This window comes from Schistocerca piceifrons, chromosome 4 (genome assembly GCF_021461385.2).
Source record: "Schistocerca piceifrons isolate TAMUIC-IGC-003096 chromosome 4, iqSchPice1.1, whole genome shotgun sequence".
NCBI lineage: Eukaryota > Metazoa > Arthropoda > Insecta > Orthoptera > Acrididae > Schistocerca > Schistocerca piceifrons.
The window spans coordinates 141326942-141399030 of NC_060141.1; positions in this window are offsets into that span (position 1 = coordinate 141326942).

Sequence of the window (72089 nt, forward strand, 5' to 3'; positions counted from 1 at the left end):
ACGCCATACGTGCTAGAAGACGAAAACGTGCACTTGAAATGCAGCAAACAGTTGGAATTAGCAAACTTCCACAGTACTGGCTAGTTTCAACTGTTCACTGCATTTCAAGTGCACATTTTCATCTTCTAGCACATATGGCGTTATGCCATAATAATACTGCGGAAGTTAACATTTTGTTTCAAATACATTGACTGCCTCTGCGGAAAAGGTTAATAAAAGTCAAATTTCTTTAGCAAACAGACGAAAGTAACTTCATTGTTCTGCGAGGCGATTAATGCTCGACTGTCAGAAAGGTGAAAATAAAATAAAATCCGAAACTAATGACATATTTCAGCCTTCCCTAAATATGTGAATGTATTTTAATTCACTTGATAGCTCCCGGTCACAGATATCTGTTTTGTTTTCATTTGACGTGAGAGTAAACGAAGGGGAAACAGCAAAATCGCTAAATGTTAACACGACAGGCGTCTAAAGGTAGCAAAATGAGGGATGCTCAACTACCGGACCTACCGATAGATGGCTCTACCAGCTGATTACTGTCGTCTGTATTGCCCGCCATATTCGAATTTGGCAAGAAGTTTCTCTCGGTCTGTACGGTGTATAAGGAATTACGGACTATCGAAATGGTGATTTCTTGTTCCGCTTTCAATTGTACGAAGCGATGGAGTAAGGAGAGTGACTTACCATTTCACAGGTAATACGACTACCGATACAATACAATAAAAATACAGACTTAGTGCGTTTGCTAATTCGATGTTTTTGAACAGGTTTCCTCTAAAGCACCCACAGCTACTAAAGACATGGATTACTTCCGTGAAGCAGAAAGATTTTAATCCTACGTCTTGCAGTTTTTGCGGAATCCGTTTCAGACAAGATGATTATGTAGTGAGCCCTGGAATGTGGGAGAAACGTTTCAAACCCGAAGCAGTGCCATAGTTTTTGACTTTCCGACACATTTGATGCACCAAATAAACAGCCACGACGACATTGTTGTTAGGATTTTGAGTGACAACGATGATTCTCCATTTGAGGTAGCTAATTACTTTCCTTGCTGTGTGTGCGCTTTTTACTTTTGTGAATTTATTTCGTACGCTACATAGGTCTAAGCAATGTTGTAATACAGGTCCATATTTTTGTTTTTAGCGTTCTGTCATGGAATCCGTGCTCGATTTGCCCATTGCAGACGCTACTGATTGCGTGGAGAATGTTGTCAATGAGAATTCTTCCGTGCAAAGCATGTCCCTCTTATCCAACGCAGAAGCTGCGAATTGTGTCGAAAACGTTAGATAAGGATGTTTTCACACCCCCAACGTTTTCTTATAATATTTTTTCATCAAACCTTGAGTTATTTCAATCGTATATAACGAAATTATTTCCTTATTTAGAGTGCAGTTGGTTCTACGGTAATAGATTGTGGTATAGAGTCGAAAGTATAAATGGAAGACAAGGCGACCGAAACTTGCATTTTTTTTTTCTCAGACATTGTGCACGAATTAAAACGTAAACTGAAGTGCGTCCGTGAAAAAATTCGAAGAAGAAAGTGTTTTCCGTGGATGACATCATAAGTTCATTGAAGGAGAAGGGGCATCTTCCTGAGAAGTTACATAACTTCCTCAATCATCAGAAAGGAACACAAGTGGAATTAGTGTGCAATTTAGTGAACAACTCTCTCTCATCAAAGGGTAATAGATACACAACAAATGTGAAAATGTTTGCGATGACTGTGTACTTTTATTCACCAGCAGCATATGAATACCTGAAAAAATTAATGCCTCTGCCCCATTGATTTCAAAATGGGTGGCAAGTGTAGACTGTGAACCTGGCTTCTTAAAAGATGTTTTCAAGTACATTGTAAGGGACCAGTTCAGCGATTCATGTCTAATTGTAGACAGTGTGGCAATTAGGGAGCAAATAGTTTGGGACCAAGGAACTAAGCAGTACACAGGTTTTTAAGACTTTGGTGGGGAAGTGCCTCAGTAAAAGAAGTAATAGAGCCATCTGAGGCTCTGGTTTTCATGCTTGTCTCCATTAAAGGCAAATTTAAATGCCTGATTGCATATTTCTTTATCAACGGTGTGCAGGCAAATAATCAGGCCACACTGATAAAATCTGCTTTAGAGAGGCTGCATAGTTCTGGCATTAGGGTTTGATGTGTTACATGTGATGCCTGTAAGGTAAATATAAGCACTTCACGTTCACTTGGCTGTACTTTAAATTTTTACAAGGGTGATTTTAAAAGCTACTTTCCTCATCCTGTGGAAAAATACAATGTTTAGTGTATCTTGGACATGTGCCATATGATTAAGTTTGCCAGAAATGCTCTAGCAGAAGTATCTGCTATTGAGTCTCCAACTGGTATTATTAGCTGGCATTACATTGAGCAATTGAACAAGGTACAACAAGAAGAAGGTATGACATTTGCGAACAAACTATCAGGACAACATATAAGTAGTGTAAATAGAAAAATTAATGTTTCATTAGCTGCACAGACTTTGAGTTCTAGCGTGGCAGATAGTATAGAGTTTTTCAGGAGGGTTTGTGATCCAAATTTTAAAGGAAGTGAAGCAACAGTAGAATTTTTGTATTATATTGATAGGATTTTTTATATTCTGAACTCTAGAAATCCATTAGGTAAAGGGTATAAGAGCCCCCTGAGACTTGACAACAAATCTTATTGGCTTGGTATTTTCAGACACTGAAAATTATATCAAAATCTTAAAAATCATTGGTGTTGCATTGCTGCTCCATGCAAGAAATGTTAAATCTGCATTAGAATGTATTTATCTCTATGCTTTTCGCAATATGGCCAATAAAAATGCATTTGTAAATTTTGTTAACTGGGGAAAACTGTTTAAAACAAGTGACTGCATGTACTCTGTTGTAGAATACTCAGAAACTGTTTCAGATGTTTGTGATTGCTGGGGATATGCGACAGAAATATATACAGGCCAAGATTTTGCATTGTGTTAAAATTAAATTCGTAGATTACCCATTTCCTGCTCCTGCTCTTGGTCATGATTACCATTATGAAATTGGGATTGAGGATTTACATCAGACTCAACATGTTTGTAAGATTGCATCCCTGTACTCCTGCGCATGCTTGAAAACATATGGAAAAAAAGCCCGCTGCGAAAATTTTAAACAACAAATCACGTATAAGGCAGAAGTTAAATAAACTCATATTGTTTAATCATGTATAGTGCTCAAATTGGAAAAGATTATGTATTGGGACATTTCATGCAGATGGGTGTAACATTTTGACAGATTTTTTAAAGCTATTTTGTCCATAGATTTGTTGTTGTATAATGATGAAATTCGAACGATGAATCACATTGAAGTAAAATTAACTCTTTACATCCTGTGTAGATATTGTAACAAAATTATAATTATTTATTATATAAGCTTATTTTAAGATGTTAGTTGTTACAAAATATGCACTTGCATTAAAAACAGGTGATTTGTGTGAAATTAATGAAAAAAAAAGTTCTGAGGCTTATTTGACAGATAGCTTTCAGTGTGAGAAAATATTTCCCTCAATAACTATGTTAACTTGAATTTTTCACTTTAAGAAAGCAGTTTAATCACAGAATGGGTGTGATCTAATGGAGTATGCAGTGGCCCTATGTTTCAAACAGTAATGTTTGTGGATACTCTGCAACATAAGAGCAATAAAATTGTTACTCTCTTAATTCTTGTTTTAATACTTTTTAGAATGAACACAATGTTCCAATTGATTGTAAGCATTCTTATTACTTTAGAACCATTCTAGAATAAGGGGGCCGGATTCAGGCAAAACCTAATTTTCTTAATTTTGTCTTTATTTTGCTAGGAGGTCTTTCTATTATATTTTCCTGTGTTGAGGGAGGGGGGAGGGGAAGAGAATGCAAATAACCATATAGAATTATCTTTCTAGCACTACAAAGTACTGAATACAGTGATTACAGTTACACTTGGAAATCTAGGAAATTTCAAAAAATGGTTCAAATGGCTCTGAGCACTATGGGACTTAACATCTATGGTCATTAGTCCCCTAGAACTTAGAACTACTTAAACCTAACTAACCTAAGGACATCACACAACACGCAGTCATCACGAGGCAGAGAAAATCCCTGACCCCGCCGGGAACCGAACCCGGGCGCGGGAAGCGAGAACGCTACCACACGACCACAAGTTGCGGATTAGGAAATTTCCGTATTCATGTTACATGCCTAATTTTCATCAACATTTACCTTAATTATACAGTTACACTTTTTGCTGATTTGAACTGTGTACTACATGTTAAAAAGATTTTGTTTGGTCATAGTAATAAAAGCATTTCATTTTTTTTTTAGGTCATATGTCCCATATGGAACTGAAATTATCAAAGGAAGCAATTAACATTAGGGAATCTTACTTCACAGAAATTATGTAACAATGGTTACACTTTTTGCAAGTTAACTTTAACATAAACCATTTAGTTTTCCATTAAGAGTGAAAGCAGTTGCACGAGTCACGTAAAGAACAAAGTTTCCCATAGGGAACTAAAGTATTTTACGTTTGACTAATTGCAGACCCAAAGTATTGTGATCTTCATATTTCTATTTTAAAAAGTTTGTAACTCAAATTCACAGACATTTTGGAATCTGTACATACATGTGTGTAACAAGGTACTTTTCATGTGTCATGTGGAACCTTTAATTTTCTGGTTTAAATATAATTTATTTCATGAATTACCTTTAATACCGACAATGTCTGAATGCAATATTTACCATTTAGAAGAAGAAATATTAGTGTACAGAATAACAAACCTCATGAAAAATGCGAGAGATTGTAATGTACCGAACTTGGAATGGCTCTTTATCAATAGCAGGTAAAATAAAGGCTTCTATTAAATGTTCAACGAAACCAGTCAGTACCTCTTAATTCACCAAGTGATACAGTAATAAAAGAATTTACTTTTTTCAGAATTTCTGCTAAGTATTAAAAGTGTGAAGACCTATTCAATAAGTATTTGCTTTACCAGAAACCCTTTAGTACAAGCACATGTATAAGCAGGTAATTAAGGAAGACAAGACTTATGTTAAAATTAAAGATACTGACTGGTATTACTTGCTCACAAAACATTCTAGTTGCTGTACAGTTTATGCTGTAAGTGGTGTGCCCAATGTGATTCCTGGAGGACATAATATCCTATGGGGATGCACTGCTACCACACCTGTTGAAAGTAAGTTTTGCTGTGGAATAGTTGTATCAGACGTCTGTATCAGAAAACAAATCTCCACTGTGACACCTTCATGTTCTTGGTATGCTATTAGCTATAATTACAGGAATACTCTTCACATGGAGGGGGGAGGGAGGGGGGGAGAGAGAGAGAGAGAGAGAGAGAGAGAGAGAGAGAGAGAGAGATGGGAGAAAATCATGTTCTTTGGAGGAGCAAGCTTTACAGCAGCATATGCTGTTAAAAGCATAGTGAGATTTTCTTTTTCATCATTTCCAACATTGTACACAACTTTCTTGCACTTTTATTTTATCACATTTTTCCCTTGAGAATGGAGAAGAGAGAGGAAGAAGAAAAAAAAGAAAAAGTAAGCGAGCTTTCATAAGAACTGAAAACTCTACTTGTGTCATTTGTTATTTTCAAAATGTTACTCTCTTTCCAAATGCTGTTCTATTTCTTCAAACCAATTCTGAATGTCTCAGGTTATTACATGTTATTTACTGTACATTGTCCAGCAATACTTCTGTTATTACTGGATAGTTTGTAATTTGGCACTACCTTTGTACCACTGGTATTGTCTAGTGTACTTTTGCAGATAAGAAAATCGACTGGACTAGAATGTCCTGTCAGTATAGGACAAATTCAGACAATATGGAACTTTTTACACTAAATTTGCAATATAATGTCACCCTTGTCTAACACAGATTGTAGCAGCCATTGGGGTGCCTGTCTGGCCAGCTTCTACAGCTTTCGCTTACAGGTTTGTTTTTTGCTTGGGCCATATCATGACAACCAGTCATTCCAGTGATTGACACCATGCCAAAGACTGGAACCAAGATTCACAGAAATAAAATTCCATGGTTGTAATTCATAGTCTAATTAATTTTGCTCACTGACATGTTTTGAATTCAATTTTAAAATAAAACCATGGTACCAGCCATTATTTGGGTGTCAGACTGGAAAATTACAGTTTTAAGACACCCCAACCTTAAAATTAACAGCTGTGATCGATGTTATTTTCAACAAGTTCCTTCACTTCCTACATCATCATGGATCAGTCCAATATAATATTATTACTACACTTGACTTCCAAATGATACGAGTTATGCATTTAAGAGGAGCCTTAACGTTGGCCTTTGTGTTTGTCTCATTTAAATGTATTTCTTGTCTCGTATCGAAGACTGAAGCACTGTCAAAAACTGGTGTTTCTACCTTATCACTCAGTTAAAATACACTGTGTCATGTACAGGCGTTAATAAAATTATGGCATTTAAATTTCTGATCAAAGAGAGAGAGCCAAACTCGTAAGTGAATGTTGCAATTACAGTGTCAGCATATATGCAGATCGGTAATGCATCACTTCAGATAAAGAAAAATAACAGTTTTTCCGTTTATAACTAAGTAATACTTTAATAGTTCAGTTGTAATTTCTGTCGTCAGTAAAGATACCCCTAAGCAAACAATGTCAACTTTTTTTCAAGACACGTCTTCACTGTTTTCCACACTTGATTTTCCTAATTATACCTGTAGTTAAAAGCTTTGGCGACCAAGGTAATTTGCTGAGCTCCATTGAATCTTAAATAGTATTTTAAAACGGGCAAATAAGTAAAGCACTCATAAAATTAATAGTAAACAATTTATAGGTCAGCTTGTCATACTTCCAAAACACACTAGAATTTAGGAATTTCATAGCAGAACTGTCATTGTTTTTTCTCACTAGATTAGAAACACTTCATTATGTTGAAGTGTAGATATCTAGAACATCCAATATAAAAGACTTATCAGGGCGCAGAACGAATAACATTTTCATCCGTGTTTTGAGACTTCGTTTTTCGCCAAATTCAGATATGGCGGACACTCAATGATACTATCTTTGGCCGGCTCGCGCTAGAGCCATCTATCGGTAGGTCCGGTAGTTGAGCATCCCTCATTTCGCTAGCTTTAGACGCCTGTGTTAACACGGGCACGTGAAGACTATCCACTATAACTCAGACTGCTCTGCATATCAACCTCGGATCTACGATGTTTGCGAACTGGGTCAATACTAAAAAAAAAAATCGAATTTTCAAAAATATGTTTATCTTGTAGCGCACATCTTTCTGAAAAGTCTGAAACATAAATCATATGTATTCGAGGAAATGTAAGACATATTATTTGGGCATTTGGGCTTAAGTATGCCAAAGTGCAGTGCCACGCCTCTTCATAAAGCATTCTTCTATCGCACGTCACTGTATTTCGCTCTGTGGAATTGAAACTATATTTGTACTGGATGCCATCAAACTATATTCAGGACAGTGGAAGTTGAAATGTCCTGTGGTGCCTATCCTGCTCCCAGTCAGCCGGTTTGACAGCTTGCCCCACTTTAAAAAAATAAATAAATAAATAAATAAAAACGAAAAAAAATCCCGCAATTAATAGCAGATGGGATTATTTGTAATCGGGAGAACAAGAACTCTTCAGAAAATTTGCACTCTTTATTGCCTATTAGCTAATAACTTGCTGTTTTGTGTGACATAAAATTAAATATATAGGAGACATAAAACCAATAAAGAAAAGAGACAAGCAACAATGTACACATTTCTTCAATCCTTAGCTCCTAGCATTTTTTTTCCTCTCTAATCATGCTACAGCTTTACATGGCATGCTTCCCTTTCTGCGAAAGAATCTATTACATCAATCTACTACATGAAAAACCAAAATGTCGTTAATTAATACTGAAAAAGCTGTTAACACAAATAATACCCAAGACTGGTGTGGTTTCTCGATCTGATTACGTCTATTTTGTCACTGTCTGCTGGATAAAACAAAAGAAGCCTTTCTAATATTGGAGCAATTTTGTAAGACACGCAAAATAAAAGAACAAATGGCCATTTTTATAACACGACAGAATATAATTCACAAAGTGCTAATATCAAATGCCTATTAGACCTACTACAAGCAAAAAGCTTTATGTTAGGAAATAGTTACACATTTCATTCATACACACCAGCTTCTCAAGCATAAGATCAAAAAGTAGTATTACGAAATTTTTATATAAATTTGGAATCGTCTTATTCTTCCACGATTTGTGTGATATCACCGTTTCTCCTCCTTCCTCATTCTAACAAACAATATTGTCATCAGCTATTCTGCAGCTATTCCTACCGTTGTCAAAACTTGTTCGCCAATTAATTTCACTAATCCTGAATCACAGATTTAGTTATCCCGTGATTATTTTCTGGTTAGGCGTTATTACGTGTTCGTACAACAAGTTTTCTGCGTTACTTCCACAATAGAACTTAAGTGGCTGCTAGCCGGGGACTGTACAACTGGTCCTTACTAGTGTAGCGACCTGGCCAAAAATTTCCCATCAAAATTTCATTTTCTTGGGCAGACTGAGAGGATAGTACGTAATCTTTCTCACCTGTTATTCCTGTCAGTCGTTTATTTCCATTCTGGTAGTCTGAATCTATGGATTTTGCTAGTAATTATAACAATGCTGATCATTAGCAAAACCAATCAACCACATAATCATACAGCGATTGACATTCATCTGTTCAGCTTTACTCTGCTCAGCTCGGATAGCCCCGACCTCTTTCGTCTAGGGAAAGTTTATTTCTAGATGTAACGAGGATTCTCTTGACACAGACATTATGTACACTATGCACGCTTGCAAAAATCAACTTATGATTCATTCAGAAATCAACTTAAAATGTGTTCAAAAACCAACAGGGGAGCATTTCAAAATAATCAATAGACAAATGTGCACTGCATGCTAGGCGCTTTGTGAAACAAGTTTTTTCTCCATCCAGAATATGAATTTGGCGCCCCCTTTTCCCAGTAGCATCTAGCTGCTTGCTGTGATTGCTTGCACAGCCAACAGCCACATTCCTGTAGACAGAAGTGGGAGAATCTACTGCTCCAACGCGCCTCAACTGCGCATGCGTATGAGCACGAGCACTGTTTGTTGTTGTTGTGAATGGCACTTTTCCTTTGCAATTTAAGTTATTTTCGTTTTTTCTCTCATTTATGTTTTATTGTTGAAGTATTACTCTGCAGTAGCAAGATACAGTAATTTCCTTTGTTAGAGTATCGGTTCTTACCAGTCAAATTTTCAAAAATTTAACTGAAAACTAAAACAATGAAAAATTTCCGGAATCCTAAAAAATTCCTGGGTTTTTCCCGGTTTTCTCCCAGATGAAAAAATTACCTGGTTTTTCCCGGATCTCCCGGTTGTCCCAGGTCGTATACACCCTGTAGTAGATACATGTATATTACTGTGGGTAGCAGGCCAAACTGTGGCCAAAAAACAAGTGGACCACTCTGTTGCTGAACAGGCTGCCAAACATGATATCCCTCATCTCAATGACTGCTTCACAGCCTGTGCCATATGGATCCTCCCCACGAGCACCAGCTTTTCTGAACTGGGCAGGTGGGAGCTTTCCCTGCAATACATCCTACGTTCCCGTAACCCTCCTGGCCTCAACCTTCGTTAGTCACTGTCCTCACCCATCCAGCACCCTCCCTGTTCCCATTCCAGCACTACACAGCCATCATTTCACTGCCACACCCAGTCTTTTAATTTATTTTTATTTATCTCCTTTCCAGTACTTACCCCCTCCCCTCTCCACACCTTCTCTCCTGCCCTCCGTCTAATCTGCAACACTTCACTGCCTGCCACCCCTACCATACTATCCCTCCCCCTCCCCGCCCCAGCCTCCTCCTTACCCCCACCCAGTTGCCACTCTCATCATGCACTGGTGCTGCTGCTCACAGCGTGGTTTCAGTTCTCTGAGACTACAGACGTGTGTGCAAGTTGCATTTGCGTGCGCGTGTGTGTATGTGTGTCTACTGCTAACAAAGGCCTTAATGGCTGAAAGCTATAATTGTGTGAATCTTTTTGTTGTGCCTATCGTGACTCAGCATCTGTGCTATATGGTGTGTAGCAACTTTCCTTCTCTAATATTGTTACATTCCATCCTGGATTTTCAATTGTTTCATAAAGTATTCTATCATTCACTTATTATTTCCTTATGGAATATCAAGAACATTCCAATACACTTGAGGGCATTCCAAACATTCAGGAACATTCAAAAGTATTCATAAATAATATTCAAGAATGTTAAAGAGAACTCTCGAAATTTCATTTGTCCATCACAAACAAAATAGACTTGAAAAAATTTATAAGATTCGTTTGGAACTGGAATGGTCCCACTCTCCGATAGACTTCTCCTTTAGTCGAAAATATAGGACAGAATTGTTGTTCTTCACTGCTCACGCAAGAGCACCAAATGATGTCATTTCACAGCAAGCATTGTGTGCTCTCATATTTCGGAGAAAATTTTTTAATTCCAGAGTTTCTCCAGTCATGCTACTATCCTGGTAGGGGCACCTCCAATGGCACTAATTGAACTTTTCTACTAGGGCAACACATTCCTGGTATTTCTCTAACGGAATTTCTCAGGGTCACAGAATTGACGCAGTTGTTCCATTTTGACAATGAAAATATGTTTGTGTCTGTTGTAACTCTTAAATGGGATCATAACTGATTGATCCATCTGCCAAACAGTAATCTTCACTTCTCCTTTGTACTTCTTACACACTAATGTTCTTCTCCTCTGCTTGTGATTGTCTCACTCAATACTCCTCTCTAATTTCATTTTTTTGTTCATCTGTTTCCTCTCAATCTAATCATTCTCTTACATTGTGAGCCTAAACACACTTCTTGCTCCTGATCTGTTTCATTTCCTCATTGTTCTGTTTCCTTCTTTCCAGTTCATCACTGGCTAGTTTTCATCCTCTTGTACTTACGCTACCACACGACCACAAGTTGCGGATTAGGAAATTTCAGTATTCATGTTACATGCCTAATTTTCATCAACATTTACCTTAATTATACAGTTACACTTTTTGCTGATTTGAACTGTGTACTACATGTTAAAAAGATTTTGTTTGGTCATAGTAATAAAAGCATTTCATTTTTTTTTTTTAGGTCATATGTCCCATATGGAACTGAAATTATCAAAGGAAGCAATTAACATTAGGGAATCTTACTTCACAGAAATTATGTAACAATGGTTACACTTTTTGCAAGTTAACTTTAACATAAACCATTTAGTTTTCCATTAAGAGTGAAAGCAGTTGCACGAGTCACGTAAAGAACAAAGTTTCCCATAGGGAACTAAAGTATTTTACGTTTGACTTATTGCAGACCCAAAGTATTGTGATCTTCATATTTCTATTTTAAAAAGTTTGTAACTCAAATTCACAGACATTTTGGAATCTGTACATACATGTGTGTAACAAGGTACTTTTCATGTGTCATGTGGAACCTTTAATTTTCTGGTTTAAATATAATTTATTTCATGAATTACCTTTAATACCGACAATGTCTGAATGCAATATTTACCATTTAGAAGAAGAAATATTAGTGTACAGAATAACAAACCTCATGAAAAATGCGAGAGATTGTAATGTACCGAACTTGGAATGGCTCTTTATCAATAGCAGGTAAAATAAAGGCTTCTATTAAATGTTCAACGAAACCAGTCAGTACCTCTTAATTCACCAAGTGATACAGTAATAAAAGAATTTACTTTTTTCAGAATTTCTGCTAAGTATTAAAAGTGTGAAGACCTATTCAATAAGTATTTGCTTTACCAGAAACCCTTTAGTACAAGCACATGTATAAGCAGGTAATTAAGGAAGACAAGACTTATGTTAAAATTAAAGATACTGACTGGTATTACTTGCTCACAAAACATTCTAGTTGCTGTACAGTTTATGCTGTAAGTGGTGTACCCAATGTGATTCCTGGAGGACATAATATCCTATGGGGATGCACTGCTACCACACCTGTTGAAAGTAAGTTTTGCTGTGGAATAGTTGTATCAGACGTCTGTATCAGAAAACAAATCTCCACTGTGACACCTTCATGTTCTTGGTATGCTATTAGCTATAATTACAGGAATACTCTTCACATGGAGGGGGGAGGGAGGGGGGGAGAGAGAGAGAGAGAGAGAGAGAGAGAGATGGGAGAAAATCATGTTCTTTGGAGGAGCAAGCTTTACAGCAGCATATGCTGTTAAAAGCATAGTGAGATTTTCTTTTTCATCATTTCCAACATTGTACACAACTTTCTTGCACTTTTATTTTATCACATTTTTCCCTTGAGAATGGAGAAGAGAGAGGAAGAAGAAAAAAAAGAAAAAGTAAGCGAGCTTTCATAAGAACTGAAAACTCTACTTGTGTCATTTGTTATTTTCAAAATGTTACTCTCTTTCCAAATGCTGTTCTATTTCTTCAAACCAATTCTGAATGTCTCAGGTTATTACATGTTATTTACTGTACATTGTCCAGCAATTACTTCTGTTATTACTGGATAGTTTGTAATTTGGCACTACCTTTGTACCACTGGTATTGTCTAGTGTACTTTTGCAGATAAGAAAATCGACTGGACTAGAATGTCCTGTCAGTATAGGACAAATTCAGACAATATGGAACTTTTTACACTAATTTGCAATATAATGTCACCCTTGTCTAACACAGATTGTAGCAGCCATTGGGGTGCCTGTCTGGCCAGCTTCTACAGCTTTCGCTTACAGGTTTTGTTTTTTGCTTGGGCCATATCATGACAACCAGTCATTCCAGTGATTGACACCATGTCAAAGACTGGAACCAAGAATCACAGAAATAAAATTCCATGGTTGTAATCATAGTCTAATTAATTTTGGCTCACTGACATGTTTTGAATTCAATTTTAAAATAAAACCATGGTACCAGCCATTATTTGGGTGTCAGACTGGAAAATTACAGTTTTAAGACTCCCCAACCTTAAAATTAACAGCTGTGATCGATGTTATTTCAACAAGTTCCTTCACTTCCTACATCATCATGGATCAGTCCAATATAATATTATTACTACACTTGACTTCCAAATGATACGAGTTATGCATTTAAGAGGAGCCTTAACGTTGGCCTTTGTGTTTGTCTCATTTAAATGTATTTCTTGTCTCGTATCGAAGACTGAAGCACTGTCAAAAACTGGTGTTTCTACCTTATCACTCAGTTAAAATACACTGTGTCATGTACAGGCGTTAATAAAATTATGGCATTTAAATTTCTGATCAAAGAGAGAGAGCCAAACTCGTAAGTGAATGTTGCAATTACAGTGTCAGCATATATGCAGATCGGTAATGCATCACTTCAGATAAAGAAAAATAACAGTTTTTCCGTTTATAACTAAGTAATACTTTAATAGTTCAGTTGTAATTTCTGTCGTCAGTAAAGATACCCCTAAGCAAACAATGTCAACTTTTTTTCAAGACACGTCTTCACTGTTTTCCACACTTGATTTTCCTAATTATACCTGTAGTTAAAAGCTTTGGCGACCAAGGTAATTTGCTGAGCTCCATTGAATCTTAAATAGTATTTTAAAACGGGCAAATAAGTAAAGCACCTATAAAATTAATAGTAAACAATTTATAGGTCAGCTTGTCATACTTCCAAAACACACTAGAATTTAGGAATTTCATAGCAGAACTGTCATTGTTTTTTCTCACTAGATTAGAAACACTTCATTATGTTGAAGTGTAGATATCTAGAACATCCAATATAAAAGACTTATCAGGGCGCAGAACGAATAACATTTTCATCCGTGTTTTGAGACTTCGTTTTTCGCCAAATTCAGATATGGCGGACACTCAATGATACTATCTTTGGCCGGCTCGCGCTAGAGCCATCTATCGGTAGGTCCGGTAGTTGAGCATCCCTCATTTCGCTAGCTTTAGACGCCTGTGTTAACACGGGCACGTGAAGACTATCCACTATAACTCAGACTGCTCTGCATATCAACCTCGGATCTACGATGTTTGCGAACTGGGTCAATACTAAAAAAAAAATCGAATTTTCAAAAATATGTTTATCTTGTAGCGCACATCTTTCTGAAAAGTCTGAAACATAAATCATATGTATTCGAGGAAATGTAAGACATATTATTTGGGCATTTGAGCTTAAGTATGCCAAAGTGCAGTGCCACGCCTCTTCATAAAGCATTCTTCTATCGCACGTCACTGTATTTCGCTCTGTGGAATTGAAACTATATTTGTACTGGATGCCATCAAACTATATTCAGGACAGTGGAAGTTGAAATGTCCTGTGGTGCCTATCCTGCTCCCAGTCAGCCGGTTTGACAGCTTGCCCCACTTTAAAAAAATAAATAAATAAATAAATAAAAACGAAAAAAATCCCGCAATTAATAGCAGATGGGATTATTTGTAATCGGGAGAACAAGAACTCTTCAGAAAATTTGCACTCTTTATTGCCTATTAGCTAATAACTTGCTGTTTTGTGTGACATAAAATTAAATATATAGGAGACATAAAACCAATAAAGAAAAGAGACAAGCAACAATGTACACATTTCTTCAATCCTTAGCTCCTAGCATTTTTTTTCCTCTCTAATCATGCTACAGCTTTACATGGCATGCTTCCCTTTCTGCGAAAGAATCTATTACATCAATCTACTACATGAAAAACCAAAATGTCGTTAATTAATACTGAAAAAGCTGTTAACACAAATAATACCCAAGACTGGTGTGGTTTCTCGATCTGATTACGTCTATTTTGTCACTGTCTGCTGGATAAAACAAAAGAAGCCTTTCTAATATTGGAGCAATTTTGTAAGACACGCAAAATAAAAGAACAAATGGCCATTTTTATAACACGACAGAATATAATTCACAAAGTGCTAATATCAAATGCCTATTAGACCTACTACAAGCAAAAAGCTTTATGTTAGGAAATAGTTACACATTTCATTCATACACACCAGCTTCTCAAGCATAAGATCAAAAAGTAGTATTACGAAATTTTTATATAAATTTGGAATCGTCTTATTCTTCCACGATTTGTGTGATATCACCGTTTCTCCTCCTTCCTCATTCTAACAAACAATATTGTCATCAGCTATTCTGCAGCTATTCCTACCGTTGTCAAAACTTGTTCGCGAATTAATTTCACTAATCCTGAATCACAGATTTAGTTATCCCGTGATTATTTTCTGGTTAGGCGTTATTACGTGTTCGTACAACAAGTTTTCTGCGTTACTTCCACAATAGAACTTAAGTGGCTGCTAGCCGGGGACTGTACAACTGATCCTTACTAGTGTAGCGACCTGGCCAAAAATTTCCCATCAAAATTTCATTTTCTTGGGCAGACTGAGAGGATAGTACGTAATCTTTCTCACCTGTTATTCCTGTCAGTCGTTTATTTCCATTCTGGTAGTCTGAATCTATGGATTTTGCTAGTAATTATAGCAATGCTGATCATTAGCAAAACCAATCAACCACATAATCATACAGCGATTGACATTCATCTGTTCAGCTTTACTCTGCTCAGCTCGGATAGCCCCGACCTCTTTCGTCTAGGGAAAGTTTATTTCTAGATGTAACGAGGATTCTCTTGACACAGACATTATGTACACTATGCACGCTTGCAAAAATCAACTTATGATTCATTCAGAAATCAACTTAAAATGTGTTCAAAAACCAACAGGGGAGCATTTCAAAATAATCAATAGACAAATGTGCACTGCATGCTAGGCGCTTTGTGAAACAAGTTTTTTCTCCATCCAGAATATGAATTTGGCGCCCCCTTTTCCCAGTAGCATCTAGCTGCTTGCTGTGATTGCTTGCACAGCCAACAGCCACATTCCTGTAGACAGAAGTGGGAGAATCTACTGCTCCAACGCGCCTCAACTGCGCATGCGTATGAGCACGAGCACTGTTTGTTGTTGTTGTGAATGGCACTTTTCCTTTGCAATTTAAGTTATTTTCGTTTTTTCTCTCATTTATGTTTTATTGTTGAAGTATTACTCTGCAGTAGCAAGATACAGTAATTTCCTTTGTTAGAGTATCGGTTCTTACCAGTCAAATTTTCAAAAATTTAACTGAAAACTAAAACAATGAAAAATTTCCGGAATCCTAAAAAATTCCTGGGTTTTTCCCGGTTTTCTCCCAGATGAAAAAATTACCTGGTTTTTCCCGGATCTCCCGGTTGTCCCAGGTCGTATACACCCTGTAGTAGATACATGTATATTACTGTGGGTAGCAGGCCAAACTGTGGCCAAAAAACAAGTGGACCACTCTGTTGCTGAACAGGCTGCCAAACATGATATCCCTCATCTCAATGACTGCTTCACAGCCTGTGCCATATGGATCCTCCCCACGAGCACCAGCTTTTCTGAACTGGGCAGGTGGGAGCTTTCCCTGCAATACATCCTACGTTCCCGTAACCCTCCTGGCCTCAACCTTCGTTAGTCACTGTCCTCACCCATCCAGCACCCTCCCTGTTCCCATTCCAGCACTACACAGCCATCATTTCACTGCCACACCCAGTCTTTTAATTTATTTTTATTTATCTCCTTTCCAGTACTTACCCCCTCCCCTCTCCACACCTTCTCTCCTGCCCTCCGTCTAATCTGCAACACTTCACTGCCTGCCACCCCTACCATACTATCCCTCCCCCTCCCCGCCCCAGCCTCCTCCTTACCCCCACCCAGTTGCCACTCTCATCATGCACTGGTGCTGCTGCTCACAGCGTGGTTTCAGTTCTCTGAGACTGCAGACGTGTGTGCAAGTTGCATTTGCGTGCGCGTGCGTGTATGTGTGTCTACTGCTAACAAAGGCCTTAATGGCTGAAAGCTATAATTGTGTGAATCTTTTTGTTGTGCCTATCGTGACTCAGCATCTGTGCTATATGGTGTGTAGCAACTTTCCTTCTCTAATATTGTTACATTCCATCCTGGATTTTCAATTGTTTCATAAAGTATTCTATCATTCACTTATTATTTCCTTATGGAATATCAAGAACATTCCAATACACTTGAGGGCATTCCAAACATTCAGGAACATTCAAAAGTATTCATAAATAATATTCAAGAATGTTAAAGAAAACTCTCGAAATTTCATTTGTCCATCACAAACAAAATAGACTTGAAAAAATTTATAAGATTCGTTTGGAACTGGAATGGTCCCACTCTCCGATAGACTTCTCCTTTAGTCGAAAATATAGGACAGAATTGTTGTTCTTCACTGCTCACGCAAGAGCACCAAATGATGTCATTTCACAGCAAGCATTGTGTGCTCTCATATTTCGGAGAAATTTTTTTAATTCCAGAGTTTCTCCAGTCATGCTACTATCCTGGTAGGGGCACCTCCAATGGCACTAATTGAACTTTTCTACTAGGGCAACACATTCCTGGTATTTCTCTAACGGAATTTCTCAGGGTCACAGAATTGACGCAGTTGTTCCATTTTGACAATGAAAATATGTTTGTGTCTGTTGTAACTCTTAAATGGGATCATAACTGATTGATCCATCTGTCAAACAGTAATCTTCACTTCTCCTTTGTACTTCTTACACACTAATGTTCTTCTCCTCTGCTTGTGATTGTCTCACTCAATACTCCTCTCTAATTTCATTTTTTTGTTCATCTGTTTCCTCTCAATCTAATCCTTCTCTTACATTGTGAGCCTAAACACACTTCTTGCTCCTGATCTGTTTCATTTCCTCATTGTTCTGTTTCCTTCTTTCCAGTTCATCACTGGCTAGTTTTCATCCTCTTGTACTTATTGGCACCCTTTTAAATTCTGATCTCGCTTAACACACTAAAATTCCACGTAATGGACTGTTCTCTAGCTTACACAAATCATTTTCACTTAAATTTATTTAGCCTCAATTATTTTCACTTTTCCTTGATCCATTCCGAACAATTTCCAAAAATTTAGTGATTCATGTGTCTTGCTTGCCTAAATATACACTTCTGAGCTGTAGCATACCACCACCAAACCACAGTTTAACAGAACATTTGAGAATAATCTCAAAAATACTAAAAACATTCTAGAACATTCTCTAACATTCTGAAAAATTCTTGAACATTCTGGAAAATTCGAGAACTCTCTGGAACATTCTTGAACCTTCTGGAAGAGGCTACAACATTCTGGAGCATTCTACAACATTACTTGGCATTATGACCAGTCAAGACCAGTTCAGCAGTCAATTTCCAGCCAACAATAATAATTTTGTAGGCTCAATGAGCTGGTGCAAGTCTTTCAACTGGCAACTGTGACAAGTTGCATGTCCCTAATCTACCCCATTTATCAAACTGGGGAAAGGGGACGTACAGTTTAAGGTGAAATCTGAACCACTTGTCATTTTTGGCAGCTCCTCAAATGGTTCGGAGGTGAAGAATATGTTAAAACACAGAAGGAACAATCTGTACTACAACACGGATTCAATCCCACAACCTCTCAGATTCCAGGCAAGCACTACCGCAAGACCACCATGCCTGACAACCAGAGATGGATTGGGAAGTTATAGCAGCATGTACAGATATAGCAAACACATTTTTATTGTATATACTGATATATACTAATGACCCAATACACAAAATCGTTACTAGAAATAATTACAATCTATGTGAGGATTTTAAAGCACTTAATATGATCCAAAAAGATGTTCTTTAACCTGGTATTGCATGTTCAATTAATAGACTATAACAGTTTAGTTACTAATTAAATACAGTTTAAACAGTCTGAAGGACTAAAAAGCTACTGACAATTCTGCAGCAGAACAAACTGATGTCTCCAGTTTCAACACGACCCAAAATTTGAAATCTATGTAATATTACTCTTTTGCACACCTAAAGTATTGTAATAAGAACAGAGTGAGTAAACACGGTCTTCTTTTTCTTTTAAAAAAACAGTACCTGGTTATGAAAGCTTTGGACTTTAGATTATATACATATTTATCCCATAACATTTAAGTGGGGGAATCCTTGCAGATACAAAACACACCAGAAAAATGTTATGTAAAGAGACATATTTTATAGAAAAGAAAATATGATTAGATTAAGTGTTTATTCCAGGGATCAAGAATGGGGAACGACCAAAAGAAAGCTTAACATTCATTTCTACCTGCCCATTAATACTACAGTTAACAAAAACAATATACATACAAAATTTCATAAACAGTTCCTACACATTTATTATTAAGTATTCTTAACTGGAAAAAGCATGATGTTTGAAACCAGATGTTGCACTCAACTTACTTGAGCATAAACTGCAAAACTTCATGTGATTCTTCAATAAGGAATTTTACATTTTCTTCAAAATTACCCACTGTATTACTATTAAAAGTGATGAGAAATGTTTTGTACTCATCTGGATTAAGATGAAGCTTCTTAGGATCACAACAGATTTTTCCTCCAAAAGATAAACATGATGGCATAAATTTAACCATTCCAGGTATATCACCAGTGTTTGTAACAACAATCTGGAAAAATAAAACAAAACATTATAATATCTTCTCACTCAGCATGCAATACATGTTTCATTTTATTTAAGCAAATTATGATGCTCTAACTTCTGCCTGAAGTTTTCCTTGAAACTGCAACCTATGGCAGAGAATGTCATCAAATAATGTGCATATAAGATTGAAATCCAAATTAAATAGTGTCCATCACGGAAAAAACTCCTTGAAAAGTGTTTGTCTCTTACACATGGGGTTAATTCTTATAGGATATCTTCAATTTCCAGGTGCAGATAAAAGAATAGATTACAGAAAATTGTAAACCTGCACTAGACATCAGAGGTTGCTACCCAAGTAGCTGACTCTGTGTGGGATGCTAAAGAAGTTTTCTAGATTAGTTGACTCTTCATCCAATCCAGATAATAATAGCTGTAGAAGACCCGGAAGTAATAGTGTAAGATAAAAAGGAATGCCCTCCGTATGCAAGAGTATTAAAATCCTAATAGTTGATTGCCGAAGCATTCATAATAAAGTGCCAGAGTTTGAAGTTCTCCTGAAAAGCAGTGAAATTCACATAATAGTGTGTACAGCAAGCTGGTTAAAACCTGAAGTTATACCTAGTGAGATGGCAGTGAGAATACTGGGGGTAATTTCAGTGTATATCAAAAAGACAGATTCATGTGAAATAGAGGTGGTGTACTTGTCACAGTAGACAAGTCACTCAAATTGACCAAGATAGAAATTGAAGCTGCATGTGAGATTGTTTAGGGAAGACTCAGTACCAGGGATGGGTTTAAAATTGGATCGTCCGACTTTCCTTCCCATCCCATCTGGAGAAAGAAGGAGCCACTGGCTCTATATATATATATATATATATATATATATATATATATATATATATATATGAGTTCTCCTGCCATCACTTGGTGAGTAAATTTTTTGTGTATCCAATTACAGTGTATTGTCAAAAATTGAAAAGGATAGATTGCTATTCACCATATAGTGGAAATACTGAGTTGCAGACAGGTACAACAAATAAACTTCTAAACAAGTAACCTTTTGGCCACAAAGCCTTCTTCTGAATTAGAAAATACACAAAACACACACACACACACACACACATTCACGAAAATGCAACACATACACACACACATGACAACTGTCTTGGTTTCGATGGCTGGTCTGTCCTCGCAGCCCGAGACCTACCATCCATTCCTGCTACTCCTGATGCTGGGTTCACCACCCAACTCCATCCAGAGAACAGTGGGTTGTTACCTGCACACAGCCGTCTTCACATGCCACCATAGTGACATGAGCAGGTGCCCGTTTAGTAGTCTTTTTGTTGTTCCTGCCTGCAACTCAACATTTCCACTATATGATGAGTAGTAATCTATCCTTTTCATAATATGTTTAATACTCCAGGTAGGAATATCAATAATGTAGGAAAAGATAGAGTGCTACTTTGCATAAAGAAGACATTTTAAGTTGTAGACAGGCACAATTAAAAGACACTTATGCAAAGCTTTCGGCCACAGCCTTCTTCAGCAAAAGAGAAACACATACCAATCATACACAAAAGTAAGAACTTCTCGCACACGAGACCACCAACTCTGGCAGCTCAGGACAGAATGCAACTATCATGTAGGATGCAAGCAACAAACTGGAGAGGATAGGGAAAGGGAGGGGATAGTAGTGTACAGGTGGAGGGAGAGAGGAATACTGTCAGGCAGAGTGTGCACAGCTAGAATGGCAACAAGTGCAGCTTCTGGAGGTTGTGGGGGAGAGAGGTAAAGAAAAAAGGAGAGAAAAAGGAAAAGAGTGGGGAAAGATGGCAGGTGTGTTGTCAGAGGATGGCAAACAGAGGAGGTCAGAGATGAAAATGGGAAGGAGATGATAGGGCAGAGGGGATATACAATCTTTGTTGGAAGGTGTGGGGACAGGATGTCACTGTAGGTTGAGGCTGGGATAATTATGGGAGCGGAGGATGTGTTGTAAGGATAGCTCCCACTTGTGTAGTTCAGAAAAGCTGGTGGTGGAAAGGAGGATCCAGATGGCTCGGGTAATGAAGCAGCAACTGAATTCAAGCACATTATGTTTAGCTGCATGTTGTGCTGCAGGGGGGGGGGGGGGTCTACTTTGCTCTTGACCACAGTTTGGCAGTAGCCATTCATCCTGGTGAACAGCTAGATGGTAGTCATGCCAAAACAAAAAGTTGTGCAGTGATTGCAGCAGAGCTGGTAAATGACATGGCTGCTTTCACAGGTGGCCCAGCCCCTGATGTGATAGAACAAATCTGCAACAGGACTGGAATAGGAAGTGCTGGGTGGGTGGATTGAGCAGGTCTTCCACAGGGATATGATCCTTCTGGCAAGGGGTTAGGGTTTCAGAGTGGCATAGGGATGGACTAGAATGTTTTGGAGGTTGTGTGGGCAATGGAACACCACTTTAGGAGGGGTGGGAAGGATCTAGGATAGGATGTTCCTCATTTCAGGGCATAATGATAGATAATCAAAGCTCTGGTGATGGATGCAGTTAAGTTGTTCCAGTCCTGGGTGATGAAGGAGGCACTGCTTTGTGGCTGGTTCTTGATGGTGGTTGGAGGACTATGAATGTGAGGGGAAATGGCACAGAAGATCTGTTTGCCAATTAGGTCTGGGGGATAGTGTCCATCCGAGAGGGCCTTGGTGAGACCGTCAGCACACATCCCCCCCAGGTGGCCAGGCTGTACGGAAGGGATTTTTTGGTGTAAAAGGGCTGACAGCTGTCAAAATGCAGGTTATGTTGGTGGCTCATGGGTTTACTGTGGACAGAAGTGTGGATGGAGCCATCAGAGATGAGGAGGTCAACGTCTAGGGAGGTGGTATGCTGGGTTGAGGGGGACCAAGCACAGTAGATGGGAGAGAAGATGTTGACGTTGTAAAGGAATGAAGGTACAGTGTCTTCGGCGTGTGTCCAGATAATGAAGATATAATCACTGACCCTGAACCAGGCTACGAGTTTGGCATTTTAGGACAATATGGGAGTCTCCTCTAGATGGCCCATAAACAAGTTGGCTTAGGAGGGTGCTTTGCAGGTGCTCATGGCTATGCGGCGGATTTGTTTGTATATCTTCCCTTCGAAGGAGTAGTAGTTGTGGGTTTGGGATCTGAAGGACGCTGGGATAGGTAGTGCCCCCATGATTATCCCAACTTCAACCTATGGTAACATCACAGTCTAATAAATACAGTCACAACACTCACTGGTACGAACGTTGTTACCATTTAACAGCTAGAGCAACACTAGCACTCCAAATGGTGAGAAAGTAGAGGGTCACAGGCATCTTACAGATAATGTTCATTCTTAATTATGTTCTACTTAATTAATGAAGCAGTTTTTCCAATTTTGAGTTCAAAGCATTATTAAATTATCAAGAGACATGAATTATAATGAAATATAAGTGAAACTAGCTGAATTACACTGATCCAATGATGTAAGCTATAACTTGTTCACAAGGAAATACATTCGAATATGTACAGGGTGTAGATAAAGACCGGGAACACTTTCAATTATTTATTGCACAAGAACTAAACATTGTACGGATATCATACACAACTGCATTTTGAAGAGAAACTCTGAAAGTTATTTTTACAAACATTCAATTTGTGAACCATGAGTGACCTGGCAGAAGACAATATGGTAATTGAATTCTTGCTATACCCATCCAACATTCACTTAACTCACATTGGGACATCCTCTTCTCTTTGCCGGAACAAGCAATCTGTCATAATGAATTTGTTGTGCCAGTGGTAAATGGCCTTCCTTGTTGGTGGCTTCTTACCATACTTGGTTCTAAACATCCATTGAACAGCTGTAGCACACTTGTTTTTGTCAAACTTCAACACACAGAAAGCTCACTCCACACCTGAACTCACTGTGTTTGTGACTAGCGCTGACTATCAGCAAATTACCAAACTACACTGTGGCGATATACATGGGAAAAAACTTTCAGGGTTTCTCTTCAAAATGACATATGTATGATAGTCTTAACATTTTTGACAGATAAGAGTGTGTGAAGTGTTTATGCAAACTCCCCACATCTCTTACATGAGTTGACTTACTTGGGAATGTGCAGCCAAACTTCTTCTATGAATAGCCGGCTTCCGGAATCTCTACAGACTTCTTTTCCGATGAATGACGCTAGTCACAGGAACCTCTAAGACTCTCTCTCTCTCTTTGTAAAATAATAAGGTACTCGAAGTATACTTTTCAACAACTATTGATATATTTGAACTTCCACAAAGAACAAAATTCACACTTCTCACATGAACAATTGACTTCTTGTAAGTCTACCGTGTCATCTCACATTAGAAACAATTAAGTTACATTTACAACAGAGTTGGCTTGATAACCACGACTCTTATTATACGAGAATCATACACATGTCTTGCCTCTAGCAAGTCCAAGATAAGAGTTACTAAAAATCTTTTTTCACTTCATTGTTCTTTCGTCACCAGCAACAGTCACAGTTACAAAACAGCGCAGAATAACACAGAAGTTCCTTGGTGCTGCCGTGTGCTTTTATTACGACTTCCATGGACCGACCAACAAGCACTTGTCGGTGCCGTTCAACCGCCGTGTCTACTGTCTTTGTAAAACTAACTTCAAACCTGCACACACAGACTGGTGACACCCAGTAGATAGGGTTCCTTTCTCCCACTCACATCTAAAATCTTGTGTTTAAGATAGTGGATGGCCGAGTGATTCTAGAATTTGCACAGAAATTCTCGAAACACTACATATCCCCCCCCCCCCAGATCTGATATGCGATATTTTATACATAATCATTATATCATTATGTAAAGAACATCCCTCACAACAACACTCTTTCCTTATTTCCAATCATAAACTGCAGGTGTTCATGACACTTGAGTATTCTATTTTCTATTTCTATCCTATGTCCTACCTTTTCTTTAGTATATACTAGCTTCATTATCTGTTGTAGTTTGCAGGAACTCTGGGCAAAATGAAAGTGTTCTCTAGACACTCGTAAACCTCCATGAAATGTACTAATGCTAGTCGTACATAGAATTCAAACTTTCAAAAACAATCCCTACAAAATTTCGTGACTTTTGTCACGATACTGTCACTATCCACTAGGATCAGTACCTATACCTTGCCTGTGGGTTGACCATATGAGAGCACTACCTCTTTCCATTTTGGTAGGTACACCCCTTTATAAAACATTCCTATTTTTTCAGGCCACGGGTCATCCTATCTCCAAGTAGGTATGCCTACGCCATATATTTAGCAAATGCCAGGTATGCCCCCCTTATCCTGTCTGAGTAGGCCTCATGGTTCATTACCCCGGAATACTTTCCTATGTATACTATAATGAAGTAATTTTCTGGTAAAGTTACAAATGTACTCTACACTTCGCATATACTTCTTAATACCTCATCTAATCCCTAGAGTCCTCCTCAACTTATCAACTTCTATACTACTAGTAGATACCATGTCTGTATACACTATTCAGTATATAATATGCTTACTTAGGCTATTCAAGTCCCACTATCCTACAATTCATCACTGTATCGCCACAGGTTTCTAATCCTAATTTTAAGATTTGTGTTTAAATGTCTTCTTGTGCCTATGCAGATGTGTGTTTGTGTAGTCTGATTCTTTGGCCTTCTTATCGAAAGATAAGATGTACGTTATTAGACACCACAGAAAGTAGGAAGGAATTCTGCGATAGAAGTATTGAATATAGAAAGAGGGAAAAAATAGATAGGTCCTCAAATGAGAAGTAAGAAAGGAAATAAAGAGAAATTGTTGCTAAGATTGAAAAAGAGAAAGAAGATAGCCCCAAAGACAGGAAACCATTACCACCCCCCTTCCCAAGGATCCCTACCTCACAGGTACTTGAGTAAGACGCCGGAGGAGGTCCCCAAAGGAAATCTTAGCAACCCTATGGAAATGGCAAATGGTGAAGAATCAGTCACACTTGTTTGTGAGGGTTGTCTGAAAGGTGTGGTGTGTGTTTTGTGTTAGCCACGATTTATCTGTTGCTGTAAATCATCCTTTACAATACCCACCCCTTTCAAAATTGATACAAACCTTCCCATTTACATCACCTCTCATAACAGATATCAACTATTCTATACAAAATATAAAAATCTATACACTACTGTAAATAGTTATTTAGCTCTCTTCATATTATATTATATTTTATACACATACAAAATACTCTATTCATTTCATTTCATGCCAATATCACTTTCCTTCTTATTCTGTAATTCTCTTGGATTGTTTTATTTTATTTTATTGTCATATCAAGGATAGTTTACGATTTTAGAAATAGATGATAGAATAGTTTAAGATTTGCAAGGAATTCGGTGCAGGAAAACTATTATATAAGAAACACCGAAAACAACACAGGATCCGACGGTCGTCACTCCGCCCGTTAACTCAGGATGTTAACATCTGTGGGGGATAAATAACTTTACGTCCTTTACATTGTACTTTCCCTTTTCTGATCCAGTTGTAGGATCCAATAAAATAATGTATTGGGACACATTTCCATTTGTACTCAGTAAGGCCCTTCATATTTTTGGAAAAAATTATCAGTCTCTTTTTTTAGCGTCAAGCTCTGAATATGTTGTTTTATGAGCATTAGGTCATCAATTTGGTATTGAGGTTCCACAGACTTTTCATTGTGTTTATTTAATCTTTGCTGTGCCTTTTCAACTAAGTTCTTCAAAACTATTTCCTGATTCAGTTCATAATCGACAATAGGTTGTTCCGGCCAATTAAGACATTTAATCAGAGATTTTCCTACAAAGGGTTTGCCTATTACTTCTAATGGTGCAACCCAGTCGATAAATGTGATAATTCATTTAGAATAAGTTCAAAGTCTTTAATTTTTGTTGCCCATAAAGTATGTTTTTCATGGCAGTAGGTATGGCATAGTTTTCCAATTTCCTTCATTACTCATCCACACAGATTCGACGATGGGTTATAGTTGGATATCAACACTTGACGAATACCTTCCCACGCTAGAAATTCTTTAAATTCATTACTCACGAATTGCGGGCCATTATCTGTAAGAAAGCATTTTGGTTTACCTACTTCCAGAAAGTATTGTTGTAGACAGTGTATAACTGCATATTTGCTTTTTTGATGGGATACAGTTTAACATATTTTGACCAGCACCCTATGATGACCAAAAAGTCTGACACTCCTCCCTTTCCTTTTGGAACTAGTCCAAAAAAATCTGCTCCTGTGAGATCGAGCAACGACTTAGGAATAATCGGATACATTTTGTACTTCACATGAGTAATCTTCTCTTTCACTTTCTGACAAATTTCACAAGTTCTTATCAAAGATGCTATTTTAAGCCCTAGCGTCTTAAAATAATAAAACTTATTCATATGGGCTATACACTTTTTTATTCCTAAGTGCCCATATCCTGTATGAACATATCGCAAAAGTGTGTCTTCCATTATCTTTGGAATGCAGAAAGCGCCAACATTGCGATGTTACACTGTGTCTCCAAAACAAATTATGACCTATGATTTTCCATTTTCCTACTTGATTAGGAGGTAAAGAACTCTGGATACACATAGAAAACATTTCTGTAAAATTGGGATCATGATGGATATTTTCTGTTATTCTTTGAACCATCTCTTGTACCCTGATGTTCAGATTTCTACTGACATAATATTAATTGCAAAAATAACGCTGGATCCTTCCATATGTTTTAATTCTTCCATTCCTATTGGTAGCCTAGACAAAGCATCCAGTACAATATTCTCGGAACCTTTTACATATTGTATTTGAATATCATATTCCTGTAGGAAAAGCATCCATCACATTAACCTACAGTGCAACAATCGACTACTCATTAGAAAGTATAGAGCTTGATGATCGGTATAAACATGGATTTCTGATTCCCATACTGGTGTTTGATATTTCTGAATACTCCATACAATTGCCAATAGTTCTTTTTCGGTAGCTGTATAATTTAATTCATGCTTATTTACACTATGGTTAAGTGTGTTGCATTATTTAGATCCCACTCTACTTGGAACAGTTTTTGCAGCAATACCATAATCAGATGCATTTGTTGACAATTTAAATGGCTCACCCGATGATGTAATATGGGTGATTCAACAAGCAAATTTTTGATGTTTTCAAATGCATCAATTGCCTCTTGATCCCAAACACACTGTACCCCTTTCTTAATAAACGGAAAATTAGGTCATTTAGTTCTTGCCCTCGTACATACCGTCAGCAATATCCAGCCATACATATAAATCCCCTTAACTGTCTTACATTTCTGGGGTGTGGACATTCTGTAATAGCTTTGATGCGTTTAGGGTCCGGTCTAATTCCCAGCACACCTACAATATGACCTAAAAACTTAAGCTCTTGGCACGCGAAGTACAATTTAGACAGTTTCACCATAATACCTTTCTCTTTAAATTTCTTCAGGGTCTTACCCAAAGTTAGACAATGTTCTTCCCAAATATCAGGATATCATCTACATATATTATTAAATCCTTCAATAAATCTCTCCCTAATGCTTCATCCAGCACACGTATGAATACGGATACAGAAATATTAAGTCCGAATGGCAATATACTGAAATGATATGATTTACCATCAAACAAAAATGCTATATACTTTTTTGATTGTGGATGTAACCTAATTTGAAATATCCTCCAGTCAGGTCCATCGTGCTAAAAAACCTTGCTTTCTCAAATTTGGATAACAATTCGACAATGTTAATTGATCTGTCTCTTTCTGTCTCTATATGCTTACTCAATGTATGCCCATCTTAACACTAATCATACCCCACCTGTGGATTTTTTCACCACTGCCAAAGGGTTATTCATTACTCTAGAACTGCGTTCTATTATATTGTTATCAATCTTTTGTTAATTTCCTCCTCAACTGCTTCTTTCAAACTTACAGGTATTGGATATGGCTTACAGAAGAATGGAGTGGCATCTTTGATTTTGAACTTACATATGTAGCCACTGATATTACCTGGATGCTCGGAAAATACTACTTCATATTCCATTATAATTTTATATAAATTTCATCTTTCTAGTTCGATTAATATTTGGGATTCACTGACTTTGTCTTGTATATCAGTTCGATGTGTTCCTGGATCTACATTATTGATCTTTGGTGACAATTGCGCCGTAGCTGTTGATCGCAAACACTGACACTAAGTTGTTTGTTTTCCAATGTAGTTATCTGTCACAAATGGTATCCAAGCTCTACTATCCCCTTTACCAAAACTCAAGATAACTTTAAAGTCTAATTGCCAATCTAAACCAAACAATACATCTCTATTGATATTCTCTACTATTAACAGCATTTGATGAAATGATACATTTCCAATACTGCAGTTCATTTGAGTTTACAATCTTACTATTTGCTCCTGTTATTCCCACTATGTAAATTCCAGTACTGGTAATGTCGGTAAGTGATGTTTAGGCTGCAATGAACTAAAGAATGTGTTGGAGCTCCTGCGAAGTTACTGGACCTAAATTTGAAGGTGGGTAGTTTTTCTGATAATTGTCATTACTGTTTTTCCTGTTGCACTGGTGTACTCTAGCTAGGTTAGCCTCATGTTTGTTTTTTTTTTTTTTGTTTTTGTTTTTTTTTTTAATTATTACCATTACATGATGATGGCGTCCTCTTGGGTAAAATATTCCGGAGGTAAAATAGTCCCCCATTCGGATCTCCGGGCGGGGACTACTCAAGAGGATGTCGTTATCAGGAGAAAGAAAACTGGCGTTCTACGGATCGGAGCGTGGAATGTCAGATCCCTTAATCGGGCAGGTAGGTTAGAAAATTTAAAAAGGGAAATGGATAGGTTAAAGTTAGATACAGTGGGAATTAGTGAAGTTTGGTGGCAGGAGGAACAAGACTTCTGGTCAGGTGACTACAGGGTTATAAACACAAAATCAAATAGGGGTGCTGCAGGAGTAGGTTTAATAATGAATAGGAAAATAGGAATGCGGGTAAGCTACTACAAACAGCATAGTGAACGCATTATTGTGGCCAAGATAGATACGAAGCCCACACCTACTACAGCAGTACAAGTTTATATGCCAACTAGCTCTGCAGATGACGAAGAAATTGAAGAAATGTATGATGAAATAAAAGAAATTATTCAGATTGTGAAGGGAGACGAAAATTTAATAGTCATGGGTGACTGGAATTCGAGTGTAGGAAAAGGGAGAGAAGGAAACATAGTAGGTGAATATGGATTGGGGCTAAGAAATGAAAGAGGAAGCCGCCTGGTAGAATTTTGCACAGAGCACAACATAATCATAACTAACACTTGGTTTAAGAATCATGAAAGAAGGTTGTATACATGGAAGAACCCTGGAGATACTAAAAGGTATCAGATAGATTATATAATGGTAAGACAGAGATTTAGGAACCAGGTTTTAAATTGTAAGACATTTCCAGGGGCAGATGTGGACTCTGACCACAATCTATTGGTTATGACCTGTAGATTAAAACTGAACAAACTGCAAAAAGGTGAGAATTTAAGGAGGTGGGACCTGGTTAAACTAAAAGAACCAGAGGTTGTACAGAGATTCAGGGAGAGCATAAGGGAGCAATTGACAGGAATGGGGGAAATAAATACAGTAGAAGAAGAATGGGTAGCTTTGAGGGATGAAGTAGTGAAGGCAGCAGAGGATCAAGTAGGTAATAAGACGAGGGCTAGTAGAAATCCTTGGGTAACAGAAGAAATATTGAATTTAATTGATGAAAGGAGAAAATATAAAAATGCAGTAAGTGAAGCAGGCAAAAAGGAATACAAACGTCTCAAAAATGAGATCGACAGGAAGTGCAAAATGGCTAAGCAGGGATGGTTAGAGGACAAATGTAAGGATGTAGAGGCCTATCTCACTACGGGTAAGATAGATACTGCCTACAGGAAAATTAAAGAGACCTTTGGAGATAAGAGAACGACTTGTATGAATATCAAGAGCTCAGATGGAAACCCAGTTCTATGCAAAGAAGGGAAAGCAGAAAGGTGGAAGGAGTATATAGAGGGTCTATACAAGGGCGATATGCTTGAGGACAATATTATGGAAATGGAAGAGGATGTAGATGAAGATGAAATGGGAGATATGATACTGCGTGAAGAGTTTGACAGAGCACTGAAAGACCTGAGTCGGAACAAGGCCCCCGGAGTAGATAATATTCCATTGGAACTACTGACGGCCGTGGGAGAGCCAGTCCTGACAAAACTCTACCATCTGGTGAGCAAGATGTATGAAACAGGCGAAATACCCTCAGACTTCAAGAAGAATATAATAATTCCAATCCCAAAGAAAGCAGGTGTTGACAGATGTGAAAATTACCGAACTATCAGTTTAATAAGTCACAGCTGCAAAATACTAACACGAATTCTTTACAGACGAATGGAAAAACTATTAGAAGCCAACCTCGAGGAAGATCAGTTTGGATTCCGTAGAAACACTGGAACACGCGAGGCAATACTGACCCTACGACTTATCTTAGAAGAAAGATTAAGGAAAGGCAAACCTACGTTTCTAGCATTTGTAGACTTAGAGAAAGCTTTTGACAATGTTGACTGGAATACTCTCTTTCAAATTCTAAAGGTGGCAGGGGTAAAATACAGGGAGCGAAAGGCTATTTACAATTTGTACAGAAACCAGATGGCAGTTATAAGAGTCGAGGGACATGAAAGGGAAGCAGTGGTTGGAAAGGGAGTAAGACAGGGTTGTAGCCTCTCCCCGATGTTGTTCAATCTGTATATTGAGCAAGCAGTAAAGGAAACAAAAGAAAAATTTGGAGTAGGTATTAAAATTCATGGAGAAGAAATAAAAACTTTGAGGTTCACCAATGACATTGTAATTCTGTCAGAGACAACAAAGGACTTGGAAGAGCAGTTGAATGGAATGGACAGTGTCTTGAAAGGAGGATATAAGATGAACATCAACAAAAGCAAAACAAGGATAATGGAATGTAGTCTAATTAAGTTGGGTGATGCTGAGGGAATTAGATTAGGAAATGAGGCACTTAAAGTAGTAAAGGAGTTTAGCTATTTGGGGAACAAAATAACTGATGATGGTCGAAGTAGAGAGGATATAAAATGTAGGCTGGCAATGGCAAGGAAAGCGTTTCTGAAGAAGAGAAATTTGTTAACATCCATTATTGATTTAAGTGTCAGGAAGTCATTTCTGAAAGTATTCGTATGGAGTGTAGCCATGTATGGAAGTGAAACATGGACGATAAATAGTTTGGACAAGAAGAGAATAGAAGCTTTCGAAATGTGGTGCTACAGAAGAATGCTGAAGATTAGATGGGTAGATCACATAACTAATGAGGAAGTATTGAATATGATTGGGGAGAAGAGAAGTTTGTGGCACAACTTGACCAGAAGAAGGGATCGGTTGGTAGGACATGTTCTGAGGCATCCAGGGATCACCAATTTAGTATTGGAGGGCAGCGTGGAGGGTAAAAATCGTAGAGGGAGACCAAGAGATGAATACACTAAGCAGATTCAGAAGGATGTAGGTTGCAGTAGGTACTGGGAGATGAAAAAGCTTGCACAGGATAGAGTAGCATGGAGAGCTGCATCAAACCAGTCTCAGGACTGAAGACCACAACAACAACAACCACTGTTTCTTTTGTAGTTCGAGCTATCACTTTGGTGCAAGTTTTCATTGTGGTCCTTATTTAATGCATCCAGTGCGTCCACAAAAAACAACTCTTCTACTGTTTTCCAACCACTACATAATATATCTTTCCTTGCATAAATGGGTAATCGTCTTATTAAAATTCACACTAACCCTCCTTTTCCACCAGCTTATGTAAGTACTTCACCCGTGTTAGATGCCAATCGAAATACTTCCTCAAGGTACCCCAAGTATTATTGTAGTATTTCTGGTCCCACTGATTGGATATTAGTTTTTCCTGAGCCCTTGCAGACCAGTACTTCTCTTTAAACTTCTTTTGAAAATCTCCCCAAGAGGAAAATTCAAATTTGGAGGCTTCTCCTGGAAGGTAACCCACAGCAAATTTGATCTTTTTAGAGTCTTCCCAATTTTTTGGCAGAGCTTTTCAAGAAATGTGTCAGATGCACATCTCCGTCACGCTTGAATTTAGGGAATTGTCTCAATAACCCCAAATTTTCTCCCCATTGTAAATCAGTAACTACTTCATTAGTTAACACAACATTAGGTGAAGTTGTCAATTTTTCCACTTTGTCCTGGATAAGTTTGAATTCTTGCCACAAGTCATCTATAACTTTTTGGGTATCTGGAAGTTCAGAAGGAACAATTGGCGACACATTCCCCAATGTCATTCTATCAGTGACTTTTCGATCTATGATCCCTTCAAATTATTCCTCCAAACTACTTATATTTACAATATCAGAGTTTGCGATCTCTTGGAAGCTTCTTTCTACATTATCCACTTGTGTACTTACACCTGTAATTTGCGATTGGATTATTGCCATTAGCTTATCTTGCTTTTCAACATTATCTTTTAAAGTATGCAACCCCTGCTTTACAGCATCAAACTTAACATTGCATACATTTTCAAATGATCCTAACTTTTCACTGATTTCTGATTATACAGTATTACATTTTTCCTCAACATCAAATTCTAATTTTTCTGCTAAATCTTGTAATTGATCATTCTGTTTCTGACTAAAGTCAGTGAACAGTTGATTTACATGAATGTCCAATGAATTGGTTAATTCTTTCTTTAAGTCTAATTTAATATTCTCTACTTTACTATTCAAAGTGTCATGTCTTTGCATAGATTTCCAAATTCTGAGTCGACTTTAACATTTAACAATCCTAAATTCGTTGTTTCGGCATTCATTTGGGACTTCACCGAGTCTAGTTCTCTACTTAAAGACGCACTCTGTGCATCTAGTTTAGAATTTAACTGCAGACTCCGAGTATTTAAAGCTTCATTTAACTGAGCGTTTACTGAGTCTAACTTAAGACTCTGGGTGTTCAAAGCTTCCCTCTGAGCATTTGAGTTAGAATGTAATGAGTCTATCTTAAGATCCTGAGCTTTAATCAGATTTACTATCTCAGACCAGTCAGGCCCTTCTTTAGTAATTCTAATAGCCACGGCTGGTTCTGATGTCTCTCCAACTTGCTGAACGTGATCCATAATTTTTCAAGCTTTAGACCTTGTGAGCATTTTAAAAATTAACTTTATGTATAATAACTACATTAATAAAGTTAGAGTTTACACTACATTGTATTAAAACAATAAAGTTCTGTTTTACTCTCACCCGGCGTAGAATCTTGGCTGTGTCGATGAGCTGATGTGTAATCAGTACCAGTGAACAGCAACTGGTGCTGGTGGCATCAGTTATTAGTTTCTGTGTAGGCGTCAGTGAACGGCAATGGAAGCAGGTCAGCACCAGCGAACAGCAACTGGTGCTGGCGGCATCGGATGTTGGTTTCCGTGTCTGCGTGCCCACGATGCTTTTGACAGCTGTATACTCCTTACACCAGATCTTCTTAATCAGAGTGATCTCAGCATATATCTTCTTAAAGAATCTTCTTCACTATTTCTCAATTCAAATTGTTTTTCTTTTGAATACTCGGTCATGTTCCAAAGTCTTGGAGCAAAATCTTAATCGCATTTGGTTTGGTTGCTATGGCAACATACAACATACATCTTTCTCATTTTTGGTCTTAAAATTCCTGTTTTTCAAGTCCTTTTTTACTGGTCGCCACGTTCTAACATTTTTCGACAACAGAAGAGCGTGTGAAGTGTATGTGCAAACTCCCCACATCTCTTACATAAGTTGACTTACTTGCGAATGTGCGGCCGATATTCTTCTCTGAATAGCCGGCTTCCGGAATCTCTACAAACTTCTTTTCTGACGAATGACTCTAGTCACAGGAGCCTCTAAGACTCTCTCTCTCTTTGTGAAATAATAAGGTACTCGAAGTATACTTTTCAACAACTATTGATATAGTTGAACTTCCACAAAGAACAAAATTCACACTTCTCACATAAACAATTGACTTCTTGTAAGTCACCCGTGTCATCTCACATTAGAAACAATTACGTTACATTTACAACAGAGTTGGCTTCATAACCACGACTCTTATTATACGAGAATCATACACATGTCTTGTCTCTAGCAAGTCCAAGATAAGAGTTACTAAAAATCTTTTTTCACTCAATTGTTCTCTCGACACCAACAACAGTCACAGTTACAAAACAGCACAGAATAACACAGAAGTTCCTTGGTGCTGCCGTGTGCTTTTATTACGACTTCCATGGACCGACCAACAAGTACTTGTTGGTGTCATTTGACTGCCGTGTCTACAGTCTTTGTATGACAAACTTAAAACCTGCACACACAGGCAGGTGACGTGCAGTAGATATGGTTTCTTTCTCCCACTCACATCTAAAATATCATGTGTTCAAGATGGTGGAAGGCCAAGTGATTCTAGAATTTGTGAGGAAATTTGCAAAACATTAAAATATCTGTACAATGTTTGGTTCTTGTGCAATAAGTAATTGAAAGTCTCCCCTGACTTCATGTACACCCTGTATATATTTTCAGCTTACTCCACTGAAATCAAGAGAATAGAAATACATATTTCATACATGCAAAACCTATATTTCTGTTGTCTGTTGCCATTATCAATAGGCATTCCCTTTGACACTTACAACAGGTTTTATAGAGTCTAATGATTCACCCATTCTTACACTTTACTTGGATTTCTAATACACAAATAAATTTGTACATGTAATCACTTTTTCTTCAAAAGTGAATATGTTGAAGATACTTGTCGTTTGTGGCCCAAATTTTGTAACAATTATGCTATTGGTTTCTTCTATGTTGGGAAACAGTTTTATTGCTTTTGACAATTCATCACCATGTCTGCAAACTTCCTCTTAAGCTACATCTGTGGTGGTTTATTTCATGCTTTAAATAATGTAGGTATTACATTCCATACAGGTTCCCTATGTTCCAGATTCACTGGCTCAACTGAATGTGTAGCAAACAAAACTCAACTTTGTTGGGTAGATATACAACATATTTCTGCAAAAGGTCAGGTATTCCAGTGCTCACTAGCAGTTTTTTGTTATTAAAGGAAAACAATAAGATGGGGCTCAAGTAGTAAGCATAATGCACCACAGCATCATGTGCTAGTACTGACATCTAATACAGAATCACCTCAATAGGTGGCGCTGCCACGCAGCCTCTGGTAAGACTGAAAGGTCGTAAACTAGATAGACATAGCTACTAAAACTTTATAAGTGTAATGCACATAAAATATTAATAAGATGGAGTTGCTAGGAGCAACACCTGTGCAATAACTTATCCTAAAATTTTGACAAAGTAAAATACAAATGAAGGTGGTAAATTTAAAATGAGAAAACAGGGTGTATAATACAACACACAGATGCAGTACCTAAACAGATTTTATGTAACATATACCACTAGAATGAGAACATTAAAAATACAGGACCATAATTTCAGATGAAGAGCAACCCCTCCCCTAAGATACACAATACTGCGGAGCTAAAACTTCCTAACGAGAAAACTCTTTTTTTTAGAAAATACAAGTAAAATTATTACGCTTAAAAGATACACACCAACGTGGAAGACAGACGTAATGTGGGTGAACTTTTTCCCAGTTTCCATTTTATAGCTATATTAAAATGTGTACAAATGCGTCAACATTTAAAGAGACAAACTCGCAAGTATCATATTTGAGTCAAAACCCCCTAATGGCTTGGCTAACAAGACGACATAAGGCCAGAGAGGAACAGGCCTCATATTTAGGCAGAATTACGAGAGCCCCAGGCTTACATTAATAACACTGATTTCATAACTTCTAAAAAGCCCTGATTAATGCCAAATATTTGGTCATTAAGGAGGGACAAATCTTTGTCCTCCATATGCCTAAATATTGCAATTTCTTCCAAAATGTTTAACTTCTTACTCATTTGCGCAAAATGAAAAATCTTAAGATTTTGTACTTGCGGAGGACTATGGCCACTGGCTTTAAGGTGTTGGGCAAAGGCAGAGTTCTGTTTTACCTGTCCCCATCTATTGACGAGATGTTCTTCCAATCTAATTTTGAAGGTTCTGCCTGTTTTTCCAACATATCCTACATTAAAATCGTGATACTCCAGAAGATATACCCCCAATGCCAAAAGGTTGTTCTTTTTAGGTGATTCATTATGTATGTACATCAACTGGAGATTGGTAGCCGTGGAAAATATTATACGAGAGCCCATTCTCTGAAAAAGTTTTGCCAGTCCATAACTAAAATTACCCATAAATGGCAAAGAAATGTAATTTTGCTCTGTGACAGAAGCTGCATTGGTTGGTTTGTTGTATGCCACAAATGGACTGGAAGAATTTCAAGATGGAATTAAACATTTCTGCTTTTACTTTGTGACTGGGCACTAAATTTGAAGCCACTAACAGCTTTTACACACAAACAGAATGATAGCCAAACACAGTTCTATAGCCCTACGCTTTGTTTTGCACCTATTATGCAGTAGTCTCTTTCTTAAGAAATTTCTTCACAGCGACTGTATACCAGGGCCACCCAAACATTGAAAATCGCACGCGTGCAAAGCAAGGTGCAGCGAGTGCCTGCACAGTGCACCGGTTCAACTCGGCATACTTCGCCTCAACTCGGCTTGCTAGGTGAGGCCGACGCTGTGCGCTGCCAAAAGCGCTGCCAGACGGCTTAGTCAACATTGGAATACGTAAGCGCAAGACAATTACCGGAATAATGGAACCATCTGCCCCAAAAAAGGGAAAATTGACGAAAGTCAATTTAAATCGAAATGGGAACTCTCCTACTTTTTTGTGCGTTGTGACGATAAATCCAAATGTCTAATCTGTGGTACACTAATTACGTGTGTCAGAAAATCGTCTATTGAAAGGCACTACAGCAAATTGCATTCAGAAAAGTATAGTGATATAACAGGGGATGCCAGAGAGGAAGAATTACAGAAGTTGCAAACTCTTGCAGAAGAGAATTCTGTATCTACAAACGAGGTTTGTTGCAAGTACTTTAGCATTTATATTTTGGTTAAAGGTCATGCGAAACGAAATAACATTTGCTTAGATTCCTTAGTTTTTGTTTTCGCATAAATTATTTCTAACATATCTTTTTTTCTTTACTTTAGGGTGAAGAAGATGAGGAGTGTTGCAAAAGGACTCTCAGAGCTAGTTACAATGTTGTTCTACGTTTAGCAAGAGCTGAGAGGCCATTTATGGATGGGCCATTAATAAAAAACATTATGTTGGACGTAGTAGAGACAATGAATCCCACATTAGCTCCCGCATACAGCAGAATACCACTTTCCAGAATGACAATACATCGGAGAATCAATGACATTGCTGAGAATTTGCATGAACAACTGGTAGCCAAAACTGAAAACTTCCTAGCGTACTACATCGCACTTGATGAGTCCACGGATATTAACGACACGGCTTAGTTAGCAATATTTTTGCGTGGCGTGGACGATGACCTACATGTAACGGAAGAGCTCCTGGATATGATTTCGTTGAAGGACACTGTTACAGGGGCGGATATTTTAGCAGCTGTTGAAATGGCAGCTGAAGCAATAGGACTCCCTTGGGAAAAGCTGTTTTCTGTAACAACAGACGGGGCACCAGCAATGTGCGGTAAAACAAAAGGGTTTATTGGCATACTGCGGAAAAAACTTAACATGCCGAATTTACCTTCCATTCATTGTTTTGCACACCAAGAGGCTCTTTGTGCGAAAGTTATCGGTCTTCAAGATGTGATGAAGGTAGTGGTGCGTATCGTGAACTACATTCGTTCTCATTGACTCTCCCATCGTCAATTCAAAGAATTTTTGATTTCCTTTGAAGAGGAGTATCCAGATATTCCCTACCATGCTGAGGTGCACTGGATGAGTAAAGGGAAAGTGATTTCCTGAATTTTTCGACTACGCCGCACTGTGGCTCAGTTTTTGGAGAGCAAAGGACGTCCGGAGCCACTTTTTCATGACCCTGAATGGGTAGCTGATTTAGGATTTTTAGCAGACATTATGTCTCTCCTAAATTATTTAAGTCTGAAACTCCAAAAAGAAAACAATAATCTCATCAAAGATATGATCAGCAAAATAAACGCTTTCCAGTATAAACTGAAACTCCTCAAAAACAACCTTTCAGAGAAAAATACGGAACACTTTCCTGAACTAGGTAAGCGAGATATAAATTGTACCATTATTAAAACAGCCTGATTTTTATAACCGCTCTAATCAAAATGGTACTATGTTTTTGTTTGACAGCATCTGTGCAGGAAGGAGCGCGCTTTGAAAAATACGTCGAGGTGCTACAATCCCTTGAAAAATGCGTTTAATGACCGATTCCAGGTAATGTGCCGGTATATGACATACAGCTAAATAAAGGAGATTGCATTACATATGCAAGTGTAACATTACATTAAAACCACTAGTACACATTACATGTTTATTAAAATCTATCGCCTTTTAGTACTTCGAAACAATGGCTTACATTACTTTCATTTATTAACATTGGCTTTGTTATTGTTTCAAGAAATTACCTACCTGCAGCCAATTGTCGATGTTTTTGTGAAACCTTTTTTGATGGATATTGAAAGTGTGTCTTCAGATTTACATTTCGAACTAATTGATTTGCAAAGCGATGTTCACCAAAAGGATGTGTTTTACAATACAAAAGGTTTGCTCCAATTCTACCAGAATTTGCCGAAGGAAGAATTTCCCAGGTTACACAGAGAAGTAGCGAAGATTATTTCTATGTTTGGTTCCATTTGTGTATGTGAAAAGTTTTTTTCTGTTTTGTCTTGTACAAAAACTAGATTGCATGCGAGTATTTCTAATTGTAATTTGAAAATTTCTCTCAAAATTGCTGTCAGCCAATCTCTTGTTCCAGATCTTAGTAGTATAATTGTAAATAAAATAAAGAGCACATAGGAAGATACATTTGTGTTGAAACCAAATTTAAAATTGTTACCATTGCAGTTATTATATAAATCTCTTTTGTACCGATACACCAAACTAAGCTCTCCACCTAGTGTACATTAGTATTTGGCAAATGATAAAGACAACAGGGTAAAAGCTTTGAAACAGGTCAAGACAGACGGCGCGAGCGACACAGACTAAGGAAGTGAGAGGCAGCGCTGTTGCGCAAAGCTGAGGAGTGGGGGGTCTGCACCATCGTCAACATAGCACAGCCATCTTCTGCACTCTGCACTGTGCGATGCACCAGAGCATGCACCTTGTGCAGCCCTGCTGTATACCAAGGAGGGCCCTCCCATTATGAAGTGTTCTGTGGTATACATAGCTATCCATTAGATTGTAGTGCTGCTACCCAGTATTTGGGCAAAATTATAAATCTTTAGTAAAAGTAATGTGGAAGCCACCACAGAACATAGGATTAACAGCTGGGAGCCAGTAGCCACCGTTGTGGTGACATGTGGCTCACAATAACAGATGCGTGAAGGGATTGTGAAGCTGGGATAGCAGAGCCCAGCAAAAAATTGTACCACACAGCGGTAGCTGTGTAGCCAGTGAGGCGATGTCAGTACACCACGGCAAATCTACTGCTTGGGTGATGTGACTAGGTGCCAATTGTAGTGAAACAAATGCACACCAGACACACATAAAAAGGTCTGAATTTCGAGTCAGGGGATCACTTCTCATTGCCAAACACCAGCAATACCGCCATAATGCCAGTGTTGCCAGTGAGATGACTGGGCATCGCCAGCAGTAGCCACGGTCATGAAACTGGGCTGCACCTGCACTAAGTCCTTTATGGAACATGGCGTCACTGCCCCACTGAGCTCCCATCCATGCCTTCTACTGCTGACACTGCATTCTTTTAGGGATTTGGTGCCACAGCACCAGCCACTGCCCAGCTCCATCCAGAGGGCAGTGCACACAGCCATCATCGCATATCAACACGGTGACCCATGCAGGGCAATGGGCTGTGCACACTCTACGACACTGAGGAAAGCAACACCACCATCATCAATGGCTGTGGTCTCCAAAGATAGCTGGTCTGTTACCAACATATGGGAAAAATCATTGACATAAGTGATTTTGACTGAGAGCAAACTGTGAGCCTAAGCACCAGTATCTCCAAAACAGTGAAGTTTGTCTGCTGTTTGGATGGTTTTGTGGTGAGCATTTATAGAAAATGGTTAAAGAACAGTTAATGCATGATGAGGCAATAACTTGTCAGAAGTCATAAGGCTCACCCACTCTGTAAAGCAGCATAGGCAGCAATCTGTGGGTGATCTGATGATAGTACTTTGCTGGTGCAGGTACACATTTTGGAGCACACCATTCCGTACCCATTGTTGAACATGTCGCTCTGCAGCAGATGACCTCTATGTGTTCCCATGTTGACCAAACAAATGGTATATTTTATGGACTATAAGACGCTACAGACTAAAAGAAGGACCTTAATTTTCAACACTTTTTTTTTTAAATATTGTTTCTACCATTTTTATTATCAGAGTAGAAAGCCAGACTAAAAAATATTCTTAGTTTATAAAACCGAAATGAGCTTCAAAATCCCTGAATATCATCATCTTAATTTCCTTCTTCTTCTTCTTCTTCTTCTTCTTCTCCTCCTCCTCCTCCTCCTCCTCCTCCTCCTCTTCATCATCAATGTGCTCTTCATACACAAGATGGTCTTCACTGCCTCTGAGAGTGTTACTTTAATGTCTTATCCCACTCTAGATCATGACTATTTTATCCACTGACACACTTGATTGTAGGTCATTTTAAAGCTGTGAATTCATGTTGGGTTTCATCCATCATCCAATTGTTCCATTTCTCTCTTATATATATTTAAAATGGTTTATTTATTGAGACACGAAGAGGTTGCAATTGTGAAGTAAGTCCTCCTGGAATAACAGCAAGATCTGCATTTCCCTGTCTCAATTTCTCTTTCAAGGAATTTTTCAAATGACTACCGAATTGATCTAGCACAAGAAGACAACTCTTCTTCAATAAAGCAACTTTCCTTCTTTCTCGCATTCTGTTAAATCCATAATTTCATACCAGTCTCACCCATCTAACCCTTGTCATGTACGTGAACACCAATACTTGTCAGTATTTTAGAATGTTTTGGCATTGTATCGTGCTTGAAAATGATCACTAGATTAAGTTTAGTACAATCAGCACAACATGAAAGGATAACAGTGTTGCGCAATTTTTCATGTCCACTTGTTTTCATAAATGGGTCAAGTGGGTCTAAGTACTATGGGACTTATCATCAGAGCTCATCAGTCCCTTGTTTTTATAGTTACAGTTTTAGCACCTTTCATAACAACAGTTCTGTTACTCGGCACATCAAAAGTCAGAGGAGTTTTGTCCATATTCGATATTTGGCTTAGTTCCACTCTGGTTTTCTTTCATTGTTAAATAATAAATTGATGGAAAGATAATACTTTTTCTTCATACTCTTGTGGCATTTTCTGAGATGTTTTGGTTTTTATTCATATACTAAGTCCACGACACTTCATAAACCTGTAGCACCAACCAACTCCACCCTTAATGTCTGTTAAGTTCCACTGCAGCACTATCTTACAAGTGTGTATCTGAATCATTTTTGTATTAATTCCAATGGCATTTTGATGGTGTCCTTGAATCCATTTCAAAACATCATCTTCTCATTTTGGTCATTTTGCATTCAGTCCTCTATTTGAAATTCATTCTCCCTCAAATTTTTCAGTTCTTCTTTACTAGTGCACAAATCGTGAATGGGCTTTTCTGTTGGTGGAGGGCAGAAATGCCACTCAGCTGCTTTGTTTCCATGTTCTTTTGCATATACTATTCCCTTCAATTTATAGCACACATCATATGAATATCCTTAATTTTTTTACAATATTATGAGAAGGGAAGTTGCCAGTCACCATATAGCAGAGATGCTGTGTCTCAGTGTGGTTTCAGTTGCCTGAGACTGCAGTCGTATGTGTGAGCTGCGTGACTGTGTGTGTGTGTGTGTGTGTGTGTGTGTGTGTGCGAGTCTTTTTGTTGTGCCTATCTGCGACTCAGCAACTCCACTATATGGTGAGTAGCAACTTTCCTTCTCATAATATTGTTACCCTCCATCCTGGATTTTCCATTGTTTATCTTTTACTTTTTTCCATTACAAAACTAGCTACTGCCAAAATATTGTACTGTTGCCAATAAAAAAATCATATTCAATTCAAGTTCACTGGGTCCATAGATTTCAATGACGCATCATAGGCTAGACAGCATTCTGTGATGGCGGGCGATAGGGGGACGGTGTTAGCAAGCTTGTGAATCCCCGAAACTCATGTTCGTCGCATTGGTGCACTGCTGCTGCCAGTTGAAACCAATGTTGGCAGATAGATATAGGTTTCCGATGGCATCAAATGTATGGTCATTGTTAAGATTGTTGGGAATTTTAAATCAAACACTGGTCATTTTTATATCAATTTGCGTATAAGACACATCTGGATTTTGGAGGTAATTTTTTGAAGAAAAAAGTTCATCTTACATTCTGTAAAATATGGTAATCAATGACAACTGCAATAGGCACGAGCTCATCGATATGGAACCATGGATCTATGGGAACACATTGCCTGGTCAGATGAATCATGTCTTTTTATTACAACAGGCTGATTGTCATGCGAAGATAGGTCATCATCCACAGAAGTGGCTGCTCGAAACACACACCGCACCACAGATACAGGTCAGAAGGGCAGTACTATGTAATCAAAGGCATTCACATGGGCTTCAGCGAAAGCTGAACGACAAACCAGAGATATCATGACAGTTGCATATTACATGAACATTACTGTGAACCACCTATAACCCTCCATTCTTGAGGTCCTCCTTGATGGTGATGACATCTTACACGTGATACAGCCAGAATCATCCAACAATGGTTTGAAGAGTATGACAGTAATAGGTGCTAATGCTTTAGCCACAAGTTCACCTGATCTGAACCCAATGGAACATGTCTGGAACACGATCGAGAGCCAGCGCCACATTCTCAAGCAGACGGCCCGTAGTTAATGTGAATTGTGTGACCTGTGCATAGACATATGTTGTGGCTGCATACCCCTAGAAATCTTCCAAGGATTTGTCAAACCCATGCCACACGAATTGCTGATTGATTGCACTCCCAAGGTGGACCACCACACTATTAAGTCATTATCTTTTATTTCATCAGCATATGTAGCATATGTTTTTCCTTGCATTAAGCTGAAAAATTCTAAATGTTGTTATTGTTGTTGATGATATGGTCCTCAGCCTCACGACTGGTTGATGTACCTCTCTCCTGTGCAAACCTCTTCAGACCCGCATAACAATTGCAATCTTTATCATTGTGTTTCCGCTACAATTTTTATACCTACCACTTCCCTCCATTACCAAATATTTGGTTTAGCAATGCCTCAGGATATGTTCTACCACTCAATCCCTTCCTTTAGTTACAATATTATGAAAAGGGCAGTTGCTATTTACCATATAGCGGAGATGCTGAATTGCAGAAAGGCACAGCAAAAAGACTTTCACGAAGTGAGCTTTTGGCCAATAGGCCTTTGTCGAAAATAGGTCTCTCTCTCTCTCTCTCTCTCTCTCTCTCTCTCTCTCTCTCTCACACACACACACACACACACACACACACACACACACATCTCACACACACATGACCACAGTCTGTGGCAGCCAAAGTCACACTACGAGCAGCAGTGCATTATGTGACAGGCAACCAGGTGGGAGTAAGAAGGAATCTGGGGCTGGGAGTGGGAGGGATAGCAGGTTACGGGTGGTGAACAGTAAAGTGCTGCTGGGAGCATGCAGGGATGAGATGTAGAATAGGGCAGGAAGGTACAGTCGGAAGGTTAGACGGAAGACGGGAAGAGAGGGAGGTAGAGGGAAAGGATAGAAGTAAAAACACTGTGTGCGTTTGTGGAATAGAGGGCTGTGTAGTGCTGGAATGGGAACAGGGAAGGAGCTACATGGGTAAGAACAATGACTAACGAAAGTTGATGCCAGGAGCATTATAGGAATGTAGGATATACTGCAGGAACAACTGCTACCTGTGCAACACAAGCTGGTTTTGGTGGGAAGGATCCACATGGCACAGGCTGTGAAGCAGTCACTGAAATGAAGAACGTTGTGTTGGACCGTGTGCTCAGCATCAGGGTGGTCCAGTAACTTCTTGAGCACAGTTTGTTGGTGGCTATTCATGCAGACAGACAGCTTGTTGGCTGTCATGCCCACATAGATTGTAGCAAAGTGGTTGCAGCTTAAGTTGTAAATCACATGACTGGATTCACAAGTAGCCATATCTTTGATGTGATAGATGATGTCTGTGACCAGACTGCAGTAGGTAGTGGTGGGAGGATGTGTGGGACACATATTGCATTTGGGCCTATTACAGGAATATTAGCCATGAGGCAAGAGGTTGGGAGTAATTCTTGTGTATGGGTGGACAATGATATTGTGTAGTAATCATCTTGTGGTGCTGCAGTTCTTGTTGTTATGTCCGTGCTTGCTACGAAATGGGAAGAGGAATTCCACCTTATGCAAGACACCTTTTTTTGTTTTGTTTTGCGCAGACATGTTTCAGCACGTTTTGTGCTATCTTCAGAGGGATCTTTTTTATTTTTTGTTGTTACAAATTAACATTTAGTGAAACTTTTGGTATATAATATTTACAATCGTAAATGAATAATTGATGTAAAATATTATACATCATTTGTTCACAGTTAACAGTTGAGATATTTATCAACGACCTGATGCACTAAGTGTTGTTTATAACATTATGTTAAAGCTCTGTTTATCGCTAATTGGCAAAAAGAGTGGATGTATGCATTAGTTTACATATCTTACACGATACTACTGGACATTTATTTTGGTAGTTATTTTGCTACACAAGCTACAACTTGTCATCTGCAAAACAGCAAAACGTAATTTTTATTTTTCTGTTTATAATGCATTTACAATTGGAAATGAATATATATCATGTTTTTTGTGTGTAACTTATGGTTTTGATATTATGGTGCTTTCTCATGTGTTGGGAAAATGAATATGCAGATTTCATGGCTTATGGTCACTTGACACTGTACTTTCTCCAATTTATCAAAACATAGGCAGAGTTTTCGCTGCCATTACGTGCTGTTGTGGCTGTGTGGTATTCATTTGTTTCGTAGAGCATTTGGCTGGGTGAGGCGTGTGAGTTTGAAGTGTATTTGGCATCTGTGGTGTTTGGTTTTTTTGAGTGAGTGTGTGCCAGAGAGAGAGAGAGAGAGAGAGAGAGAGAGAGAGAGAGAGAGAGGGAGGGAGGAAGAATAAATTTTCTTTTTCTCATGACTAGTTTTGGTGGGGGTTTATTCGTATAGTTCTTCTATTGTGAGAAAAGAGGGTTTTATTGCACAGTGATGTGTATTCGTTGAGTACTTTCTTTCCTTTGGCTATTGATTTTTGAATGTGATAGTTTTCCCCTATAGTTAATTTTTGGTATAAGCTGTTACTAGTTTTAAGGACGTGTAAGTCAGTTTCATTGGTTGTTGGGTGGTGATTGTGTGCTGTCAGCTGGTGTGCAAATGTTGAGGGTAAGCTATTGCTTTTCAGTGCTTAGAGGTGCTCAGTGTATCTGGTTCTGAAATTCCTGCATGTTTGGCCCACATATACAGACCTGCAGCAGCTGCAAGTAAGTTGGTATATACCGGACTGGTTGTATTTGTGAGTGTTGGTGGTATTTCTTCCAAGTCTGCTTTGTGTTGTGTTGTTGGTTCTGTATGCTGTGTTGAGTCCTTGTTTCTTTAGTATATTACCCACCCTGTGTGTGACTTTGTTGTTGTAAGTCATTATGTGCCATTTGTTCCTTACTGTCTGTTGATTTGTTGTGTGTTGTGTTCGTTTGTGTGTGTGTGTGTGTGTGTGTGTGTGTGTGTGTGTGTGTGTGTGTGTTTCATGGTTATGTGTTGTTTTTGTATTTTGTGGTTTATTTTGCTTACTCTCATTGCATCATACCCATTCTCCTGTGGAATTTGTTTTATTGCGTTCAGTTTGTGTGTGTAATCGTGTTTGTTCATGGTTATTTTTTTCAGTCTGTGTTGTAAATATCTGAAGCTGGATTCTTTGTGAGTTATGGGGTGATTGGATTGGATGTGAATAATAGTGCTGGTGATTGTGGGTTTTCTGTAGACTGTGAATTCATGTTTGTTGTTTCTTTTGTGTATGATGAGTTCTAAGAAATTAAGTTTTTCATCTGTTTGTGTTTCAATGGTGAACTGCATTTGTGGGTGGATGGAGTTTATGTTGTCATGAAGTTCTTTAGTGTGAGTCTGTTGATCATCTATTAAGCAAATTATGTCATCTTCATATCTGTACAAACATATTATTTTGTACCGTTTTGGTATTACTATTTTGTCAAAGATTTGTTTTTCTATCTGTCAGCTAGGAGGCCACTGACTGGGGATCCCATAGGTAGTCCATCTTGTTGAGATAGCACAAAATGTGCTGAAACATGTCTGGGCAAAACAAAACAAAAAAAGGTCTCTTGCATAAGGCGGAATTCCTCTTCCCACCCCAATATTGTGTAGGTTTGGTGGGCTGTGGAATACCACTGTGGGAGGGGTGGGTAGGATAGTGAGTAGGACATTTCTCATTTCAGGGCACTAAGAGTGGCAGTCAAAAGCCTGGTGGAAAATGTAATTCAGTTACCCCAGTCCTTGGTGGTACTGAGTCACGAGGGGAATGCTCCTCCGTGGCCAGATGGTGGGCCTTTGGGAGATGGTGGATGACTGGAAAGATAAGGAACAGGAGATCTGTTTTTGTACAAGGTTGGGAGGGTAATTACGATTTGTAAAGGCCTCAGTGAGACCCTCGGTATATTTCGAGAGGGACCGTTCGTCACTACAGATATGATGGCCATAGGCAGCTAGGATGTATAGAAGGGACTTCTTGATATAGAATGGGTGGCAGCTGTCGAAACGAAGGTATTGCTGGTGGTTAGTAGGTTTCATATGGAAGGAGGCACTGATGTAGCCATCTTTGAGGTGGAGGTCAACCACTAGGAAGGTGGCTTGTTGAGTTGAGTAGGACCAGGTGAAGCAAATGGGGGAGAAGTTGTTGAGGTTTTGGAGGAATGTGGATAGGGTGTCGTCACCCTCGATCCAGATTGCAAAGATGTCATCAGTGAATCTGAACAAGGCGAGGGGTTTAGGACACTGAGTGTTTAGGAAGGATTCCTCGATATGGCCCACGAAAAGATTGGCATAGAATGGTGTCATGCGGGTGCCCATAGCCGTACCTCGGATTTGTTTTAAGGTAATGCCTTCAAGGGAGAAATAAGAGTGAGTGAGGATATATTTGGTAATGGCGAGAAGGCAAAGCTGTTGGTTTGGAATCTGTTGGGCATTGAGAAAGGTAGTGTTCAATAATGATAAGGTCATGGTGATTAGGGATGTTAGTGTCAAGAGAGGTGGCATTAACAGTGACGAGCAGGGCACCATGTGGTAAAGCAACAGGAACTGTGGAGAGCCAGTGGAGGAAATGGTTGGTATCTTTTATATAGGAGGGTAGGTTGCAGGAAATAGGCTGAAGGTTTTGGCCTACAGGAGCAGAGATTCTCTAAGTGGGGGCACAGTAACCGGCCACAATGGTAGGTCCTAGGTGGTTGGGTTTATGGACTTTACAAAGCATGTAGAAGGTTGGAGTGGGGGGATTGGTAGGGGTGAGGAAAGAGATGGACTCCAGGGAGAGGTCCTGGGATGGGCCTAGGGATTTGAGGAGAGACTGGGGGTCCTGCTGGATTTCTGGAATGGTGTCAGTGTGGCATGGTTTGTAGGTGGTGGCAGAGTCCTTCTGCAGGTAATGCTTGTGGTTCCAAACAACAGTGTTGGAGCCTTTGTCAGCATGTAGGATTATAAGGTCGCATTCAGTTTTTAGGTGGTGGATTGCAGATCTTTCTGTGGTTGTAAGGTTAGTTTAAATGTTGAGGGGTTTGGGGAATGATGGTGAGGCAAGGTTCCAGGTTAAGAAATTCTGGAATGCTGACAGGGGGTGATTTGGGAGCAACTGAGGTGGATGATGGTTGGATGGAGGAGTGAACTGAGGCAGGTAGGGTTCAATATTGGTCTCTGGTTGTGTCTGATTGGTAGGGTTGGTGGCGAAAAAATGTTTCCACTGTAGAGACCAGGAGAAGGAGAGAAGGTTTTTAACGAGTCCTGCATGATTGAATTTGGAAGTGGGGCAAAAGGTGAGGCATTTGGAAAGGACTGATACTTCTGCAGGGATAAGGCTTTTGGAGCAAAGGTTCATGACTATGTTTCAAGTCTGTTTAGGTTCTGGGTTCTGTGTGGTGGTGGGACAGAGTTTGGAGGGTGGAGTAAATGTAGTATGTCTATGAGACAGGGTTTGTCACCTAGGAGGGGATGTGGGGGAAGTTGCAGAGGTAGTTGCAGAGGTGGTGGACAGTGGTAGTCCAAGCCAGGAGTAAGAGTTTAGTAGGTTGGAGAGCTTTTCGAGGTGGTGTTGTGCATGATGCTCTAGTTCCTGGAGGGCAAGAGTTTCAGTGTGTGCTGTGGAATCCAGGAATTTGAGACTGTGAAGCAGGAAGATTTTACAGATGGAGAGAAGGTATTGCAAGGAGGTTTGCACCTGGTTGATTTGGTTTTGAAGCACTATGTTCTGAGGGCTCAGGACTGGCAGAATCTGAACAGATGGAGGTCATTGTAGAAGGAAGGGTGGCAGCCGGAGATGGGTAATTTGACGTAAGCCCATTTGGTGGGTATTCCACGAGCCAATCAACAACACAGGAACATATGTGATGCTGGGTTCTGGCTAGGGATAAGGAAACTTTTCTTTATTGACACAGATGGTGCTTCAAGAATTTTGGGGTAAATTCTAGAAACACTTGGCTCTCCACCAATTCAAACACCCGATATTTTAAATGATGAGGGTGAGTGAGACTTTTTACTGCGCCACACATATCTGTGTATGCAGGAGAGACAGCTGTAACAAGAAACCAGGAGCTGCGTCAGATGAGCGGCCCAACAAGTGGATACCAGCAGCACCTTGGAATTTATGTCAAAAAGTCAAAGAGTGTTTGTATGATGTTCCATGGTTTGTGGTGTCATAAGGATTGTTACAGAGACAGATGAACTGTGTACTGTATAGAGACTCTTACTTCATGTCTTGGCTCCGCATGAGGCAGCATGTATGTAATTGTATGCGTGTTTTATCTTGAAACCAATTGGCTTGACGGGGCTAGTGCAGAATAATTGTTACTTTGGGAATGATAGTTGAAAATATATTGTTGTTGGACTGAAAATATTCTACGAGTACATGATTTATTTCATGAATAGAGAGTTGGTTAATATTATTCCCTTTAACCTAATACAGTCGGAGCAGAATTAAATGGTGAGAGCGACGTAGCTGATGACCCAAAGAAGAGGATCGGCAGCATGCACAATGTATGAGTCAATTGAAAGAGACATGTGAGTCGTCCAACCAAACACAGCACTGTCTCTTTTCATCCAAGAAAGCGTTAGAAAATAATGAGAACTACGTCCAAAACGTTTTGCAAAAAAAATGGTTCAAATGGCTCTGAGCACTATGGGACTTAACAGCTATGGTCATCAGTCCCCTAGAACTTAGAACTACTTAAACCTAACTAACCTAAGAACAGCACACAACACCCAGTCATCACGAGGCAGAGAAAATCCCTGACTCCGCCGGGAATCGAACCCGGGAACCCGGGCGTGGGAAGCGAGAACGCTACCACATGACCACGAACTACGGACAAAAACGTTTTGCCAAAATACACTCATACACATGGGAAAAAAAAGGCTGAAACAGATGAAATACAAGGAAACGAGATGAAATATGTGGGAATAGGAAGATAGTGAAAGGCAAAACCAACAGCAACTGGCGTAAATTCACAATGAGTTCAAGAAAAAATAAATACATTTGTAAAGTGGGTTGCAGGTCTATTGGTGGAGGAACACGACATATGTGACTAGATTAGGTGAAATTAGTAGACATGAACTGGAACAGAGAGGAGAAGGATTAGTGTTGGTTTGGGGGGGGGGGGGGGGGGGGGGTGGGGGGGGGGGGGGGGGGGGGAGTTGGTAGGATGAGATACAAGTTTTGGCGAAAATGTGCAAGAGTGACGCAGGAAGAGCGATCAGTATGAAGGTAGAGGGTTAATGATATCAGTGGGAGAAATGAGGGACATGAGATGCTGCACCAACAATCAGTGCGATCTTGCAGCCGTCTGTTGTGGATAGCCGAGACAGTTGATACAGTTTGGCTCATAACCAGAGTATACAGTGCAGTTTGTAAGGCAACAAGAAAAACACAGGGAAGAAGGGAAAGAAGTGCAGAAATTCAGTATAATAATGTATTAGAAAACAGTACCAAAGGAAAACAACTCTGGGTTAGGATGTAAGGAAAACTGTCATGCAGAATCAAACAATAGAAAATCCAGGATGGAATATAACAATCATAAAGGATAGCTGCTACTCACCATATAGCTAGATGCTGTGTTGAAGAAAGCCACAACAAAAAGATTGTCAGAAACTGAGCATTTGGCCAACACCTTTTTTCGAAAATAGATAATGCGCGCGCGTGCATACACACACACACACACACACACACACACAAACGCAACTCACACACATGTGACCACAGTCACAGGCAGCTGGAGCCAGACTGCAAGCAGCAGCACATTATGGGAGGCAGGGTGGAGGTAAGCAGGAAGCTGGGGCAGGGAAAGGGAAGGGATACCAGGCTATGGGTGGGGGACAGTAAAGTGCTGCTGGAAGTGTGGAGGGATAAGATGGATAGTAGGGCAGCTATGTGCAGTCGGGACGTTAGACGGAGGATGTGGGAGAGAGGGGGTAGAGGAAAAGGGGAGAAGTAAAGAGACTGGGTGCTTTGGTAGAATAGGTGACTATGTACTGCTTGAATCGGAAAGTAGAGCAGCCAGGTGCAGTTGGGAAGTTAGATGGAGGACGGGGGAGAGAAGGGATAGAAGAAAAGGAGAGAAGTAAAAAGATTGGGTGCGTTGGTGGAATAGAGGGCTGTATAGTGCAGAAATGGGAAAGTATGGCAGCTGGGTGCATTCAGGTGGTTAGACGGAGGATGGGGGAGGGGGGGGGGGGGGGGGGGGATAGAGAAAAAGGAGAGAAATAAAAAGACTGGGTGCAGTGGTGGAACAGAAGGCTGTGTAGTGCCGGAATGGGAACAGGGAAGGGGGCTACATGGGTAATGACAATGGCTAATGAATGTTGAGGCCAAGGGAGTTACAGGAACGGAGGATATATTGCAGGGACAGTTCCCACCTGAGCAATTCAGAAAAACTGGTGTTGGCAGGAAGGATTCAGATGGCACAGGCTGTGAAGCAGTCATTGAAATGAAGAACATTGTGTTGGGCTATGTGCTCAGCAACAGGGTGGTATAGTTGTTTTTTGGCCACAGTTTGTCAGTGGCCATTCATGTGGACAAATAGCTTGTTGGTTGTCATGCCCACACAGATTGCAGCACAGTGGGTGCAGCTTAGCTTGTAGATCACATGACTGGATTCACAGGTAGCCCTGCCTTTGATGGGAAAGGTGATTTTTGTGACCGAGCTGGAGTAGATGGTGTTGGGAGGATGTATGGGATAGATCTTGCGTCTAGATCTATTACAGGGATATTAGCCACGCGCCAAGAGGTAGGGAACGGGGGTTGGGTTGTGTAGGGTTAGACGAGGATATTGCATAGGTTCAGCGGGCAGTGGAATACCACTGTGGGCGGAGTGGGAAGGATATTAGGTAGGACATTTCTCACTTCATGGCATGACAAGAGGTAGTTGAAACCATGATGAAGAATATAATTCAGTTGCTCCGGTCCAGTTGGTACTGAGTCATAAGGGGAATGTTCTTCTGCAGCTAGAGAGTGGGGCTTTGGGGGGCGGTGGGTGACTGGAATCATAAGGAACAGGATATCTGTTTTTGAACAAGTTTGGGAGGGTAATTACCATTTGTAAAGGCCTCAGTGAGACCCTTGGTATATTTCGAGAGGGACCGCTCGTCAGTACAGATGCGACCATGGGCAGCTAGGATGTATGGAAGGGGCTTCTTGGTATGCAATTGGTGACAGCTGTTGAAGTGGAGGTATTACTAGTTGGTAGGTTTGATATGGTCAGAGGTACTGATTCAGCCATCTTTGAGGTGGAGATCAACATTGAGGCAGATGGGTTGTTATGTTGAGTAGGACCAAGTGAAGTGAATGGGAGAGAACATGTTGAGGTTCGGGAGGATTGTGGACAGGATGTCCTCACCCCTGATCCAGATCACAAAGAAGTCATCAATTAATCTGAACCAGGTGAGGTGTTTGATATCCGGGGTGTTTAGGAGGGATTCCTCTACCCATCGAATTTTCACCATTCTTTTCTAAGAGCACATTTTAAAAAAAACCTTCTATATTCTTCTTATCTGATCTGTGTTTCTTCCACATGTCACTTCCAAACAAGGTTATATTCCAGACAAATTTATATTCAGTGTTAATATTTGCTTGATTTCCAGAAATGCTTCTCTGACATTCTACTGCCTGTATTAATTTATATCATCTCTACTTTGGCCATGGTCAATTAGTCTGCTGCTCAAATAACAATACTCATCTACTAATATAATCCTCTCAGCATGGTGTTACTGAATTCAATTACAATCCATTAGCAGTTTTACTTTTGTTGATGTTTATCTTATAACCTCTTTTCAAGACACTATCAATTTCAACCCATTCCTCTTTCAAGGCCTTTGCTGTCTATCACAGAATTACAATGTCAATGTCACTGGACAACCTCAAAATTGGTATTTCTTTTCCCTGAACTTAACTTTCTATTCCAATTTTCTTCTTGCTTTCCTTTACTGCTTGTTCAATGTACTAACTGAATGACATTAGGGATAGGCTACAGTCCTGTCTCACTCCCTTCTTGACCACTAGCAGTAGTAGTAGTAGATGCTGTTGTTTCATTCATCAATAGGATAATTGACATGTCTTGGTATTACAATTTAAGAACAATAAAAATAAAGTAATTCATATATACAGACATTTAGATACGTTTTGAAGCTGTAAATAACGTTTTGCTCCTTTATTTTATCTATTCTACATATAGAATTGCAAATATTGTATTTCACTCAACACTTTGTTATGCTGTCTCAAAATCCATAAATGCTATAAATGCCATAAATGCTACAAATATAAGTTTGTCTTTCCTCAGTTTGTTTTTTAAGATGGGTCATAGGACAGTACTGTCTCACATGTTCCTCCATTTCTCCAGAACCCAAACTGATCTTCCTTGAGATCAGTTTCTAACAGTTTTTTTCCATTCTTCTGTAAAGAATTCATGCCACTATTTTGCAACCATGACTTATAAGGTTGATAGTTCAGTAATATTCATGTGTTTCAGTGCCTTCCTTCTTTGGAATTCAAATTGTTACATTCTCCTTGAAGTATGATGGCATTTCACCTGTCTCATACACTTTGTATGGCAGATGGCATAATCCGTTATGTTATGTTCTCTCCAAGCTCTAAATGATTCTGGGAGAACATTGTGTATGCCAGGTGCCTTGTTTTGACTTAGGGCTTTCAATGCTCCATCGTATTTGGAGGGGTAAGTTAGTACACTACACTAAACATTATTTACATGACAAAGTAGTCTACTGATCACATGCAGTATTTGATTCAATAAATATTCTGTTGTCCCCCAGGTGTGAGAGATTGCTGTCTCATGGGCAATATTATTCATCTGAATCTATTTAATACAGCACATAACATCATACAATTTAAGGTAAACATAGTGAAATTATAAATTACACCACAATATAGGAGCAGGTCACCCACACACAACCATGTGCTTAAGGGACAGCACCTACACACAGGGTTGTTCAGAGGACTTGCTGCAAGAAGTGAAGATCAAAAAACACATTGGGATTAATGCAACTGTTGATGCCATCATGTAATGGCATGCAGCATGTTTCACAACCAGCTCACCTAATTTGCTGTTAATCACAGTTGGGCACACACCACTCACTTTTGTGACATTAACAGTATTAATCTGTATGTTGCTGCTACCACTCTCTCTCCCTCTTTAGCTCATAACACTCTTCTACTACTAAGGTGTATGCATGTGTGTGTGTGTGTGTGTGTGTGTGTGTGTGTAGTGCAATTTTCTGAGTGCAAAGTGTACTTACGCAATATTTATTAGCCATCTACAAGCACTGATCACCACTGCTTATTTTCTGAATCTTAAATATATGTTACACTACTTTTCAAATGACAATATAATGAACAGGATAGTTGCTATTCATATATGGTGAAGATGTTGAGTTTCAGGCAGGCACATTTTTACCGTCATACCAACAGTCTTGTTACTTCTCTCCTTCACCCCCCCCCCCCCCCCCCCCTCCAAAACCTGTGTCTAACCTCCCGACTGCACCTAGCTGTCTTACCCTCTCTCCACCTCATCCCTGTATGCTCCAAAAAGCAGCACCTTACTATCCCCACTCTTAACCTGCTATCCCTCCTCCTCCCCATCACAGCCTCCTCCCTAACCCCCCCCCCCCCCTACCCCCCCCCCCCTACCCCACACCCCCAACCAAACTGCTGCTTCTCTCATCATGTGCTGTTGCTCACAGACTGGCTTTGGCTGCCAGACACAGGGTGTAACATTCCAGGCTTATGGTTACCACCCCAGCATTATGTATTACTAGATCAGTACTCTTATATCTCCAGCTATAATTAAATTCAATTACTCTTTGATAATAGGAAAAAGGCTTTTAGGAGAATAATAGCAATACCAAACAATAGTAGTTACAATACCCTTTGTACCATAAACAACCAAAATCAGACTCATGAAATTGATATATGGAAAATGTTTAGATAAAAGAATAACATATTTCGTTCTTATCATATGTAAATGGTAGGAATTAAATCTCAACCCTAATTAACAAAATATAGATGATTGATCGTTTAGCATTGTTAGAATGCTTATTTCTGCAATTTTCAATACTTATGTGATTTTTATGTGTATAGAAAATGTCTTAAACTTGTTCTAGCAAAGTAGGCAGTATTATAGAGTGTTTGAAAATGTTGTTAAACTATTTTGTATAATAAGTTATGTTTAGCATTATTATAACCAGCAGTACATTGTAGGAAGAGTATAAATACTTGGCCTTGAGTATTGTTAGGGCAGATGAGTGTTGGACCCACTAGAGGTCAGATCTGTGCATACAACTGATATAAGTTCTTGGTGCTGATTCAGGTTTGGATTTACAATAGAGCAACTCATGTATTGGACTGTCTAAAACAGCATATTACAACAGTGCAGTGACAGATTATTTCGGAGTGTTAAACAGTTTGATTTAATATCACAAAAGGCAGAATGAAATATGATTTTATATTCGTACTTTGTTGAGTATTAGTGTAGAACAATGCAATGGACCTCTCACACGCATTTCTATCAAATTATTGCATCTGGACTATTTAATGTCACCAGTGTAGTAAATGCTATCATCAGTTAGCTGTAGTAGTAACAATGAGGCTTATTACACCGAAGATCACTCATGAGCTCATAAGATACAGGTTTTGAAATGAATAAATCTACGTACTTACTTTACTTCAGTTGTGGCCTACATCATTGTAGTGAAATCCATTATGGTATCCTGTACTTACTGAACAAGCATATTTTAGCTCATGTATGCAGTCGTTGAGGGACACCGAAGGCAAGATATTCACAGGTATTTAAATCATTTTTAACTACTCAACAACCGGTGGGACATTATAGGGGGTCACGTGAGTGTGCGATGTGTGGGTGTGAATATGTGTGTATGTCTGTGTTATCCAATTCACAAAAAGGCTTTAGTACCAAAAACTTGCTTGTTTAGCAATCTTTTTGTTGTGCCTGTCTGCGACTCAACATACCTGCTATATGGTGAGTAGCAATTTATCCTTTTCATAATGTTGTCATTATTCTAACCTGAATCTTCCACTGTTTCATTTTTTAAATGAACTATTCATATACAACACTTACCTCATAGGAGTGGACTGCTTGAGCAACAATATACCCAGCATCCAGACTTCTAACATTCAATCTCAATAGTGGACCTTGGCCCACACCTGTTATTGTCAAAGGTATGCGATGCTCTGCTCCTAGTATATCACAATAAGCTTTAACACAGAAATTTTGTGCTTTATCTGGCATAAAAATTACTGTTATTTCAATCCAGTTGTCAGGCCATATTTCTCCAAACTGTAATAGAGAATAAACAGTCTCGGCATTTAATTAACTAATCGTTCACATTATAACTCTGTGATTTCTAACTTACCCCTGGCAACAAAATAAAATTTCTGTCTTTGAAGTCAAGCTCTTGTTGCTTCAGAGCTTCTATTTCATCACTGTATATTCTATCACATACAATTTCATGTTCGTTCCTTTCTACGTGACACAATTGCTTTACGGGCACATACTTCTTCATTTCTAGATCCTTTACCATCTCGAAACTTTCCTTCAACCTACATAATTTGTTTATAAATTTCAGTGCTGAAGATCAGTTAGATATAGGTGTTTATAATTAAATCACAATTCATCTTACAAAATATTGCCACTTTAAGGCTCCTTACATACTGGCGATATGGCTGAGCTGCGTTCATTTTTTTAACACGCTATTTCCATAAGGCCTTACAAATTGGCAATTTGACAACACTACCCACTGTGCAACCACCCGTTCCTGTGACTGGTTATGGTGATTCACCCACACTTAATCCTTTCACAAGTGGTGATCTAACAGCACGGCTACAACAAGAGCGAGTAAACAGTTGCTGCCTCACCTCACCAGGTTGTGCTGCATTTTTCATAGAAAATGTCTTAAACTTGTTCTACCAAAGTAGGCAGTATTATAGAGTGTTTGAAAATGTTGTTAAACTATTTCATATTATAAATTATGTTTAGCATTATTATAACCAGCAGTACATTGTCAAATCATGTCTATTTCATATGTTGTTTTACAGAATTCTGTGCACTTTCCTGCTGCAAAAGTGACTATTATCCTGTAATTTCAGGTTCAGAAATAAGGATTACAGCAATAAGATGACAAAACGTAATGCTTGGAGAAGATTTGTAAAAAATTATTTGTGCTGGACTTCGAAAGTACAATACCATTGTTTACATCTGTCCCCCCACCCCCCACATTCCAAATGGAAAGCAACCATTCTCATCAGGGTATATTTCGCAACTGGCTTGTGCAAACACACACACAAAACTCTCACCACAGAGCTTCAGCTTATGGTTCATTCACGTATCCAGTGTTTCAACCCTGTGGTGGTCGAGCATCGCCGTGATTGAACCAAGCAACTTAATAGCTGCAATGAAATCGCCAGTGTGAAAGCAGCATAACATATGGGTAATTAGAAAATCTATAACATACCTTTCAATTTCTACATTGTCATGTGCAGGATCTGGTAACCGTTTCCATCTGAAATTAACTATATGTTTAGTTTTGTTGAAAATTAAAAATGAACTTTCTCTTTTTAAGCCCATAAAAGTATCTCCAATTACAATATGATTTTTTTCCAAATATACATTAGCTTCACCTGCTGTTCCATGTAATTTTATATGGATACTTTCACCTATAACAATAAAGAACAAATAAAAATATTTTCACTATTTGGTGTATAATGGTTATACAATGAGTTTCCAAGATGATGGTAACTTTCAGGTACAACTGAGAAGGTAAATATTTTTTACTGGCTTCAAAAGCTACAAGCTAAAATGAGAGCTTTCAAAATATACTTTTAGTCCGCTGACAACTATAAAAATTCAAGCAAGCATTTCTTCACAATAATTTTATTTTTCTACATATCTGGCACAAGATACTACATTCACAAATTTTATCAGAATTGTTCAAACAATCCATTTCTACTTGAACATTGCAACACTATGCAAGAATTCTTGTCTGGAGATCTTCTTCAGTTTCAATAGGTGCCTCATACTGAAGAATATTTACATGACACCAGAAGGGGTAAACTGTAGTGCAGTGTTGAAGTTATTTGTCATCACACCTCATGATGTATGTCTACGTGTTAGTCAGATTTGCTTACCCTACAACGTTAGTCTCTAGGTAAACAGTAAATAAGTTCATCACATTGTACAAATGAAGAGTAGCAGGTTGTTGTGTATTATTAGCACAGGTGACCCACAACAGGTTTATACCAAGTACAGAATTCTTCTGCAAGAGAAAAATTATGTGGACAATAATTACATGATGTTAAAATATTGGCTACAAAGTAATCACATGTTCATCATAACTCCACCATTCAGCTGTTATGAAATAAAGTTTCCACTCTTCTCCAGCATTTAAATTTAAACAGGAAACAGTCATGATATTCTGAAAAAGTTAAAAGATCTTTTTAAAAAATTTTGTGATGAAATCTTCTAAAAAACTGTAGAGTCTGCTTGCAGCAACTGATACTTAAAGATCCATCAATAACCACAAATAATTATGGATTATCCATCAATAACCAAAAATAATTATGGGATAGCACTATTGGACATACACACATCAAAAATTTTTTGCATCACCCCGGTTCCCAGAACTCTTGAAGATAGACGTTGACTGTGGATGTTCTATCACAGACACAGTCCCTTTGACTGTTCAGAGATGTCACTAAACCTGCCCAAAGATGCAAACAACCATGCATGAGCAGCGCCTATTAAACAGAGCCGGTCTGACAGCTGATCAGTTCCCGTCATTCCACCAGGAGGTGTCTTTAGTTCAACCATGCCTGGACGGTCAAAACCGAGGTCCGATCACATTTGCATTGTTACTTTGTGCCAGGAAGGGCTCTCAGCAAGGGAAGTGTCCAAGTGTCCTGGAGTGAACCAAAGCGATGTTGTTCGGACATGGAGGAGATACAGAGAGATAGTAACTGTCGATGACATGCCTCGCTCAGGCCACCCAAGGCCACTACTGCAGTGGATGACAGCTACCTACAGATTATGGCTCGGAGGTACTCTAACAGCAACGCCACCATGTTGAATAATGCTTTTTGTGCAGCCACAGGACGTTGTGTTACAACTCAAATTGTGCACAATGGGCTGCATGATGTGCAACTTCACTCCCGACGTCCATGGCGAGGTCCATCTTTGCAACCACGACATCATGCAGCATGGTACAGATGGGCCCAACAACATGCCGAATGGACTGCTCAGGATTGGCATCACATTCTCTTCACCAACGAGTGTCACATATGCCTTCAACCAGACAGTAATCGGAGACATGTTTGGAGGCAGCCCGGTCAGGCTGAACGCCTTAGACACACTGTCAGCGAGTGCGGCAAGGTGGAGGTTCCCTGATGTTTTGGGGTGGCATTATGTGGGGCCGACGTACACTGTGGTGGTCATGGACAGCGCCATAACAGCTATACAATTCGTGTATGCCATCCACCGACCAATACTGCAACCACAACGGCAGCATATTGGCAAGGCATTCATCTTCATGGACAACAATTCACGCCCTCATCATGCACATCTTGTCAATGACTTCCTTCAGGATAGTGACATTGCTCAACTAGAGTGACCAGCATATTCTGCAGACATGAACCCTATCCAACATGCCGGGGATAGATTGAAAAGGACTGTTTATGGATGACATGACCCACTAACGAGTCTGAGGGATATACGCCGAATCGCTGTTGAGGAGTGGGACAATCTGGACCCACAGTGCCTTGATGAACTTGTGGATAGTATGCCATGATGAATACAGGCATGCATCAATGCAAGAGGACGTGCTACCGGGTATGACAGATACTGGTGTGTAGAGGAATCTGGACCACCACCTCTGAAGGTCTTGCTATATGGTGGTACAACATGCAATGTGCGGTTTTCATGAGCAGTAAAAAGGGCAGAAACGATGTTTATGTTGATCTCTATTCCAATTTTCTGTACAGGTCTCAGAATTGAGGTGATGTAAAACTTTTTTTGATGTGTGTTATCTGGACTGGAGTTGAATTCCTGATGGTACTTAGAAAACCAGCTAACTGGGCTGCAACGAGGAAATGATGACATTGTGTCCTCACACAATCACAGCAGAACCTGAAAATGTGATTTATTATCACCAAACTGGTTGTACCAAGATCTCACAATCAATGAGGATTAGCAGTTAAAAGCAGACTCATTTTTCAGAAGATTTTACCACAAAATTTTTAAAGTATCTTTTAACTGTGCCTAGGTTAAGCTGCAGTTGCCCACATACAAAACTTAAATGTTCTGAAAAAAGAGTTACAAAATTTATCTGTCCCTTTCAATATACACTGATGTACACACTATGCCAAACAAACCATCCTGCAACACAATCAGAAAGTTACAAATGACAAGACCAGAAAAGACAGACAATATATGAAAAAGAATAGGAATCACAGTTTTTGGTAAGAATATCCTCATAAACAAATAGGTCTGTGATGGTGAAGTGTCGTAGTCCACTATAGAAATCGTTGCTCTTGTGAATTTTATTTTATTTTTGCTTCAAACATTCACCTTAACTATACTGGATAAGAATTATTTTAACATTTTGTAATGGACATCCTCCTCTAGCATTAATTTTCCTCAACAGTAGTTGTCGATAACAGTGTTATTGTTCAAATTCTGGACAGGTCAATTTTATTTCAGTTGCTTTTCTGAAAACTTTCATATAATTTTATACAGTATGTTATATTTCCAGTTAAAATTTATGAAAATGAATTACTTTATAAAATGTTTTAGTCTCAATGATATAATCGATTAAATACTAGTTCTAAATGTACAGTTAAAATTATTTTTTTAGAAACATTTGAAATTACGAATTATTGGCAACTTAAAAAATCTATTATTAATTACATAATCCTGCACAGTTTACTATGTCTATTTCTGGGTTCATTTATTAAATAATAATCGAAACTAATAATGCAATACAAACTAGTAGAAATTCATTTGTTAAGGAAACTTGTAGACCCTCTGGAACATGGTTTTCTCCACAGAATGTGACAGTCGCAAGCATGCCTCTGATGTGATCAGACATACTTTGTATTTTGTGAAAACAATGTAATTTCGGCTTTGTTAATGAGAAAAATCAAAAGACTGTATGATATACTAAAATGTGAGAAAATATATTTACAGAAAAATAAAAATTCTGCAACAACAATCTTCAAATTTATTTAGATCAATTCAACTGTGAGGACCTAAAATGTGAGAATTTCAGCTTCAAGTATCAGAGCCCTAGACAAGAAGAACTGGAGCCAACTCTACATGAAAAACTAAGTAAACTAGAAAGTTTGCTCCTTGCAAATATTTCATTGTGGACAATAGCTGGAATTAGGAAGGAGGGGTGGAGATTACAAGTGTGGGCGTCATCTGTGGTTAATTGAGTAATAATGAAGTTCTGTCTGTTACAGAAACTGCTTCTTTTATTTTGTTGATTTTTGAAATTTATGTACAATAAATTTTTGATCACATGGAGCAAAACTGAAGGCTGCACAACAAAGGATCTTCATACCAACAGTGACAATGTACTACCAATACTGATGGACTGGACTGAATGAAAGTGAAGAGGACTTTACAACTACAACCAGGGACATCAAAAAGGAAAGATAAGTACAAACCACTTGCAAAGTCAATTTGTTTATGGACTCGTGAGCTTGTTAACAAAATTAACAGGGTCGAAAGCAAAAATGAAGTCAAAGTGAAAGCTATAGGATCCAGTCAGGACAATTTTGAGCCGAGTAGTCATTAAAAAAACAGTAAAGACTGATGTTTGCAGTTAATTTTGGCAAAGCTAGAGGAAATGAAGACAGATAACAATAGCAAATTTAGTGCAGTTAATGATCAGTTAACTAAAATAAGAACCAAAAACAAAATGGACAGAGTACAAGATCAGATAGGACAAGTTAGTAATCAAGTTTCAGAGTTATGAATTGGGATGTCAGAGTGGTTCAAAAGTGTGAATGAAAAAGTTGATGTTTTAGAAAACAAATTTATTGTTTTATATAATGAATTTGTACCTGAGTCAGTGAAACAATCAAAGAATGTTGATGACATCATCAGAGTTTAACAGAAGGTCATAGTGGAAAAACTGTGCAAGTTGGAAGCTACTACCCAACAAACGGTCACCAGTTTAAACCAAAAAAATTTAAATGTAAATATGAAAACTAATGCAACTGTTTTAGATCAAAAATTTCAGCAGTTCAGGGAAGTTGTAGTCACAAAAACCTGTGTGCAAACAATGGTATTGTGTGGTCCAACATTTCTATCAAAAGTTTTCAATCACATAATTTACATCCACTGGATTTTCCACACCATTGCAGGGATAGCATTGTGTCAGGCATGAAAGACTGTCAAAAAATTAATTTTTTAAAAAGGTTTCTTCAAGATAAAGCTCTGTCATGGGTAAATTTAAATTTAAATCAGTAGGAAACATATCAGAGATTCAAGGAAAGTTTTTTAAATAAATTTTGGTAGGAAGCAGAAGAGAGGCAGATCAAAAGTGAATTTTTGAATGGTCCTAAATTACAGAAATAGGGATGGCGCTTTGAAAGTGTTTTATAAGAACCAACTTAAAAAATTAGCACATCTTGACAAATCTTTTGATGAAATGACATTTATTGATGTACTTTAAGGGAGATTACCAGGAAGATTGCAGTGGGATTTAGTACAAGGATCTCATGATTGTCTTGAACAGTTTTTATGATATGCTGACAGGCTGGTTAGGGCAGTAGAAAGAAGTACCATAATAATAGGAATGAGAGAAATCACAATGAGAGTAATCACAGAACAGAGATACTGGTAACTTCTATCAGGATCAAAGCGTCAATAGAGAGAGAAATTCTGAACAGCAGCAGGACAGGAATAACTGGAATAACCATGGGAATTTTAATAGAAGAAACAATCACAGAAGTAACTACTTCAGGGTGTATACATGGACAAGGAAAAACAATTCCCAGATTTCTCCTGGATTTCCTGGTTAAAAAGACACTTTCTACCAGGTGAAAACATACTTTTTCCCTGTTAACTGACAGTATATTTTCTCTCGGAACTGTATAACTTATCAATCCTTTGAATGGTTACGGTTTTTTAATAATAATAGTAAATTTGTCATATTTTAGGCTTTTGAAAAATAAAGACTATCTTATAGAGGACGCGTGCATCTAGTGCAAAGAGGGGAAACATAAACTAACAAATTTTTATTGTTTTACATGTTATAGCTAGTTCGACAATGCATGAACCTGTGTCCAGTGTATGCCGCCTTTAGGTATGAACCGTATGTATTTTGCATAAATTCTGTTAGATTACTAATAAGCCTGGTTAAATATTTCACTTATTTTTAGATTTTAATATAAATTTTCTTTTGTATTGTTATAGAATCTGAAGATGGTCAGTGTATGGCCAAAACTGGTTATGACTGTGTCATAAGAATGTGACTGCGTCTATAAATAAAGAAAAAAATTTTACAAAATAATCAATCACTCAGTCCATAGACAAAAAGTGTTTTTTTCTGAAAAACACTGTCCGTTGAGTGATTTACTGAATTTTACGGCAAATTTGGTACCCCTCCCTTGCATCGCTACAGTAAGGATTGTGTGAAAATACTCCTTGTAGTATAAAGATGAGAGGAGCTACAGGTAAGCTAAACAATTTGGTAAAATCTCAGGTACTTTTAACTTTTAGTATAGAAGACAAGACCTTTGAACATGGATGCATAGTGATCCCTAGTACAGAAGGAAATATAATTCTTGGTATGGATTGGATAGTGAAAGTTGAGGCTTGTTTTGGATGGAATGCTAGAGAATTGTTTATTTTGGAACTTGTGTGAGACCTAATTTCTGTATTTTAAACTGTGGGAAAAGATGTAACTATTTGCAAAAGATTGTGAACCAAGCTGAATACCAGATGTTTTATGTCAACATAAATTTTGATGAGACTGAGGGTCAGGATTTTGAAAGTGTAGTAGATTCTAAAGTGAGGGAAGCTGAGACTCTTAATGACCAACAAAAGGAACAAATTAGGAATTTTTTTTATAAGTTTAGAAATGTGTTCAGTGAAAGACCAGGGAAAGTGAAAGCTATCAGTGTTCAACCCTTCTTTCTCAAGCCATATAGTATACAATTTTCAAAAAGGAAAGATGTAGAGAAAATGAGAGAAATAAGAGTGCTTACAATAATACTTTGATTGTGGTAAATAAGAGAAATGGTGGAGTGAGAATTGTTTTGGACTCTACGAATCTTAATAAGTTTCTTATCAGAGGGAATAACCATCCTGAGAACATGGACGGCCTGTTACACAAATTTGATTATGTAAAATTCATGAGTAGTTTGGACTTCACCTCTAGATTTCACCAGATTCCATTGAATTCATAAGAGCTCTGGATTCTGTCTTGGGAAGTGAAGTGAGTTCAAAATTAATTGTGTATGTTGATCCAATATTGGTCACTGAAAAGCCTTGGGAACAACATTTGGATCCGTTAAGAGATGTGTTTTCGAAATTAGAATCAGGAGGTATGACTCTGAAAATATGTAAGTGGGTGTGGAAGAAGTAAAATTTTTAGGACATGTTATATCTGAGAAAGGAATTGGACCTGGTAGAGAGAAACTTGATGCTATTGCTAATTTTCATGCTCCTCGCAACAAAAAACAGCTTAAATCAGTTTTTGGGTTAACTGAATTCTATAGAAAATTTTACACCACCCAAGCTTTGAATGCTTCATGCCTGTGTGAACTTTTGACCAAGCATACTGTTTGGAATTGGAATCAGGAATGTCAGGATGCTTTCAATGAGATCAAAGGACAGTTGTGTCAAAGTCAGACACTGCTCAGACCAGATTTGTCTCTTTGTTTCGTATTTTGACAGACAGCAGTGATGATGTTTTGCATGCTCATGTATTACAGGATGTTGAAATTAAAGGTGTTATTGAACACAGATCTCTTGCATTTGCTAGAAGAGTATTTCACAAGCATGAAAAGACATACACTGTAACTGAGCGATAATTGTACATTGGGCATTGTACAAGTTTAAAAATTATTTGCTAGTTCACAAAGTCATCATCTATACTGATCACAAAGCATTTTGTTATCTCCAGGAGTGTAAGCTGTACCATAACAGAATTACTTGTTGTTTTTTTTTTTTTTTCAGCAATTCAATTATGAAATCAGATACAATATGGGCACAGACAATTTCATTGCTGGTGCTTTGTCTAGGCTAGGGAGAGAATCATCTAACAACTTTGGAGAAGGAGAGAAAGAGTTTAAAATTATGTACTTGATACGTGCGAAAGAGGAAAAGGAGATCTTGAAAATATGCAAAGACATCTGCAGGTATCAAAATCATGACCAAAATTGCAAACTGGTTAAGAGCATGTAGGTAAGAAAGGAGGACATAAGACTTAACAATATTATACGGTACACAAGGGTATTTTACTCAGGAGACATAAGACTGCCCAGATAATTGGAAAATATGTTGGCTGGAACACTGTCCGATACTTTACTTACTTGTAAACATGAAAATTTTGGCCATTGTGAATAAACCAAATGTACACAAGCGATTCAGAAAAACAACTGTTTTTAAAACGTAGGAAGGAGAATTAAGAAGGAGAATGTCAGCTGTGACAAATGTCAAAGAGTGAAAGTAAGTAACCAAACAAGTAAACATCAAATGCAAAACATATTGTCTAATAGTAACCCAGACCTCGTGTTTGTGGCCATCTATGGACCTTTTCCTAAATCTAAGGATGGGTTTTGTTATGTTTTTGTGGTGGTTGATGTATTTTCGAAGTTCATAAAGCTATTTCCTCTTAAGAAAGCTACCAGTAAGCAAATCATTTCTAAGTTTGAAAATACATATTTTCATCAAATGGGTTTTCATAAAACAATTTTATCTGACAATGGTTCTTAGTTTACATCACAATCTTGGAAAGATTTTGGTGATCATGTAAAAATAAGGCATATTCTAACCTCTGTGTACAATCCACTGAGTAATCCTGAAGCAAGATATATGAGAGAAATTGGAAGACTGTTTAGAACATGTTGTAGAAAGAATCATACCAGTTGGATAGATTATGTCAGTGATTCTGAGGATATTATGAACAGTTTACAACATTCTTCAACAGGTTTTTCACCATTCAAAATCATGTTTAATTGCAGACCAGCTAACTTTATTTCTGATTTCCTGTCAGGAAGGTCGCAGTTCGTAGTAATAGACAGCAAATCATCGAGTAAAACTGAAGTGATATCAGGTGCTGGGATCTCTGCTGTTCCTGATCTATATAAATGACCTTGGTGCCAATCTGAGAAGTTCTCTTAGGTTGTTCGCAGATGATGCTGTAATTTACAGTCTAGTAAGGTCATCCGAAGACCAGTATCAGTTGCAAAGCGATTTAGAAAAGATTGCTGTATGGCGTGGCAGGTGGTAGCTGACACTAAATAATGAAAAGTGTGAGGTGATCCACATGAGTTCCAAAAGGAATCCATTGGAATTCGATTACTCGATAAATAGTACAATTCTCAAGGCTGTCAATTCAACTATGTACCTCAGTGTTAAAATTACGAACAACTTCAGTTGGAAAGACCGCACAGATAATATTGTGGGGAAGGTGAGCCAAAGGTTGCGTTTCATTGGCAGGACACTTGGAAGATGCAACAAGTCCACTAAAGAGACAGCTTACACTACACTCATTTGTCCTCTGTTAGAATATTGCTGCGCGGTGTGGGATCCTTACCAGGTGGGATTGACGGGGGACATCGAAAGGGTGCAAAAAAGGGCAGCTCGTTTTGTATTATCACATAATAGGGGAGAGAGTGTGGCAGATATGATATGTTGGGATGGAAGTCATTAAAGCAAAGACATTTTTCGTCGCGGCGAGATCTATTTACGAAATTTCAGTCATCAACTTTCTCTTCCGAATGAGAAAATATTTTGTTGAGCCCAACCTACATAGGCAGGGAGAAATCAGAGCTCAAACAGAAAGGTTTAGGTGTTCGTTTTTCCCGCGCGCTGTTCGGAGTGGAATGGTAGAGAGATAGCAAGATTGTGGTTCGATGAACCCTCTGCCAAGCACTTAAATGTGAATTGCAGAGTAATCATGTAGATGTAGATGAGAATGTTGAGTTAGCACCATGTAAAATTTTGTCACCACAAGAGAGAGATGAGTGTGTCACGGAGATGATGAAAAAGAAGGGGGAGATGAGAAAGCAGAGACATGATGGTAAAAGCAGATTTTCTAAGTCTGAGGCAGGAGATCTTGTGTTGGTGAAAGCCAAAGAGAAATCTAAAGTGTTGACATCTGAGATAAGGAAATTGTAAGATATTTATATAGGACCATTCAAAATTCTTGAAAATCCACATTCTAATGCATATAGACTTGTGTATCCTAAATCTAAGAAGCTGTTTGGATTATGCAATATCGCTGAACTGAAAGCTTATAGACATGATCCATAAGCATCTTTTTTCTCCTTAATCAGGAATGTAGTATGTAATATGATGTGATTTCTTAAGTTCTGTCTTAACTATTGACTGGATTTAGGTCTTGTCACTCTGTAGGTTCATATAACTATATAACTCTGTTATGTTATAGATTTGTATTTTAGATTTTGATACGTATATGCCATGTGACTAAATGGGTAGATCCATTTACAATTTTGAATTTGTCAATGCTATTAAATATCTAGTGATAAGTTTCTTATTTTAGAATGTTATTAGTGTTGAATATTATTATTATTATTATTATTATTATTGTGTACTCTACAGAAAGTGCTTTAATTTGTGGTAAACTGAGTGAAGATTTGTTCTATTCATGTGAACTGTAAATATTAGGAATAGTATATTGAAATTTAATATGGGCAAACAAAACACATGTGTACGTTAAACACAGAATTCTGTTGTCAGTACATCGTGAACTATGATCTGTACCTCACTTTTTTTTTTTAGGCATTTGTTTGATAGTGTAGCCCAACTTGTCTTGCTTGTGTATTTAATTTATTCTAATCTGCTAATTGCTAAGTAAATGTTACTTTTAGGTATCTTTAGTATTTATGTCTATATTACCTTACTAGTTCATTTTTTCATTGCATTTACCTCTGTTTATTAATGTACCATATGTGTGAACACATTTTAATCCTTTTTTTTTTCAAAATAGACAGGCAAAACATTTTCCTTGTGATGTGAGGGAGGTATTGAACAGCATCCTTAGTACATAAAACAATGTTTCAGGATTTGATGTGAAAGCTAGACAGGAAGTTACCTATCCATTGGAGCACTGATGACAAATCCAGGGAGCAAACTGAAAGATGCGGGTGGATCTACTCTCACACTCCTGTATGGCTGCACCCTTGTTGGTCCAGTCGATTTTCAAGACACCAAAGGTGCTGGGTAATGTACTCAAGCATTAGTCAACATCGGCCAGAGTGGCCGAGCGGTTCTAGGCGCTACAGTCCGGAACCGCGCGAGCGCTGCGGTCACAGGTTCGAATCCTGCCTCGGGCATGGATGTGTGTGATGTCCTTAGGTTAGTTAGGTTTAAGTAGTTCTACGTTCTAGGGGACTAATGACCTCAGCAGTTAAGTCCCATAGTGCTCAGAGCCATTTTTGAACCATTAGTCAACTACATCAGTCTTGTGAATGAAATTTGTAAATTGTTAGCCAAGAAATTATCCTACTTGCAAAATTCTTGTATGTATATAAATATAAAGGAACTATTTGTTTAGAAGAGAAATCACTGCTAAGGACAGTGTTATTTCACATAAATGTATGTTTTTTTCAAGTAGGGGGATTAACTTCCAAATACATTATGTAAATTTAGATCTTGCTTGACTTGGGCTGATGTCCTATGACATGATTTGTTATATTCAACAGAGAAATGTGAAAACTTAAAGCTCAAGAGTACATTCTATGAACCATGTTGTAAATAATCATCAGAATATGATAAAATTAGACACAATTAGGTTATTAGTCATACATTTCAATGAATTTTCTTGCCTCAACAGTCAATATGTATTTTTTTAATTGTAAATGAATCTTCTAGGCTTCTATGTACATAGGTTAGTTTGTATTAACAATTAGAAAATAGTGTGGAAGACATTTACGTTTATGATAATAAATTGTGTATAAACGGTAAAACGAGATGTATACATTTCTGATTTCACACACTGATTTTGGTCCTCAAGCTACTCAATTATTTCATAATTCCAAACCATTAGTGACCCTGATTACCTGTATTTATCCCGAGTACTGCATTATTGTATCTCATTGAAACTTGACTTGTGTGCAAACTCATGCTTAACTCTGTTTTTGGTACACCTAGTCACCGTAACTGTGTGTGTACTCAAGGAGTGTGTGCAACTATTGATTGAGGCTAGATGCTTCCTCTAACTATTCTTACATATGATTGAACTTATTTATATATGATTCATTTTGTTGTGTCAAAACATTTCTGCTGGTGTGTACCCAGTGTGGTTTGGATTCATGGGTCAGTCCCCACATCGAAAGCATAGATCCTAATGTTTTTTCATTATTTTCTAGTTTCATGAGTCAACATATCCTTACATACTCTGGTTTATGTGGCTGATTGTTTTTGTGCTATACTCTTACTTGTGATTGAGTACATTCTTCTGGGCAGTACCTGTCGTTGTGAGTTTTTTGTGTCAGTTCACTCATCATACACTTAGGCTCTGAGTTTTTTCTTCTCTTTTGATGATTTTGGAGGTGTGACTTTATAGATGTAAATGTGCAATTTGTAATTCTAGAACTTTACATTGCCTCAGCTTTAGAGTTGTAATGTTGTAGTTTTGACTTTGTATCATTTGTCTTGGGACATAATGTTCCACTGATCTGAAAATATGAATGCCATGTTCTCATATATGTATAGATTATGACTTGTATAATAGATATTTTTCTTACATTTTCTGTAATACGTTATGTATCAGGTGTTTTTAACATCTGTATTCTATCTTTTGGCATCATTTTTTGACCTTATAGTAGGTCGCAAAATATTGTAAACACATTGTTTCCATATTATGTGAGGGGGATATTGTAATGGGACATCCTCCTCTAGCATTACTTATCCTCAACAGCAGTTGTCGATACCAGTATTACTTTTTGAATTCTGGACACCTCAGTATTATTTCAGTAGGTTCTCTGTAAACTTTCATATAATATACGGTATGTTATATTTCCAGCTAAAATTTAAGAACATGAATTACTTTATAAAATCTTTTAATCTCAATGTTATAGTCAATAAGTACTAGTACTGAATGTACAGTTAAAATTTTTTTTTTTTTTTTTTAAAGATTTGAAATTGCAGACTATTGAGAACTTAAAATTTCTATTATTAATTACATACTCCTGCACTGTTTACTATGTTGATTTCTGGATTCATTTATGAAATAATTATCGAACATAATAATGTAATAGAAACTAGTAGAAATTCATTTGTTAAGAAAAATTGTAAACTCTTTGGAATATGGTTATCTCTGCAGAGTGAGAGAGTTGTAAGTATGCCTTCTGATGTGAATGGACATATTTTTGTATTTTTTGCAAACAATCTTCAAATTTATCTCGTTCAATTCAACTCTGAGGACCTAAAATGTGAGAATTTCAGCTTCAAGAATCAGACCCCTAGACAAGAAGAACTGGAGCCCACTCTACATGAAAAGCTATGTAAACTAGAAAGTTTATTGTAATCTATGCTCCTCTCAAAGTTTTCATAAAACACTTCATTTATTGTAGGCAACAGCTGCAATTAGGAAGGCGGGGGGAGATTACAGTTGACAGTGGCATTGGGCATTGTTGCTGGTTTGCAGCCAGCCACAATTCACGAGGCGCAGTGTGTACCTCCAAAACAGGCAACACGGTAAATATGTGATGTTTGAGAAAGCACTACTAATGGATAACAACTGGTCCCTACCAATCAACTTATACAGGAACTACATAAATGTGTAGTTTATTCATAATCTCCATTATTACATTTACAATTATGTCACTGGTGAATAAGTGCCTCATCCTTGCCCTTCTCATAAAAGATTAGATCTCAGATGCTCCACATTTGAAATTAACTGTATAGGATGTAGTTTTCAAAATACAACACTGAGCCATACATGTCATACCTAAACTGGTATTATAACTTGCTGAACTTGCTACAAGGACTTGTTTGAGAAGTTTATTATTCTAGCTGCCCACTGTGAGGACCAATCGTTCATGTACATTACGAAACACATCAATAATTATTACATGAGCAGTTGTTTCCTTAATCATGAAAGAAAGAGTCAGATAAAATCTACACAGCCTGCAAATAAAGCTGATATGTGAAAACAGAATTTTCTTATTTTTCATTGGCTAAAAACATGTAGAATAAATTGCCTTGAATACATTACCTCATATCTTTAATTTTAATTGATAATAAAATAATAATGGTTACTGTAGAGAAAAGGCAATTTAAGAAACACATAGTTCAGGTTGCTGGAAATTACTTCATCCTCTTTTCATTTAGTACACTTACTATACACATTGTATAATGGCAAAAATGGTAATGTGCTAACGTCACTCTGTTA